General features: G+C 35.3%; 2 protein-coding genes and 1 pseudogene across 2 annotated transcripts; 1 reads left to right on the forward strand and 2 right to left on the reverse strand.

The window, feature by feature from the left end:
* Positions 1 to 9,671: 9,671 nt before the first annotated feature.
* On the forward strand, positions 9,672 to 42,911 carry LOC107810541 (aspartic proteinase 36-like; annotated as a pseudogene).
* A 5,978-nt stretch (positions 42,912 to 48,889) lies between these two features.
* LOC107797729 (protein yippee-like At5g53940) lies at positions 48,890 to 49,261 on the reverse strand. The gene has a single exon (XM_016620654.1). It carries the CDS (start codon positions 49,259 to 49,261, stop codon positions 48,890 to 48,892), a length of 372 nt encoding a protein of 123 aa, XP_016476140.1.
* A 3,866-nt stretch (positions 49,262 to 53,127) lies between these two features.
* Positions 53,128 to 53,463, reverse strand: LOC107797737 (protein yippee-like At5g53940). Its single transcript, XM_016620663.2, has one exon. It carries the CDS (start codon positions 53,461 to 53,463, stop codon positions 53,128 to 53,130), a length of 336 nt encoding a protein of 111 aa, XP_016476149.2.
* Positions 53,464 to 72,089: the final 18,626 nt, after the last annotated feature.

Consider the following 72,089-nt stretch of genomic DNA (forward strand, 5'->3'; position numbering starts at 1 on the left):
TTAGTAAGGATAAGGAAATAAAGTCCGTTTGATTCACGCCCGGTACCAATGATCTACCCCGTACTGCATTCCTGTATAAAACATGGTCATCAAGAAATAAAATAATGTATTTAAGTGATTTGGCTAAGCGACTAAAAACTATGAGATTAAAAGAACTATTGGGAACATAAAGGACTGAATCTAAAGGTAAGGAAGGAAGTGGGATTGCTTGACCTATTGCAGTTGCCATAGTTTGAGACCCACTAGCCATTGTGACTCTTGGAAGAGATTGAGAATATAAAATAGTAGTGAAAAGAGATTTGTTACCAGAAATATGATCCGATGCACCTGAATCAATGACCCAAGACTCAGAGGATGAAAGATTGGGAGAAACAAGTCACACTATTACCTATTTGAACAACATAAGCTATCTCAAAAGATGACTACTTACACGCTTTGTACTAAAGGAACTTAATATAATCCGCTAAAGAAACCATCTGATTATTCAAAGTATCGGTTCCCATTTTTGTTATGACCAAAATAATAAAGAACCACCGTGAGGCCTAGCTAACTCCCAAAGTGTAAGAGAATTTTTTTTTCACTGTTATTGTTCACCGGAAAACACTGTAGCGCGTCGGAATAAAAAAAGTCGTTGAAATATGATGTAACCTTGATGGGTAGGCTTGGAATTACAAGGGGAACAATCTGTCCTGAAGAGTCGTCGCCAAAAAATGGCCGGAAGGTGGCCCACGCGACGTCAGAACTTCGCCGGAAAATTTTCTTCCGGCAGCGCGTGGAGGGTCTTCTGACGGAGATTTTTCTATGGAGTGGTCGTCGAAGGCCGATCTACTTCGTGGTGGTGTTGGTGTTTGCACAACACTGACAAAAATTGGCTTTTTTTACTTGCGGCAGACCTCTGTTTGTCGGAAAAAGACTTCCAGTCGACTGATTTTTTCTTCCCGTAGTCACTGAAATTTATGCATAGCGATAAATCTCTCACGATTACTCTGATACAATATTAGAAAATACGGGAGAAAATATATTATTGATATTGGGTACTCAATATAATACAAGAGGTCATATTTATAGCTATAGTCTACAAAGTACATATTACTCCCATTCCAATGTGGGACTACACATAACTAACATCATTTATTACAACTATTGAGGTTTGAGTTTCAGACTCTTATTATGTTATTCCGTAATTTGTTAGGCTTACTTAGTGTTAGAGTCTAGGTGTCATCATGACATCCCACGGAGAGTGAATTGGGGTCGTGACAATATGATATCTAGGAAAATATTTTTCAAACTATTTTGTGCAACCAAACAGTGAAAAATGGAAAAATATTTTCCCGCGTACCAAACACACCCTAAGTCGCCACAAACATTTGCCAAGTTTGAGATTGACTCTAACTTAATAATCCATGACCAATATGAAAACACCACCGTACAAATTCACTTGATGTAAGACCATTTCCTTTAGCTTGGGCACTAGCTTTGGGCTGTCACCTCGGTGCTAATTAAGGTACTTTATAATAACATACCAAACAGTCAAAGTAGCATCTCGAGATTAACAAGTTGGGTTTGGTATCAGATGAATAATTGGTTGGTATATTATCAACTGATTCTAATTTGTTAGTAGTATACAAACCATAATCTTGATCCGTTTGTAAAGCTTGTCAACTGATTGAATATCTTGATCCGTTTGTAAAGCTTGTCAACTGATTGAATATCCTTGGCTAGCTTACTAACAAATACCAATAATAAAAGTACGAATATAATATTAGTCCATCAAAATAGCCGTCGAATCATTAAAGTTAACTTCTACTAGAAAAGGACAATTATTAATATGAGCAAGAGATCTCTTCTTTTTTAAGGTGAACAAGAGTTCTATTATTATAGGCAGTTACCGTAGAAAAATATTGTCAATCGAACATGTTTAGAGTTAGAGAAGACCAAGAAGACAATAAGTTGCTAATGTTTCAAAGAAACTAAGAGAACAAGAAAGTTAATGTACCAATTCAAATAGGATAAGAAAAAGAACCAGGTTGACTTGGAAAAGGAAGCCATAATAGTTAGATATTTACGTAAATACAAAGTCTAATTAAGACTCAAATCCTAGCTCTTTTACAATGTATGAGACTCCAAGTCCAAATGATTAAGATTAGTGATAGAGAAAATTGTAATAATATCTAATAACTCAATATCAAAAAGACTTTGAATTTAATAATAAAATATTATTGGCAGAATAGTCTAAATAGCACTTATACTTGTGTCACTTTGTCATGCCGGTCCCCAAACTTTTTATTTTGTCAAGTAAACACTGACACTCGTTCAAACCGTGTATAATAAACGTTTATGACAGGAGACTGGCAGTGTGTGTAATACAATCTCCTACGCGTAGGACGCCACGTCATTACTAGTGCCACATAGGAAAATAAACTATTAAAAAATAGGACTGACCACCTAAACCTAATATTTCCTGTCATTTTACACTTTATCGATTATTCCACGTCATTGTTTATTTTCTCAGAAAGTATTTTTTTACAAAAATTTGAAAAAAAAAACCAAAATGCCTCAATAAACCACCTCGTAGCCACCATTACAACCTCTTTCTTTATCTGACCACCGTGAACCATTCCCTAACCACCAGCAAAGATCGTCCTTTCAAAATCTCACCCAGCAGAACCATTTTTTCATCCGTAAGACTATCCTCACACATTGACTTCTCACCGCCGTTTTACAATTACTGATAACCATACAAAACAGAAAAAAGAGAATTTCAACCGCCACAAAATTTTCTTCACTGTAACCAAACAATCAGAATTCACCACCTTCCTCTAAAAACCAACATCCAAAAGCTCCATTAAATACCCATCTTGTCCTCATTTCATTTTGTTTTTAAAAATGGAACTCATTATCTCGAAATTACCTGAAGAGCCGATTAATTAAACTTTTGTTGCCTCCGCCATTTTTTCTAGTAAAGAACTAGATAATTGGTTTTGAGTTAATAACAAAAAAAATTCTTTTTCGAAGTTCGGTTGGGAGAAATCAATTGGATTTTGATTAAACAGAAAAAGAAATAAGAAATGTAAAAGATTCTTTTGTTAAAGAAATAGAGAAAAATAGTATATTTCTGCCTGTTTTTGTGATTTTGAAGGCTCGTCTATTATTTACAGTACTGTGGAGGCGAAAAGAGGGAGGGCAAAGAGGGATTGGGGGCGAGAAGAAAGGTGGAAGAAACTGAGAAAGAGAAGAAAATTGGGAGGGGGGAGGGGGTAATTTCGATTAACTTATTAACTTTATTTTTTTTTTGTTTAATTCATTTTTAATCTAAATCACTAGTATCAATCGCGTGTGTTACGCATAATTTGTCCACCTCAACTATGTCAAAGCCACATAAGCTCGGCCAATGGTCAAAGGAATTTAGAAAATTAGTTTTGAACAAGCAGAGCTGTCTGAATGAAAATCCGTAAAATTTAAAGATCGAGATATCAAAACGATACAAGTACGAGTGTCTCTTAGGCTATTCTGCCAATATTATCAAAGTGTCTCTTAGGAAACTAGACATTGTTGCCGGCTCTTCAAACATATCAACAATTTATGTTTTCCAAAATCTTAGAATACTAACAAAAGTTAATAGGTTCTAATAGCAAGAATTAATAAGACTAGATATAAAGCATGTAGAAATTATATACCCCGCCCCTTCCCAATTCAGTTGTTACTTCAATTTGGACAAAGTTAGAGTTTTCTGTTATGTTTAAATTTAATGTGAGTCAAGAATGATTATATTATTTATATCGTGATTAAAAGAAATCAAAGAAGGAAAACTTAAATTTTTCTAACGATTTTTAATGCGTTTAACATTTAGAAATCTGGAGGGACTCAAATTTACTTCTTTTTATAGTGCAAAATTCAGTACTCTTACCAAATTTAGCATATTAGGAAAACCTTTCTAGAGGTCTTAATATTGTTATATGACTAAATAGCTAGAACTCTTTTTTGGTGTCAAATCTGATTGCTAAAGAAACAACGCGAATTCATTCATTTTTGAAAGTTTGAGTTAATCTAACTATTGAAAATTATTGAAATTGATATTAGAAGATTGGATATCAAATTTAGAGTCATTTAGAGCTGATTAGGACCAATTTGGATAAATTTTAAAGTAAAAACATGTGCTGAAATTTCTATACAAGTTAGTGATGATCAATTAGAATAGTCAAAATCAGGATTTGATCGCCAATTTCTGTCGATTGTTAGGAATTATGACAAGACAACCTGATAATCTGACAAACCGATGGGCGCGAGGGCACCCGGTACCTTAATCAACCGAGTACCAACGTAACATATCTTTCGTATCATACTATCATAGGTAAATGAGCCGGAGAGGCTGTTGTGAGATAAGTAGAATAAAACATGAGGAAATACTCAATATAGGGTGACCCAACTTGATATACCGACTTATACATATGACGTACTGGCCTATAAGGCCGGCATGATCCTTAATAAACTCAAAACATAGGCCGACAAGGCCATACCAGTATCCGTATATATGACATCTATATACAAGCCTCTAACAGTACATAAATATCATAAAGGTCGGGACAGGGCCCCGCCATACCAATCAATACATATTCAAATCATACTGACCAAATAGGCAACTTCGGAGCAAGTGGAGTGCACAAACACCTTCTGCTGAGCTGATAGTCTACTAGGAGAACTCTCAACCTGTCTATTAGGACTTGCGGGCATGAAACGCAGCGTCCCCATGCAAAAGGGACGTCAGTACAAATAAAGTATCGAGTATGTAAGGCATGATAGTAGTATATAAAAGACATGAAAGAAACATGGAGTAAAGAACTCAACCTGTAATTCTGAATAACTCTGTGAATCATGAAAATTTATAATGTCATGCATGTACATATAAATGCCATACCATGCATAGGTATATGCGTACATAACATCATCAAGCCTCTGAGGGCATCCCATCATATCATCTCAGCCACTGTGGGCAAAATCATCAACGTATACCAGCTGATCAGGTGGTGGTGCGTATATAACGCCATAACCTTTTTTCATATCCCATATACATATAATATATGCGTATATAACGCTGTCTGGTCATGGGTCAATGTACATGTATACATGAATGAAATGCATAAGAAGTACGTTAATAAGATTTCTCAAAATGTCATAAGATCACTATGCCTTTGATTAATATTATGAAATAAACTTTATCAACTTGCGTATTTTTCTGAGACTCATGAATAGATGATAGAATAATAAGACACGTGGGGAATCAAGAATATAGACATCCCTAGTATTTCTATGAATAGAATCATTTATGAAAGTTGTGTATTTGCTCGTTTCGTTTGTATCGTGCAGATCATGCCAAAAGGAAAGAAGGGATAGCCTTAACATATTTTTACCCCGTTGAGTACTTAATACCTTCCAAGAAATTCTTCAAACAACTCAACCCAATCTACCACAGTATAAGAAGATTCAAAATCAGTGTTGAGTAAAGGCTAAGTCCGCAACTTAAACTTGTAGCTCGTTTACGTAAATTTGGGCAGCATCTCCCCAGTAACTAGGCCCTCCTCCAATACCATATACCAACAACAACAAGAATACAACAATAACAACATGTAAGCATCATTTTCTAACCTTATCTCCATCACAATATACCACAAAACAGCCCACACACCCTAATCACTTCATACATAAAACGACAACCAAAGTAATATCAAACAACTAAAAAAAAATGTAACGACGAATGACCAGCCCACCATTCCATCATTATGTAGTGTTTCTCCACACCATTTGTCCTCCAAAACTCCATTAAATAGTAGAAAAATATACAGCCCAAAGGCAACACGAAACATCCCATAAAACAGTCCACTACAAGTCAAATAACTCGAACTCACGGCTTCCGATCACCGTCCCGTGAGTTCTAACTATTAGGAAATATATTTATCAACATTCCTTGCTATTTAAACACTTAAATACAGAAAGTACATGTTTTCTTAACTATGAAGTACCTTCCAAAATTCAAACTACAAAGAAAAAGAGAGGCGATATAGCGATACTTACGTCGTATGGATCATTTTAATATTATCGCTTCTTGATTTCGTACACGGGATGATAATCTTGTTTGAAGCTCTTGCAGAGAGCTTCAGAGTAAAGTTAGGGGGTGTTATTTGGGTGTGTTCTCCGGAAAAATGGAGAAAGAGACGAGATGGGATGTAAATATCCCATTTTTTTAAAAAAGTCAAAAAGATGCTACTTGGCACTCTATGATTTGCCCTTCTTCCAACGCTTATAATATTTTATTCGGGTGTCGTATGAATGAACGGTTAAGAGTGTTGGAAACTACATTCCAAGACCTTCAATTTAGTATATAATATGTCCCAAAAAGACCTCATATAGCATACGAAATGTATTTCTTAAAAAATTCTGTTATAAGGCAAATCCTTAGTCGATTTTTCCGCAACTTTAATCCGATTTTTTTCAAACTTCATATTTTCTATCCAAACATCATATATAGTCATATTATGACTTTGAAATCATTTAAATCATGATTAACAAGTCTCATATTTATTAAGTCACCTTGAGACGCACATGGTGTAACAGTTAGGATGCATTAGCAAGTTTACGATGATTTCTCGCAATTTCTGGTCTTAACATTTTGAATAACTATTATTATTAAAAACTCAATATTTAGGATTTTGAATTCAACTAAAAATCTGTTACCAAAATTAAAGGAGATAGAGTTGTTCGGAGATTAATACTTTCGACATTATTTATTGGTGGTATTAGAGATATGTATTGTCGATATATGGATATTACAGTCATGGTTCAATGTTTTGGTCAATTGAATTTATAATCAAAATGACATGTAATATTGATTAGGTATAGAGCAAAATTAGACTTAAAAGGATCAACTTTTCAAGAAACAAATATTTTGGATTATGTAGTTGTGATTGAATTCCAAAAAAAAAAGACATATCACACATATACCTTTTAATATTTTTTAATTAAGAGCACAAGATAATACTAACAGACCAGCGACATGTTTATTATAGAAGAATTTTGTGACAAAGACAAAAAACAATTCTTGCATTAATTGGTTCTCAAGAAATATGGTCAGTGAAAGAACTATTTCCTCCATCATTTAGTAATAAATTAATGTAAGGACAAGAAGAATACCTTATTTATGAGAGAAAAAAACAGGAAACATGCAAATATATGTGGCAGGATAATAAATTACGAATGAGTACCCTATAATTCTTATTTACTATATTATTATAAAAAGCGCCTTTAAAAATGGATTTTACGTTGAAAATAAATTATTATTTAATTATTTTTTAAAATATTTTGAATTTAAAATCAAATAATTTTATTAAATTTTTCTCATTTGAACTATGTAGAAATTCTTAATAATTAGAACTTTAAAATCAATTATGAGTTTACCTTTTAGAAATTATTTTCCTATTTGTTCATCTTCTATACGAATGATTTGGACAATTCATTAGACATTCAATGAATTTAAATAAAACTTCAAGCTTCATTTTTTTCTCTTGTCCGAGAAGGATAAAATAATAAAGTGAAGATTTACGTGCAACACACATACGTAAAAACTAGTAGTGTAAAAAGCTTTAAAGCTATTTAGCTTAAAGTTGTGTATATACAATGATGATGGGATTATCACCTCTTTTAACTATCGTTGCCGCAAAAGACAACAGTTTGGGAGGAGATTTGTGCTACTAGACCAAATATTTTGAATTTAAATAGCTCCATAGATAATTTTATTTTTTGTTGTTGATTATAATCGTATAATTTATATATAGCTGTATTCATAATCAACTTATGCTATGCTTTGAATAAATTTCACGCAATATTGTGGATTCACTACAATTTAAAGGGAAAGGGAAAAAAAGATAGTAAGAGCTTGTGTGAACTACGCATACGCCATTGACGTTGACTCGACATGAGTCTTAAGTTCCCAAACTACTTCACTACGCTATCGTTTGGTTGCCGGTTAGAGTTATGCATATATTAGTTATACATGTATTAGTTATGCAGGTATTAGTTATGTATGTATTAGTTATGCAGAAATAAGTAATGCAGGGATTAGTTATGCATGTATTAATTATGCAGGGATAAGTTATGCAAGGTTGAGTTATGTCGGGATTAGTTATGCGGTTGTTATATAATGATTAGTAATATAAATATAATGTGAGTGTTATTTATTATTAGCTTACTTTATTTTATTAAAATTGTTAGTATAGTTTAAATATATATATTTTTAAACAAAAAATACAAGTTTGAATAAAGCATATTCTTGTCATTTTGTATTTTAATACAAATATTACTAATACATGTGTAAGTTATTCCACCTTCTACCTTGCATAAATAATACATAGATTCTCTCATAACTTATACATGTATTAGTTATGCGGAAAAGAAAAACATGAACCAAACATTATATTAGCAATGCTATATTTTATGTGGAAAAGAGGAAAAAACAACCAAACATTGTATAACTTATACTAGCTTCTATGTGGAGATTATTTTTTTCCCTTCTTTTAACCAAGCAATGTATAAAGTTACCCTAGTTTTAATACATAGATAACTCCTCTCTAACCGGCTACCAAACGACCCCTAAACACATGTATCTAACACTACCAGTCAACTTATTTAAGATTAATACTTCTTCCCTTTTGTATCCTGTTTGGGTAAGCTTCTCCAAGCTGAAAATTATTATTTTTTAATTTAAAGAAAATACTTTTTTTTCTAAAGTTGAAGTGTTTGGCCAAGCTTTTGGAAGAAAAAAAAAAGTATTTTTGAGTAGAAGCAGAAACATTTTTGGAGAAATAAAAAAAAGTAGTTTCTTTCCATAAACACTTTTTTGAGAAACACTTTTTTTTTTTGAAAAAAATACACTTAAAAGTACTTTTTAAAAACTTGGTCAAACACTAATTGCTGCTTAGAAGTACTTTTCAAATTAATTAGCCAAATACAAAATACTTTTCAAATTAATTAGCCAAACATAAACTGCTTCTCACCAAAAGTATTTTTGAAAAAAAATATTTCTCAAAATAAACTGATTTTTCCAGCTTGGCCAAACGGACTATTAATTTGTTTGACAGTTTGATAACAAACGATTATTTATGAAAGACAAGATTTTTGACCCTTAAATAAATTTCAAAAACTAGTCTTCTAATAGACTGTTTGGCCAAGCTTTTTTTTTTGGGTCAAAAGTACTTTTTTGGCAAAAAATTGAAGTGTTTGGCCAAATTTTTAGAAAGAAAAAAGTACTTTTGACGAGTAGTAGAAACAGATTTTGAGAAGCAGAAAAATGTTTCTCTCCAAAAATACTTTTTCGAGAAGTACTTTTGAGAAAAATACACTTAGAAGTTGTTTTCAAAAGCTTGACCAAATACTAATTATTGTTCAAAAGTACTTTTTAAATTAATTAATCAAACACAAATAGATTCTCGCCAAAAGTACTTTTTTGAAAATCACTTCTCAAAATAAGCAAATTTTAGAAACTTGGCCAAACATGCTATTAAGTATTAGACAATTTATTAGTGAGATATCCAATAAATCATGTCTATAGTAAAAATGAAAACTTAAAATTGAAATATTTCTAAACCAAAAAACGTAGCAGTCCTTCTAAAACAGACAAAAAAGAAAAGAAGTGCAGAACAAATTGAGACTGACGGAGTACTGATTTAGCTGGCCTTTGCTTTTTAAAAAAAGGTGAAAATGAATATTTCAGAAAAGGTTTAATTCGTTTTTGAAACGCTTTTCGTCCATTATATTGATGATAATCCTAAATTTCACCCATAATATTTGCTCCGAGCCGCAATTATTTGTAGAATTTGTGAACTTCAAAACTATTTCAGCTAAAATTCGTGCATGCAGTTGTGGATATGCTGGCGACGGCTGGCATGATGTTGTTGATGAAGGTGATGGCGGTTATCGCCGCTGCCGAAGACGGTGCGGTAGGGGGTAATTTTCCGGCGGGGGTACTGAATTTGGAAAGAGTGTTGCCTCTGAATCATAAGGTGGAGTTGGAGGAGCTTATAGCTAGAGACGGAGCTAGACACTCTCGAATTTTGCAGAATTTTGCCGGCGGAGTCGTCGATTTTCCAGTTATAGGTTCATCCGACCAATTTCTCTTCGGCTATCTTTGTTTACGATTAGCTGAAAAGAATTACTAGCTCATTTGTGTTCTGTTATTACTGTGCCATTTTTCTAAAGCTTCAGTTTCATTTATTTGAATAGTAATTAATTTCGGCGAAATTTGGGAATGTTTTTCTTTATAAGGTTATGCCATGTGGCCTGTGGTACCTTTCCAGACAGTTTTTATTTATTTGATGCACACAGAAATTTTTTTGTGACTTGGTGGATGATAGAGGTGGATTTAAGATTTGAATTTTATGGATTGTAGTTCGGCATTCTACCATACTATCACATCCCATTTAGCTTACTGGGTTCAAAATATATTATTTGTAGTTATGTACTGAATTTTGTAACAAATTTACTGAGTATGAGGCTATGAGCCAAAGCGAACCCATAACATTAACACTACCCTGGCCGATGAATTGGAATTTTTCTTGTACTCTTTCATTTTTAGTTTGATGACAATTGATCAAGAAAAGGTCTTAGGCGCTTGGGTTTTATATAATTATGTTGAATTTCTGTTATTCGTGCATACATCTATTTTGCATTTGTTCTCTCATAAGGTCTCTTTTTGAAGAGCGAGCGATTCTTGCGGTTGCAAGATATAAAACTGTACTTTGCATGGTATGCACTTGCTATTTTGTTGTTGGTGGGTCCTGAGATTGAAAGGTATAAAAACATATATTGCATGATGAAGTTTTTTCTGTTGTGTTATTGGTGTTGATCCAATGTTATTTGTACTGATGGAGTTGGTTTTATTCTAATCTATTTACTTTAATTCTTATTCTTTCTTGTCTGATGTAGAATTTTTAATTGAACTTGATGAGTTCCATATGAGGGTCATTTCTAACGTATGATCAAATTGGACATTTTCTTTGTGTTATTATTGAAGTTGATCATCTTACTGATTGCAGTTACGCACTGTGATGACTTAAAATATTATCTTTAAATTTAATAAGTAATTCTGTGTTCCAAGACCTCGAATGCACTATTTATCATTCCTCGACTTGCGTGCGCAATTCGTAAAATTTTCCGAAAAGTTTTCATGTGAAAAATAGATTAAAATATGAAATAGAGCTTTAAAACTCAACTGAGTTGACTTTGGTCATTATTTTTAGCAAACGGATCCAGATCAGTATTTTAACAGTTCCGGTAGCTCTGTATCGTGATTTGGGACTTGAGCGTATGCCCGAAATTTAATTTGGAGGTTCCTAACTCAAGTTATGACCATTTAACGGAGCTAGCAATTTAAAGGCTAAAGATTTCTAAGTTTGACCACGGGGTTGACTTTTTGATATCGGAGCCAGAATCCGATTCTGAAAATTTGAACAACTCAGTTATGTCATTTATGACTTGTGTGCCAAATTTGAAGTCATTCTGGATTCATTTAATATGCTTTGGCACGAGATTTGCAAATTGAAAAGTTTAAAACTCAAAGTTTTGAATCGGGGTATGAATTATAATTTCAGCGTTGTTTGATGTGATACAAGACCCCGAGTAAGTCCGTATTATGTTATTGGACTTGTTGGTATATTCGTACGGGGTCCCGAGTACCCCGAAAGTGATACAGATTTAAATCGGATCAAGAATTGTACTTAAGCAAAATCTAAATTTTTCCTTCTGTTGTAATCGCACCTGCGGATTTTTGACCGCAGGTGCGAGCTTGCAGAAGCGAGCCTTCCATCGCAGATGCGCCCAGGCGTGTCCAGGCTTCGATCGCAGAAGCGGACAGCTTCTCGCAGAAGCATGTCCGCAGATGCGCACCAAATCACGCAGATGCGGACATACGCTGGCAGCCCCTTTTTCCGCAGATGCGAGATTTTCTCGCAAATGCGAACTCGCAAGTGCGAGCCCAGGCACCGCAGGTGCGGAAATGTCTGGGCTGTGTATAAATCGAAGAGTCCGATATTATTTTCACATTTTGGTCGTTTTGAGCTCAGTTAAGGCAGAATTTTGGGCGAATTTCACGGGAAAAATTGGGGTAAGTATTCCTTATTCTATATTGATTATATTTCATGATTCCATACTCATTTACATCATGAATCCGTGAATTTATGGAAGAAAAATCAGATTTTTATAAAATCTTTCAAAAATGAAAAGTTAAGATTTCAAGGTCCATTTGATATCGGAATTGGATAATTTTTGTATGGTTGAACTTGTATCGGAACGGGTATTTTCGAATTTTGCGTGTTTTTTCAGGATTTGAAATGTGGGTCCCTCTGTCGAATATTTAAATAAATTTCGAATTTTTATCCGGAAAATTTATAAATTCATATGGAATTAATTCCTATGATTAGTATTGAATATATCGAATTGTTTGTGAATAGATTTGAAGCTTTCGGAGACAAATTTAAAAGGAAAAATTGTGGTTGAGTAATTGATTAGAATTTGCAAAGCGAGGTAAGTATTCTATTGATTGGAATAGAACCCTTAAATTATTTGTTACGTGAAATGCATGTGAACGACGTATAGACAAGGTGACGAGCGTCTATATATCGTCAAATTAATTGTTTGCATAATTATTTGAAAATCCTAAATTTGTCTTAATATACGAATTAATTGTTATAACAAGTGTTTCTCTCTTATTCTTTGTCAAATATTAAATCTTGAATTCCTGCAATAATTGCTACATATTTATTTGATTTATGTGCATTAATTGCTATTTGACATTTAACATATTAAATATTAAACTACCTATTTTCTCTATGATTTTCATAATAAATTATTAATTGTCATTGTTTGGTTCATAAATAAATTATAATTATTGTGTGTCTTGATGCTTAATAATTTCTCATTGTACGTGGTATTTATTGGAGTAAGTTTTATTATATTTATGAGTTGTTTAAAGTTATATTGGGGGAACGGGTTGCACGCCACAACGGAAATGAAAGTATATATATATATATATATATATATATATATATATATATATATATATATATATATATATATATATATATATATATATATATATATATATATATATATATTGGGGGATCGGACAGACTTATTTAAAAGTTAATATTATGGGATCGGATTGCACGCCGCAATAGACTTATTTAAAATTTAATATTGGGGGATCGGATTGCACGCCGCAACAGACTTATTTAAAAGTCTATATATATACTTGATTGAAATAAATATATGACAGACTTGATTAAAAGGAATATATTGGGAGAGCGGGTACAGAATTAAATGTGAATATATTGTGAGAGCGGGTTGCACGCTGCAACAGAATTAGGCGAAATAATAATGGATTATGACTGCTGAGTTGGCTTCAATTATTATAAATGAGTTACCTGATTTATTTTTATTATTTGTTGTTGTTATTAATATTGCGTACATGTTAATGTAAGTGAACTGCCTTAGCCCCGTCACTACTTTGTCGAGGTTAGGCTCTGCACTTACCAGCACATGGGGTCGGTTGTACTGATACTACACTCTACACTTCTTGTGCAGATTTCGGAGTTGGTCCTATCGGCGTGCCATAGACTTGCTCGGATTTCAGCTACTCGGAGGAGACTTGAAGTATAACTGCATGGCGTCCGCAGTTCTGAAGTCCCCGTCTATTTTACTTTACCTGTGTATTTATTTTCAGATAGCTTTATTTTATTCAGACCTTTATTTGTACTATTCTAGAAGCTCGTGCACTTGTGACACCAATTCTGAGATGGTATTTAGACATCGTTGTTTTGATGGATTATTCACTACATTTCAGACTTTACTTCCGTATTTGTTCTTTGATTATTAATAAATTTAAAAATTATTTTAAAAATAGATAATATTATTCTAACATTGGCTTGCCCAACAAGTAAAATGTTAGGTGCCATCACGGTCCGAAGGTGGAAATTTTGGGTCATGATAGCCGGTAGCAATTAGCATATATTGTGATGTATGTCTCTTTCTACACAGCGAATGCTATTGACCATCGTCTTTTTCTAGTTTTCTTTGCTTATTTTAGCTTTTACTAATTTTAGGGTACGCACGTTGCGCGTGTTCCCCACATCAATAAGTAATTAATTTTCAAAAACTCACATAAGTATTATATTAAACAGTATCTTTGAGTTCTAATAAAAATAAAATATATAACTTTATAAAAGTATATATGTTGATCCCAAATCCAACCCAATGAAAGTACTTAAATTTTGTAAGAATATCTTATGAAATATTTTGTTATTTTTATGCCTTAATATCGAACAAACAAGTAAAATAATTACTTTTATCACGACGAGTTGGCCTGTAATTCATATAAAATTTAATAAGTGAAAATTTAAGTTTTAAAATGACTATTGTTGAGTCAATAATTTACAATAATAAACTAATATATAAAAATATACGGAGTTGTCATTTGTTATAATATTTATAAAAATAAAAAGAAAAATAATTAACTATAACTCATTTAGAATATATATCATCTTCTATTATTTCATCCTTATTATTTCAAGTTTGCATACGCCAATAGAAAACTATTTATTGATTATATGTTATTTTACAATTATTGAGTAAATTCTATACATTTATAGATGATGTTTGCAAGTCAAAAATTATTGAGTGTAGCTTTAAATATTATATAAAACTTTTTAAAAATATAATTTTAATTAATTTTTAAATCCTAAATACTAAAATTTTTAACATGGAATGTATTATAATTATGGTACAAACTTCAAAAAAGTAAATAATTTATTTAAAGTAAAATCTTAATTGATTTAAAATTTAAAATATTAGAATTTTTTATCTATTTCAAATAAAGAGTTATTAATAACTAAAACTTTAGTTGATTTAAAAAATTTAATATTAAATAAATAATTAAATATCGTGAACAAAATTTGTATCTAAAAATATAAAATAATTAATAAAGGAGATAAATCAATATTAAACTAACATTGAAATCCTTATCAAATGCTCATTCCTAATGTCTATATACGTTGAATAAAGGGGAAAAATTTACAAACAAATTGTTTGAATGGTATAAGGTCAACTTAATCAATTACTCGTTTAAGTAAAATGTCAAAATAAAAAAGTGACTACTACCTTAAGTCATAATGTTAACTACACACGTTTATAAGACAAAAAAGTTTTGGTGGGATTAATCTACATAATTAAAATAAGGAAATATTTACTAATAAGTCAAATTTTAGTTAATTTTAAAATCCCAGATATTAGGAAGTTAATTAAATGACTATTCCTATATAGTAGGGAATTAATTAAATGAATATTCCTAAATATTAGGAAAATAATTGAATGACTATTTTGTCTAGTGTAAACTTTAAATTTGAAGGGTAAAAAAGGCGAACGACATTTCGCTAAGGGCGTTCGTGCTTTTAATATAGTATAGATTATACAAATGTAAAACTAGGATCTCCGCCAAGAGAATACAATGTGCAGATTGATTCTTGGAGCGATATCTTGTGGGTTACATGTCGTTCCTGCAACAACTGTCCTCAAACAAGTGAACTTGGGGTAGAGCTCGTATTATTGTTACTTCTTTAGATTTTTTGTATAAATTATTATATTGGACACTTGTGTTCTTGCAGGTTGAGCTCAACTTCTATGATGCTGCGAGCTCATCAACTTCATCTCTCATCTCTTGTTCGGATCCAATGTGTGCCTCAACTGAGTGCTCTAGTGAAACAAATCAGTGCGCTTACACCTTTCGTTACGGAGACGGAAGTGGTACAACAGGCTATTACGTGTCATATTTATTATATTTTGACACATTCCTCGCAACCTCGCTGATTGCCAACTCTTCAGCACCAATTGTTTTTGGGTAAGTGTGATTACTTAGATGGCTATATGGATGTACCCTTGTGTGTATGTGGAACTGATACCAATTATTAAAGCATTTTAAAAAGGAGATGTCAACCAAAGGAAGCTCCTAATGACCTTGATTAGTGTGTTAGGATCCAACAAGGATTTGAGCTAATTTCAATAATAAAAGGCAATTGCAAACAAGTGGGATAATTTTCTGATTTTTTTTGTAAATAGAAATGGATACCAAATTACAAATCTAAAGAAGCAAAATTAAGCTAAGCTAACAAAATAGAAACTCGACTCTATAACTGGAAGATCTGCAGAAATTAGAGAAGAAGAGGAAGTTAGAATCTGAGAGAAAATGAGAAGAAGAAGGAGGAGAGTGAGAGAAAAGAGTGGAAGGGAGTGAGACCTGAAATCCGTTATGCCCTTTCTCTCTTTCTTCGCCTGGTTTATAACAACCCAGTGTGACGTGGCTTAATGTCGTCCCTTGCTGCTCATTAACAGAGTTTCAATCGCGGCCGTTAATTTTTAAAAGTTAGTTACTCCTTCTTGTGGCATTAGCTCTAGTTCGAACCCAGCTAACAATACCTCGTCACTCCTATTCTGCTACAGCTTAGATCATTACATACCCTCTCCCTTCAAACCATCCTTGACCTCAAGGATGAGGATCAAAATCAGGAAAGTTTGCCTTGATAAAGTGATAGTCCTCCCATGTTGCATCTTCCGGTGGCAAATTGGACCATTGCAATAATACCTTTACAGTTGTTGTATTGTTCTTCTTCACCATCTCTCTTTGTAGGATTGCGACTAGCTTTACTAAAAATTATCCATCTTTGCTAGTGCTAGGTAGTACAATTTGCACGACTACCATGTTGCCAACCTTCCTTTTGAGTAGGGATACATGAAATACAGGATGTACTTTAGAATCTGGAGGCAGTTCTAATTTGTATGCTACCTGACCAATTCGAGCAAGTATCTGGTAAGGCCCATAATATTTAGAGCTGAGCTTCAGATTCTTCCTTAGCGCAATAGAAGTCTGCCTATATGGCTTGAGTTTTAATTAAACCATGTCACCAACTTGGAATTCTCTTTCAGTTATCTTCTTGTCAGCATAATATTTTACCCTTTCATGTGCCTTACTTAAGTTGTCCTTAAGCAATTGCTGCATTTGTTGTCTTCTCATGACGGCATCTTCAGCAGCTGGAACTATGGTTTCAAGGCGTTGGCCAATGGACAAGTGAGGTGGAGAATAACCATATAAAGCTTCAAAGGGAGTGCACTTCAGACTGGTGTGGAAGTTGGTGTTGTACCACTATTCTGCAGCACTTAGCCATTGTTTTCAATTAGTAGGTCTGCTAGCAATCATGCATCTGAGGTAGTTTTCCAAACATTTATTCACCCTCTCAGTTTGTCCATCACTTTGGGGATGATATGCTATAGTATAATGCAACTGAGTGCCTAGTAATTTAAACAATGCCTGCCAAAAGTTACTTAAGAAGACCATGTCTCTGTCAGTAACAATGGACTCAGGTGTTCCATGAAGGCTATGCACCTTCTTCCAGAACAAGTCAGCTACTGTTGCAGCAGTATAAGGGTGAGATAGAGCCATGAAGTGGGCATACTTTGTCATTCTGTCCACCACTACTAGTATCACATCTTTATTTCTTGATCTAGGCAATCCTTCAATGAAATCCATACTAATATGACTCCATGCTTGGTTAGGAATAGGAAGGGGTTGCAATAGACCTGGATATGCCACATTGTCATCCTTACTCCTGACACACACATCACAGCTCGCCACAAAGTTAATAACCATTTGCTTCATCCCAGCCCAATAGAACAGTTGTGATAGCCTTTTGAGTGTTCCCAATTGCCCAGAATGACCACCCATGGGTGAGTTGTGAAAAGTAGCAATCAGTTGTTGTCTTAGGTTGCCATTACTTCCAACATAAACCTTCCTTTTTTTCCTGAGCACACCAGAGGAATAATGCCACACACTGGGACCTTGCAAGTCAACTGTAAGCTGAGCAATTAGATCTATAGCCTGGGGATCAACTTCATAACTTGAAGCTATGTCCTGCATCCATGAGGGAACTGAAGTACTGATAGCCATTAGTTGTGCAGTCACCCGAGGTAGATTGATGCCTCCATTCTCATATTGTCTAGATAAAGCATCTGCCACTCTATTTTCAGCCCCCTTTTTATATTGTACCTCATAATCGAGCCCCAATAATTTTGTCACTCCTTTCTGTTGGACAACAGTGGTGACCCTTTGCTCTAATAGGTACTTCGGGCTGTGATGGTCAGTTCTGATCACAAAGTGTTTGAACTGCAAGTAGTGTCTCCATTTATCAACTGCATTCAGTAGAGCCATATACTCTTTCTCATAAATGGACTTGTCCCTGTGCCTTGGGGCTAAGACCTTGCTGAAATAGGCCACTGGCCTACCCTCCTGCATTAGTACAGCCCTAATTCCACTATGGCTAGCATCTGTTTCCACTGTGAACTCCTTAGAGTAATCAGGTAATATCAGCACTGGGGTGGAAGTCATAGCAGACTTGAGTGCTGAGAAGGCTAGTTCAGCCTCATCATTCCATTTGAATGAATCCTTCTTGAGAAGATCAATAAGTGGTCTGCATATGGCACCATAACCAGCAACATACTTCCTGTAGTAACCTGTTAGACCCAAAAAACCTCTGAGTGACTTAACTGAACTAGGTCTGGGCCATTCAACCATGGCCTGTATCTTGGTTAGATCAGTGGAAACACCTTCCTTAGTGATCACATGGCCTAAGTACTCAACTTGAGCCTGCCCAAATGAACACTTGGATTTTTTTGCAAATAGAGAATGGTCTCTCAGCAAAGCAAACACAGCAGCTAAATGTTCAACATGCCTTTCCAGTGATTCACTATAGATAAATATGTCATCAAAAAAGACTAAGACAAATCTTCTTAAGTATGGTTGAAAAACCTGGTTCATTAGTGCTTGGAAGGTTGCAGTAGCATTCGTCAATCCAAACGGCATAACCTTGAACTCATAATGGCACATATGTGTTCTGAAAGCAGTCTTAAAAACATCCTCTTCCCTCATTCTGATCTGGTGATAGCCAGCTCTCAAATCCACCTTAGAAGAAATCACAGAACCATGAAGCTCATCCAATAAATCATCCATAATGGGAATTGGATATTTATCCTTTATAGTGATATCATTTAGCCCCTATAGTCGACACAGAGCCTCCATGTCCCATCCTTTTTCTTAACAAGAAGAGCTAGGGAAGAAAAGGGAGATTGGCTCTGCTGAATGATGCCATTTGTCAGCATCTTCTTAACTTGTCTCTCTAGTTCATTCTTCTGATAATAGTTCTACTTGTAGGGCCTCAAACTCACAGGCATGGCACCTGGCTTGAGAGGAATTGAGTGGTCCAGTGCTCTAGTAGGAGGTAGTAAATTAGGCTCAGCAAACACATCATCATACTGCTCTAGCACTGCTTGGATAGCTTTTTCCACTTGGTCCTGTCCGGTGGCTACCACTGAGTTTATCATGAACAAATGAGATAGGAGTGCTTGCCCTTTCCTTGCCTATAGTTTTACTGGAAATCATACTTAGCTTGCCTTCTTCTGGAATTCCATGCAGTACCAGCTTATTTCCCTTTCTCCCAATGGTAACACAGTTCTTCTCATGGTCAAACTTAGTAGGATTGTGTGTCTTCATCCAGTCGTTTCCCAGCTTAATGTCACACCCACCCAATGGAATGATGAGTAAGTCTTCCTTGAAAGGTCTGCCCTGCATTTTCCACATAAAACCTTTACAGTGAGAGGTACACATGACATAGTTCCCATCAGCAACTGTCACTCTCACTGGTGGACAATAAGTAGCCTGATGACCAGTCTTCTTTATAGTGTTCCCATCTATAAAACTATGAGTACTGCCAGAATCAACCAGCAATGCTAGGTTCCTATTTTTGACAGAACCCCTGACCAAGATGGAGTTAACTCCTTGATTATTCCCTGATAACGCACTCATACATACAGCTTCTTGCACAACTTGCTCTAAACCCCCTTCAATTATTAAGTCTGCAAGGGAAGGGTCCTCACTATCATTAGGGCATTCTAGGGCAGCTTCCATCTCTCCAAACAAACAATTCAATTGTTTCTTCTCGTGTACTTCTCCCCACATCTAAAGCACAGGTGATTGTTCCTTCGATACTCATAAACTTCAGGGCTAAGCCTGAATGCATTAGGCTTAACAGTAGGATTCACTGCAGTTTTGACACTGGTGCTATTACTCCCCACAGCTGGTGGTCTAATACTAACTTTATTCTTCTTTTGTGCAGCTTCTATAGCCATCTCTTACAGCCTAGACTGTTCAATGGCAAACTTCAGTGTAGTGGGCTTGAACAACTTCACTCCAAATCGAATTTCTTCCTTCAGAGCTCCTATGAAGCTAGAGATAAAATAAGATTCATCAAGATGAGGGTTCCTGATTAACATCTGAGCCTTCATATCCTCAAACTTTCCCAGAAACTCATCTATTGTACCAATTTGACTTAACTTATTGAATTCCTCCACTATGTCGTCCATCACTGCATCCCCAAACCTACAGATCAATTCTTCCTTAAACTTAGTCCAACTGATCTCTCCTTCACTCAATGTGAGAGAGTGGTACCAAGTTTTAGCCAATCCATTCAAGTAAAGTGCAGCTGCCTCTACTTTGTGATTGTCCAGAGTTCGATATAAATTGAAATATCTTTCACATTTTTGAATCCATACCTTGGGTTCATGTCCTTCGAAGCTGGGTAATTCCCATTTAGGAGGGGGAACTGGGATAATCTGATTTCTGTTTGGCCTCATCTCCTGCACTGGCAGAGGTAGCAACCCATCGCCTTGACGATTATCACCCTGGACTCTATTGGGAAGCCTCTCTAGAGTGGTCAATCTATCGAGAATCAGTTCTAGGATGCCTTGAATCCCTGTTTGTGTGTCGCAAAATTCCTGCTGACTGGTGAGTACCTGCTCCAATATTTCGTCATGTTTCACGAGTTTTTCATCCATGAGTTTGAGACGAGTTCATTCAGCCATTCTCACCACAGAGTCGCAGAATCGAGGCTCTGATATCAAATGTCAGGATCCAACAAGGATTTGAGCTAAATTCAATAATAAAAGGCAATTGCAAACAAGTGGGTCAATTTTCTGATTTTTTTTATAAATGGAAATGGATACCAAATTACAAATCTAAAGAAGCAAAATTAAGCTAAGCTAACTAAATGGAAACTCGACTCCATAGCTGGAAGATCTGCAGAAATTAGAGAAGAAGAAGAGGAAGTTAGAATCTGAGAGAGAATGAGAAGAAGAAGGAGAGTGAGAGAAAAGAGTGGAAGGGAGTGAGACCTGAAATCCGTTATGCCCTTTCTCTCTCTCTCTCTTCGTCTGGTTTATAACAACCCAGTGTGACGTGGCTTAATGTCGTCCCTTGCTGCTCATTAACGGATGTTCAATCGCGGCCGTTAATTTTTAAAAGTTAGTTACTCCTTCTTGTGGCATTAGCTCGAGTTCGAACCCAGCTAACAACACCTCGTCACTCCTATTCTGCTACAGCTTAGATCATTACATAGTGTGGCAAGCCTTTCTTAAAGAAAAGACCCACTAGATGAGGCCGGTCATTGAAGTGAAAATATGGCTAAGTTGGAGACGAAATACTATTGGACTTTAATTAGCTAACTAGAAGTTGCCAACACGAAATTGGATAAATCAGTAATGAAGTACAAGTTTGTCATTATGCGTGACAGTGTGAGTGTTAATAGCAGTCAAGGTTTGATCGCATAGCAAGACAAACTTCACACAAACCAGCAAGTTAAATTATTCGTAACCAGGCAGCATGCTTCACTAGAAGTTTTAGCTCTATATTTGGGGGGGGGGGGGGGGTGGATTTTTCCCTGAATCACTTTGGTCCCCCCTTTCTTGGCAAAAAGAAATATCATTACTGGTGGTGGAAAGACTACAAATTGGAAAATTAGAAGTCATGCTAAAATGGAACCAAAAATATCTGAAACATAGAGAAGTAACAGTTTATGAGTATATTTCAATTTTTTTTATGTTTTTCTAACCAAGGTTTTGATTTAGTATTAGACCATACTTCACCTAAAAAGCTAGTTGAAATATTTGTAACTAGGCAGCATGATTTACTCTACTCAATGGGTAATGTGATGCTTCAATGGTGATCAGATGTGCAGAAATACTTCATTCATTTCTTTTTGTAGGGAAAGTTAGTAAATAAACTTGAGCTTCTCAAGCATGCTCTAACATTTTGAAGATGTCATTTGACATAATGGTTTACGTTTTGTATCCTTAAACAATTTTTTGTTTTCTCGCGATTCTATGTTTATATGCCCTTTTTTTTAATGTTCTATTTGTTCTATGATGGTCTCTTTTAACCAGGGCATGCATTTGCTTTTCAGCAGAAGCTTATACTTTGATTTGAAATCAAAACAGGTACAGTACCTCTCAGTCTAGGGACCTGACCAAGATGGATAGAGCAATTGATGGGGATTTTTGGGTTTGGTCCACAGGACCTTTCAGTAATATCTCAACTATCTGCACGCGGAATTTCTCCAAAAGTGTTTTCACATTATTTGAAAGGAGAGGGCAATGGTGGAGGTATACTAGTTCTTGGTGAGATTTTGAATCCGAGCATCGTTTATAGTCCCCTTGTTCCATCACAGTACGTATTACATTTTTAATTACTCTATGATGAACTCTTTTATTCTAGATACTTAGAAATAAAAAGTTTCGTATGTGCAGTGTACCCTTATGTTCTATGATAACCATTGTGTTCTTAATAGTTTGTGATACTGGTAGTGCATGACAAAATGTCAAAAAAGATCCCATGATTGCTATTTGGTTGCAGTCATTATGCCTTCTAAAGCTTGTATATCTACATTAATGTGGATTATTGGTCCTTCTTTCTAAGAATTGTTAGTAAGTGATTTGTGCATTAGGTTTGACATCCTTCAGCGCATGCAAATATTTATTGCCCACACAGCTCTTGACAAACAGGCTTCTGTGCAGTAGTGATTTCACTAGTAGAATTCTACACAGCTTTTGTGAAGTTTTTCTTCCATCAACGTTAGTGTAATAGGCATTTGCAAGATATCAACATGCAGTTACGCTGCTTCTCTATGCGAATCTTTGTTAATATAGGAAAGTTGAAAAAACTTTTACATTGTATATTTTCATGACTATTCTATTGTAATGCAATTGAATCGAAAGTCTGTAATTTAATACCCAGTAGCAAACAATTATTATAATTTTTCTTGGAATGAGATTTCAAATTATTCGGCATTTATTACTTGTTTAGTTTTCTATGTCATACTGAAAAACTTTTGAATTTGAAAAGAGAGGGATAACTTGCAACCATGAGGTTGGGTTCAAGTCACCATGGGAGCAAGGTGGGCTTGGATTGTGGCACTTACAATATAAAAAAACAAATTCTTGTTAGAAAGAAATCTGTGCCTTTAGAATACTTGCTAGAGCATAATTCAATTTTATCTATTTCATTCTTATCCAACTATTCTGGTGAAGAAGCAGTCCTCAATTTGTCCTTCCCTTCTGCATATTTGAATAGATAAATGATCAGGAAGCAGTGACAAGTGACTACTTGATACTTCGATTGCGAGAAAAATTCTTTCTCGCTTGATAGTAGGGGAGGCCCTCACGGTGTGAGATAATACTGGGTATGTTGTTGTTATTGATAGTAGGGGAGGCCTTCCGTTCAGTAGGGCAGACGTAAGGTAGCATCTTCCGTTCAGTAGGGCAGACGTAAGGTAGCAGCCCTAGACTATAATCATATCTAGAGCCCTACTGTCACTCCCTCAGCACCTTCCCCCCACCCCCACCCCCAAAAAAAATAAAAGAAAAAACAAAGAGTGAGAGGAAGTGATTAAGCAACATTGGGTTCTTGATATAAGTCATGTATAGATTAAGCAGCATTGGGTTCTTGACAAAGTCTACAGTCCAACAGCTTGGTATTCCATGAAACGTTTCAATATGTGCTATGCTTCTCAACTAGGTTGCCCAAATCCTCCAAAAGTACCGTTGCACTCATGTCGGTGTTAGGTGTTTGTCCTGATTTTCTTACCATATTTAGTTCTCTTATTTCTTGAAGGAAGGGCAACATATTTAATTTTTTCTAAGAAAAATATAATTCTTCCATATTTGGCTAGTCCTTTTTCTTGGAGGAAAAGGCTTTGCACTTTTATAAATTGGAGATTATTTCTTCTCATTCAGCAACATTCACTTGTGATAGTGTGTGTCACTTTTCGGGAAAAGTGTTAGTGTGTCACTTGTGTTTGCGTCTTTGTGAGGTTGTTCTCTCGATAATTTATACTCTCTTTTATATAGTGGATTGCTCATCTCCGCTGTGAACGTAGGTCAATTGACCGAACCGCGTTAAATATTTGTGTCTCTTTTGGTATATTTCTCTTTTGCAATCTGATTTATCCTCATTGACGGTATGCTTTACTAGCTTCCGCATGACACCTCATTATTCCGGTCCTAACAAGTGGTATCAGAGCAAGGTTCAAGACATGTTCATCTTGGAGGGTTTAGTTCTAGCCGCAACCTATTTGACGGTGATAAAGATTTTTATTTGAGAAATTTGACCGGAGTGCTACTCATGTTAGACAAACTAATTTGGAGATGTGACATGTTGAAGGTTATGTGAAGACGGTGAATCAAGTTTATTTTGTTAGAAAATTCAAGCCAAAAAGGAGAATTGCTAGGTGTTTGTCCTGATTTTTTTTTTACCATATATGGTTCTCTTATTTCTTAAAGGAAGGGCAACATATTTACCATAATTGATTTTTCCTTTTACGAAAAGGAAAATATAATTCTTCCATATTTGGCTAATCCTTTTTCTTGGAGGAAAAGGTTTTGGACTTGATGTTCAGTCAAAAATGCATATATTTAACCATTTTTGCCTCATATTCTAGTACATATAATCATCTTTTGAGTGTTAATTATATTACTTTATACTTAATATTATATTTTAATTGTGTAAGAATAAAACGTGTGAAGATGAAGAGATTTGGAGCAAATTGAATAAAATACGGAAGAAAAAAATGGAAATTAAAAGAATAAAAAGGGGGAGGGGGGGGAGGGGGGACACCCTTTGGTGTTTTCCCCCCAAATGTAAGACCTAAATTGCTCGGACACGGTAATTTGGGTGTTGTACCCGTGTCGACATGACACTGACACAGGTAACGGTGTGGGATCTGTGTCGGATTCTGTCAGACAAGATCGGGTGTGTTGACCAAACAGAGAAGGAAAAGGTTTTGTACTGGAAAAAAACAGAGACATGGAAAAGGTTTTGTTGGGGAAGAAGACTCACAGAAGGAAAGAAGAAGAGGTGAGTGTAGAGAAGAACGGATGAAGAAGAAGACTTAGAGACAAATTAGGATATGCTTTTTGACCATTAAAAAGTGATATGTTTTTTGACCATTTTTTACTTTCTTGTTGTTATGACCACGTTTACTGTAGCATATATATAAGTGTGCAAATATTTTTGTCTCGGGCCCACCACTGTCCTAACTTTTTTATATTTGATTTACTCTTATTTATACATTTCAATTGACTGTAAATGGCTTTTTTGTTTCAGGCCCACCACTGTTCTAACTTTTTATATTTGATTTACTCTTAATAATACATTTCAATTGACCATAAAAGGACAAGTTTTTCTTGATCCCAAAAAACTATACGTGAAGATTGCTTTGAAATCTTTAAGCTTTTGATTCTTTTGACTATCTAAAATAAGGAAACAATAGCAAAAATACAAATAAAGAAGAAATTCATATTAACAAGTTATATGTAAGTACTCCACATAATTTAGAGATATATTTATTTTTATATTTGAATTATTTTTAGCCGATCCCCGCACCCGTGTCGGTTCTAGGATTCGTATCCCCGAATCTTAAAATTTTCATCTTAAAGGATCTGACCTCTAGATCCATACCCGTGTCGGACACACGTACCCGTGTCAGAGCAACTTAGTGTAAGACAAAAGGGAAGGGCAATTCAATTGAAAGCAAAGAAGGAATTGTGCGTGCAAAAACTCATTGGTTTCTGCGCCAGGGCCCGCGCTGGTCTGGACGTTGTGGTGCGTGACTTTTCCTATTTCACTCAGAACAAGGTTATTTCGGCCCTACACGTCCCCCAACTCGTATAAAAAGGGTCCTAAACCTATTTTGGAAAAGGTAGAATATTTTGTCACACCTCGTTTTGCCCCAAAAGATATATGTGTTATGGATTGTTGTGGGTTAAAGAATTTTTTCAATTAAAGTGATAAATTAGAATAGGGATTATTTTATTTACACAGTCGCCACTTGTAATTGAATTTTTGGATGTTCCAAGTCACCTTTTATTTGAATCCCTAGTCAAAGGAAGGTTTGACTCTATTATTATTGGTATGCGAAAATAAAGTCCGGGTAAGGAATTCTGTTGACCGGGGAGAAGTTGTAAAGCATTCCCCGAGTCCCGTGGTTCTAGCACGGTCGTTTTATTGACTACAACTTAGCTTGAATTAATTTTAGATAAACTGTGATTTATTGGTTTTCATGTTTTATCTGTCCACTTTTATATTAAAATATAGAATTATCTTTGAAACGAATCACATGTGTGAATCCGTTTTGTTTATTGTGCCAAAATTATGTCACGTGTACGCGCACGCAATTAATAACATTTTTATTATATTTAAGGTTGTTTCGCCCAAAGTTGCGCGAACGCATACCTTGATTTTAGTTTTGGGAATTGTAATTATGTCACTCGAACGTATATATAATCACGATGATTCAATTAATTATGAGTACGCCTAAAGCATTCTAGCACATTCATGATTTGTTTCTTTCCTAAGTTTGAGATTATTGTGAAGGCCATGAATTATGTAATTACTTGTGGAAGAAGTGTATGATTTTAGATATTTGAATAAATAAACCATCATATACCAATACCCTACAACCCAACAATTGAAGCCCAAACTCATTAGGGTCCAAATCTTCCCAACTTTAAAGCAAGTTTGAATACCATATTTCCAAAAACATAATTAAGCATATAGCATTTAAGGACTAACTTACATTATTATTTATAAAGTTTAAAGGAAAATAAATAAAATCAAATGAAATAAGATAAAAAGAACAGAGGGAAGAATAAACCTTTAATGCAAAATTTTCAATTAAATGAGTCTCCAAGAACACGTACAATAACTCAGACGAACGTCGAACAAGCATAAGCGACGAATAACATCAAACCTAGTGACCGGAGTTCCAACAGAATCCTTGACCTCTACTATTGACTTCACTTTTTGGCGTGTAAAATAGGACGTTATGAAGTATTTTTGTTGGATTTTGGGTGATGACTTGTTGGATTGTTTGAAAGAAAGACGAAGAAAGAATGACACGAGTAGAAATTCCCTTAGCGTAGAAGAAGAAAAAATAATTTCTCTCAATTCCCTCCTCCCTTCTTTTTTTCTCCTTCTCCCCCCTCTTTCTTTTTTCCTTTCTCTCCTATTTATAGAAAAAATTTCGGAATTCTTTTAGATATTCTTTATTTATTATTTTTTAATTAAAAAGAATTCTCACTTCCCATTTTTTTTCCTTTTAAAAAAAAAATAATTCCTCACTTTCCTTTACTTTTATTTTTTAATTTCCTACCTTTTTTACTTTATTTTTTTTTCCCACTTATTTTACTTTTCTTTTATTAATTTCCACTTATTTTACTTTTTTTTTTTAAAATTTTCACTTTCTTTTACTTTTTTAAAAAAAGAAATTTAGCTACCTTTACTCTTATTTTTCTAATTTCATCTTTCTTTTACTTTTCATTTTTTAAGATTTCCACATTCTTTTACTTTTATTTTTTATAATTTTTAACTTTCTTTTACTTTAAAAAAAAAATCAATTTCCACCTACTTTTACTTTTAATTTTTTATTCCATACTTTTAATTTTCCTATTATTCTAATTCCATCAGAAAATTAAAAAAAATATTTAATTCTTTCGTTTATTTTAATTTATTTTATTTTAAAATAAAGATAAAAAATAAAAAGAATACTAATAGTAATAATTTGACCTTTTAATTTATTTTTAATTCTTACCCTATATTAAAAAAAATGTACCAAATCTAAAAAATATATATATTAAATTTCTAAAAATATTTACATAGTAAAAGGTGGTAAAAATTCAAATATAGTCAAAAATTAGGTGCTCACAACTGTCACTCTTTGCTTGGAAACATGAAGAGTTTTCAGGCAAAGACTAGGTGAGCCATGTGACTAATTTTTGACCAAACCGTTATTCAAAAGGAAAATAAATAAAAGATAGGGTGCAACCGAGTCCTGGTTTTGGACAACCTACATATCCCGGGTTATAGGGAAATCGGGTCACGTGTAGTTCAAGGAGAATGGTGGAATGATGAGTTAAGGAGTCGAGTGAGGTTCCGGCGAGGCTCCGGTCTGCGGTCCTGCTATTATAAAAAAGAAACTAAAGGAGCCTATCAGCTATGAGTTACAAGATTCATATCTACGCGTCTTCTGAAACTTGATCTTGAATCTTGACTGGTTTTTCATGCAGACTCTGATCTAAACCTTGATGCTTGCTAGCTGTAGGTGCTAGTTTCATTGTTCTATAGCTTCTTCTAATCAAAACAGGACCCCAATGCTCGTGGCTTCAGTCATGTCTTGAGCATTCCACATCTTTTCAACTGCTTTTGCATTTTGGATTCACCTATTTTTTTCTTTTCATTTATTCTGAATTGAGACTTCTTCTTTTGGTCATCTCGAACCCTGTGCCTCGAGGTAAAACCTACTCAGACACCAAAACAAATAAACTAACAAAATTTTTCTGTCCCAGTTTGCACTAGGAAAATTTCGGGAGTTATTGTAACAAATATCTAAACTACTTCTTTATTGAAAGCAATAAAAGGTCGGGAATGGTGTACCCCGAAAATAAAAACAGAGACTAGGGAATTGAGACCCTATATCTAAAATGAAAGAAACTAGGGAGTGGAGACCCTATATTGGAAAAACGACTAGAGATTGGTGTACCCTGATACTGGTAAGGAAATGTAACCAGGGGTTGGTACCCTGTATTACGAAAAAAGAATGTAATCAGAGATTGGTACCCTGTAGTACTAAAAAAAATGTAGTCATGGGATGACGTCCTGTATTACTGAAAGGAAATGTAACCACAGGATGACACCCTGTATTACGAAAAAGAAATGTAACCAGGGGTTGGTGCCCTATATTACTGAAATGAAAATGAATCCCCTAAGCAAAAAGGTTATACCTAGGTTAAACTGCGAACAGCGAGCCTGGGCGAAGAGTATTTCTACCCGGAATATGAGCTGGATCCCCCAAGGCGAAAAATTTCTACCTGGGTTAAGCTACGTAAAACAACCTAAGCGAAGAGTACTTCTACCTAGAATATGAGTTGGATCACCCTAGGCAAAAAGGTTCTACCTGGGTTAAGCTATGTAAAACATCCTGAGCGAAGAGTACTTCTACCCTGAGCTATGAGCTGGACCCCCCTAGGCGAAATGGTTCTACCTGGGTTAAGCTACGAAAAACAACCTGGGCGAAGAGTACTTCTACCCGGAACTATGAGCTGGATCACCCTAGGTGAAAAGGTTCTACCTGGGTTAAGCTACGAAAAACAGCGTGGGCGAATAGTACTTTTACTCAAAACTATGAGCTGGATCCCCCTAGGCGAAAAGGTTCTACCTGGGTTAAGCTACGTAAAATAACCTGAGCGAATAGTACTTCTATCCGGAACTATGAGTTGGATCCCCATAGGAGAAAATGTTCTACCTGGGTTAAGCTACGTAAAACAACATGGGCGAAGAGTACTTCTACCCGGAACTATGAGCTGGATCCCCCTAGGCGAAAAGGTTCTACCTGGGTTAAGCTACGAAAAACAACCTGAGCGAATAGTACTTCTGCCCAGAACTATGAGCTGGATCCCCCTAGGCGAAAAGGTTATGCCTGGGTTAAGCTACGTAAAACATCCTGGACGAAGAGTACTTTTACCCGGAACTATGAGCTAGATCCCCCTAGGCGAAAATGTTCTACATGGGTTAAGCTACGTAAAACAACCTGAATGAAGAGCACTTCTACCCGGAAACTATGAGCTGGATCCCCCTAGGTGAAAAGGTTCTACCTGGGTTAAGCTACGTAAAACAACCTGAGCGAAGAGTACTTCTACCCGGAACTATGAGTTGGACCACCCTAGGCGAAAAGGTTCTACCTGGGTTAAGCTACAAAAAACAAGCCTGGACGAAGAGTACTTCTACCTGGAAATATGAGCTGGATCCCCCTAGGAGAAAAGGTTCTACCTAGGTTAAGCTACAAAAAACAGCCTGGGCGAAGAGTACTTCTACCCGGAACTATGAGCTGAGTCCCCCTAGGCGAAAAAGTTTTACCTGAGTTAAGCTATGTAAAACATCATGAGCGAAAATTACTTCTACCCGAAACTATGAGCTGGATTCCCCTAGGCGAAAATATTCTACCTGGGTTAAGCTACTGTAAAAAAACCTGAGCGAAGAGTACTTCTACCCGGACTTATGAGCTGAATCCCCCTAGGCAAAAATGTTCTACCTGGGTTAAGCTACTGTAAAATAACATGAGCGAAGAGTACTTCTATCCGGAACTATGAGTTGAATCCCCCTAGGCGAAATAGTTCTACCTGAGTTAAGCTATTGTAAAACAACCTGAGCGAAGAGTACTTCTACCCGCAACTATGAGCTGGATTCCCCTAGGCGAAAAGGTTCTACCTAGGTTAAGCTACGAAAAACAAGCCTGGGCGAATAGTACTTCTACCCGAAAATATGAGTTGGTCCCCCTAGGCGAAAAGGTTCTACCTGGGTTAAGCTACGCAAAACATCTTGGGCGAAGAGTACTTCTACCCGGAACTATGAGCTGGATCCCCCTAGGTTAAAAGGTTCTACCTGGGTTAAGCTACATAAAACAAGCCTGGGGGAAGAGTACTTCTACCCGGAACTATGAGTTAGATCACCTTAGGCGAAAAGGTTCTACCTGGGTTAAGCTACAAAAAATAAGCCTGGGCGAAGAGTACTTCTACCTGGAAATATGAGCTGGATCCCCCTAGGCGAATAGGTTCTACCTGGGTTAAGCTACGAATATAATCTGTAATAGTGATGCATGCTGAAAATAAAAGAAAAATATATATAAAATCACCTTTGGTGACATTCATCCTTTAGGAATCTCCATTCTGCACTTCTTTGATCCTGCTACAAACAAAGAAAAATTGTGAGTTTTAAAAGTGGTGGTCGGTTTGTGGCCTTAATTTCTTTGGCAGCTTGGCTTTGTGCCCATCTTCTTTTGATGATGATTTCAACCTGCCACTAGATGTTTCGTGAATACCACTTGCATTTCTGGCCCCTTTGGCAGCTTGGCTTTGTGCCCATCTTCTTTTGATGATGATTTCAACCTGCCACTAGATGTTTCGTGAATACCACTTGCATTTCTGGCCCCGGAGAGCCTTTGATTTCAAACTTTTACATGACGGTTGGTCACATGGGACTTAACCTTTTCAACTTTATTTTGCCTTTATGGCATTTCACTTTCGACTTCTTTCGTCCAAAACTTTCAATTTCAGAGCATAGTGGAACCTTTGCCTTTTCAAACTTTGCCAAAACGGTTAGCCACTTGGGACTTAACCTATTCAACTTCATTTTGCCTTGTAGGCACTTTCAATTTGATTTCCTCATTTCGAGAGTTTTTGATTTCAAAGCATCAGCCACCATGGCCAATCGGGGTTGACTTGATGCCCCTACCAAGGCTGGGTGCCTCTTGAATATTAGCTTGTATCAAACGAAAGCCCTGTAAATCAGTTTTGCTATCCCTTCATTGCCTTAATTTTGGAATAAAGTTAGGCCGAAAGGGATTCAAAGAACAACAAACAATGGAATGGACAATGAATTTAGATAAGAGATATCCCTTTCGGGGGAAGGAAAGAAGGACTTATCTGGAGTATATGCGGACTTCAATGAACATGACATGCCTTTTGGACTGGATGCCCGATCTGTGTCCACTGTACGACTCTCAGAAATTTATCACAACTTTTGCCTTGAAACCGAGAAACCTGGCCTAAGACTATGTCAATGCTAATGGGTGTGAGGATCCTCTTTTCGATCAGTGGTGCCCTTTGCGGGTTTTCACCAACTGACCTCTCTCATTTCTCTTCTAGACATCGCCTTATAGTGCTCTTTGCGAGTTTTCACTAACAAGACTCTCATTTTGGTTTCTTTACTAACCATCGCCTTGCAGTGCTCGTGAGGGTTTTCACCAATAAGACTCTCTCATTTTAGTTCTCTCATTGTGTTGTATCAATCCAATTAATTGTATCCTCCAATTCTTAACATTCTCGTTGATTGATCGGAAGGACTGGGAAAGGATTTGGGTAAAAATGATTTGGATTGAATTACAGCTTTGGAACCTTTCAGGCAAAACCATCGCCAAACCATTGTAATATCTGCCCCAGTTTCAACTTTTGTGGGAATGTGAATTTTTATTTTGGTGTGACTTAACCCCAGAGAGAGGCTGCCTACTTATCCTTTCGGAATCAAGTCAAACATAGTTCAATGAAACATGAACTTGTTTGGATTTTTGTTCTGTTTTTTTTCTCTCTCTCTCTCTCTCTCTCTTTCATTTTTTTCATTTCATTTCCTTTTTGTATTTTCATTTTTTTTTCATTTTTTTCATAATAACTTCCAGGTTCCAAAGAGGGTAATAAAAAAAAAAAAAGAGCCGGCTCAAATGGTTTACAAAGGGTTGAGTATTTGGATAGTGTGAAAGAAAGCCTTCTTCATCCCAAATGGAGAACATTAATGATATATAGAAGATCTAACATAGTACCTTTTGACTACATTCACGTTGACAGTTGTTTTAGGGACATTTCCTTTGATGCTTCCCAGGTACAACACTCTCTTTTGCAGTACTATCGTTACAATGTATGAACATTTCCAATTTGAAGCCAATTTTCCTTTAACTTCTTCATGAGGTGGGAGGATACGTCTCAGAATGAATTGTCCTATTTTGAACTTTTTGGGCTGCACTTTCTTGTTGTAGGCACGGTCCATTCTTTGTTGGTACAATTGCCTGTGGCAAACTGCGACCATCAGTTTTTCATCAATCATAGTTAATTGTTCCAAATCGGTTCTTGACCTCCTCAATCTCGACTTCAACAATGATCCGAAGAGAGGGAATTTCAACTTCTTCCGATTTCATTTGGACTTGGCTTAGGCCTAATGTTCCAATTCTTTATTTATTTTCTCACAAGCCTTATCTTCAACACATTCTGCTTCTTGATTCATTTTTTCGAGGTCTGACAGCGTTTTAGGATCTGGGCATGAAGTCCGCAAACATGTCATATTATAAAAATCTGCATTAACAGAATTGAAAAGGGAATAAGAAAGGTGACAAGATTAAGAAAAAAGACATTCCTGGACAATGAAATATTAATTTCATTTAATTGATATTTTTTTAATTTGATTTTCTTTTTGAATTTTAAAGGTAAAAGGGTTTACATTAGAAAGTAAGACAATAAAATAAAAAAATTCGGATTACACCTAAAATAATCCGGACGCAGAAAAGATAGCAAGACTGGCTACCGAGACTTCCGTCTGATGGGGGACTTTCAGGCTTGGCGACCGTTTTTTGGCTTTTCTCCTATCTCGGCAATGACTATAATGGCCTTCAGTGCCGGATCAAATTCCTCATCCTCGTAAATCATTCTGACTATTGGCCTATTGCTGTGAGTAGGAAAGGATTATTCATCATATTATGAGCCTCTTCGTCCCGAAGAACGATTCTTTCAGCTTCAATCAAGTCTTCAACTGCCCTCTTGAGGGTCTAACAGTCCTCCGTACTGTGTCCCACTGCTCGAGAGTGGTATTCACATCTAGCATTAGCTCGGTGCGAGGGGACTCGGGGTTCGGTCGGTTCGAGGCCACTGGCTGTAACAAACCTAGCCTGATTAGCTTTTGGAACAAGCTTGAATATGATTCACCAATATGGATGAACTTATTCCATCTCCAGAGGCTCTTTTTTTTTTTTCATATCTTGATTTTTTTTTTTGTTTGTTGTTTTTTGCTCTTTATTTTTCTCTGATATTTTTTGTTACTCTTTTCTTTCTTTTTCACTCAATATTTGTTTTGATTTATTTTTTCACTCAATTTGTTTAAGGCTATGATCGAATGCGATAGGGATTGCCTACGTATCATGACGTCGCATGAATCAAATTATTACGTAGTTCAAGAATACCAGAAATAAAGTAAATAAGCTAACTCTTTTTCTAATTTATTTATCAATCTTTCTTTTTTGAAAATCATACCACAAAAGCTCCTAACAAGGAAAATATTTTAGATTTTGAATTTTTCTCTATTTGTTTTATTCGAAATTTTCGAAAGAAAGAGTACTAAACAAGAAAGAAAATATTTTTGGATTTTTATTTTTTATTTTTTTATTTTTTGATAATTTTCGAAAGAAAGAAAATATTTTTTTGAATTTTGAATTTATTGTTTTTAATTTATTTTTTTTGGAGAAAGACTTTTGAAAAAGGAAGAAAATATTTTTGGATTTTTAGATTTGACGACTAAAAGAAAGATTTCTAAAGAAGGAATTAAAGAAAAATAGTTTTGGATTTTTTAAAAATAATTGGGGCCGAAACCGATGAGATTTGCCTACGTATCTCACATCCGGTGAGAATCAGACCGGCGTAGTTCGATCCATTTTGACATAATAGGGGAAATATAACACTTGAAATGCCTTTTTTTTTCAAAATTTGGGCAGAGTTTCGGGATTTTTCAAATACCGTAATTTTAGAAACCGGATGAATTTTCTCTCCTACCTCTCACCCTGCATTTCTCAATTTTCTGTTTTTATTCTAGAAGCCAGTCAACATGTAAACCAGATAAAACAAATTGGACAAGTAGCACGCAGGATGCATTAGGATGGTCTTTTATTTTGGGTACACCTATCCTAGACGGACCCAACCTCTATATTGAGTCCCCAAAGTCAAATGCACGTGATGCAAACAAACATTCCTACTAGAGATCCGGCATGAGGCTATGTTATTCTAGGTTTAAATCCTCGGGGTGTGTTTTAGACCTGGCTTACCCAAGCGGACAGCTCGAGCCGAGGTAGGGGCAATGTACCGGGAGCACGAAAGTCTACCCGGCCTAGTTATTGATCCAGTCTCATTCTATTTCGTATGACCTGTAACAGAAAAGTGGGTCACGCGCACGTGTACACCATAAATTCAGAAGACTCAGAAGGGAGGCGTAAAAAGGCAGTTTATATAATTCAAATATTATCAAAGCGGTAAATGAGCAGCAATTAGCACATTAGGCCTACAAACACAGTAGTATCAGCAATCAAGAAAGCCTAGTATATCACATTACAAGCTAGAATTCTGAACCCTAAATCAGAGATTCTAGGTTCTTTTCCTCAGCAGAGTCGCCAGAGCTGTCACACCTCTTTTTGCCCCAAAAGATATATGTTTTATGGATTGTTGTGGGTTAAAGAGTTTTTTCAATTAAAGTGATAAATTTGAATAAGGATTATTTTATTTACAGAGTCGCCACTTGGAATTGATTTTTTGGGTGTTCCAAGTCACTTTTTATTTGAATCCCTAGTCAAAAGAAGGTTTGACTCTATTATTATTGGTATGCGAAAATAAAGTCCAGGTAAGGAATTCTGTTGACCGGGGAGAAGGTGTAAGGCATTCCTCGAGTCCCGTGGTTCTAGCACGCTCGCTTTATTGACTATAACTTGGCTTGAATTAATTTTAGATAAACTGTGATTTATTAGTTTTCATATTTTATCTGTCCGCTTTTATATTAAAATATGGAATTATCTTTGAAACGAATCAAGTGTGTGAATCCGTTTAGTTTATTGTGCCAAAATCATGTCACGTATACGTGCACGCAATTAATAGCATTTTTATTATATTTAAGGTTATTTCGCCCAAAGTTGCGCGAACGCATACCTTGATTTTAGTTTTGGGAATCGTAATTATGTCACTCGAACGTATACATAATCACGATAATTCAATTAATTATGAGTACGCCTAAAGCATTCTAGCGCATTCATGATTTGTTTCTTTCCTAAGTTTGAGATTATTGTGAAGGCCATGAATTATGTAATTACTTGTGGAAGAAGTGTATGATTTTAGATATTTGAATAAATAAACCATCATATACCAATAATCTACAACCCAACAATTGAAGCCCAAACTCATTAGGGTCCAAATCTTTCCAACTTTAAAGCAAGTTTGAATACCATATTTTCAAAAACATGATTAAGCATATAGCATTTAAGGACTAACTTACATTATTATTTATAAAATTTAAAGGCAAATAAATAAAATCACATGAAATAAGATAAAAAGAACAGAGGGAAGAATAAACCTTTAATGCAAAATTTTCAATTAAATGAGTCTCCAAGAACAGGTACAATAACTCAGACGAACGTCGAACAAGCATAAGCGACGAATAACATCAAACCTAGTGAACAGAGCTCCAACGGAATCCTCGACCTCTACTATTGACTCCACTTTTTGGCGTGTAAAATAGGACGTTATGAAGTATTTTGTTGGGTTTTGGGTGATGACTTGTTGGATTGTTTGAAAGAAAGACGAAGAAAGAATGACACGAGTAGAAATTCCCTTAGCGTAGAAGAAGAAAAAATAATTTCTCTCAATTCCCTCCCCCCTTCTTTTTTTCTCCTTCTCCCCCTTCTTTTCTCCTCACATTTCTCTTCTATTTATAGAGGAAAAAAAATTGGAATTCTTTTAGATTTTTTTTATTTATTATTTTTTAATTAAAAAGAATTCTCACTTCCCATTTTTTTTCCTTTTAAAAAAAAATAATTCCTCACTTTCCTTTACTTTTATTTTTTAATTTCCTACCTTTTTTACTTTACTTTTTTTATTTTTTTACTTATTTTACTCTTCTTTTATTAATTTCCACTTATTTTACTTTTCTTTTTTAAATTTTCACTTTCTTTTACTTTTTTAAAAAAAAAAGAAATTCAGCTACCTTTACTTTTATTTTTTTAATTTCATCTTTCTTTTACTTTTCATTTTTTTAAATTTTCACATTCTTTTACTTTTATTTTTTTAATTTTCCACTTTCTTTTACTTTTTTTAAAAATTAATTTTCACCTACTTTTACTTTTAATTTTTTATTCCATACTTTTAATTTTCCTATTATTTTATTTCCATTCGAAAATTTTAAAAAATATTTAATTTTTTCGTTTTTTAAATTTATTTTATTTTAAAATAAAGATAAAAAGTAAAAATAATACTAATAGTAATAATTTGAACTTTTAATTTATTTTTAATTCTTACCCTATATTAAAAAAAATGTACCAAATCTAAAAAATATATATATTAAATTTCTAAAAATATTTACATAGTAAAAGGTGGTAAAAATTCAAATATAGTCAAAAATTAGGTGCTCACACGTTTTTGAGAGGAACTTTTGATGAAGGGAAAGCACAGAGCTGCCGTGGAGGCCGAGTTTCATCTTTCTTCCACCAAACTTAGTAATTTTTATGTTTCATTGTATGATTTGTCGTTTGGCTACCATGTCTATGTGGAGCTAAACTTCACGTTCTAGGGTTGTGGTTCTTTCATGACTATTGTTATTCGGATATTGATTTTGATTTCTTATTTATCATATTGGTTTATTTATTCAAAAAAAAAAATTCCCTTTGGGATCATTTCTTCTCATTCAACACCATCCACAATGTAGTCATATGGGGTTCGAGAGCTTTGTTTAGGCGGAGAACTTTTCGGGACAAGTGTTAGTGTGTCACTTGTGTTTGCCTCTTCGTGAGGTTGTTCTCTCGATATTTTGTACTCATTGCTCATCTCCGCTTGTAGACGTCGGTCAATTGACTGCATCACGTTAAATGTTTGTCTCTTTTGGTAGATTTCTCTTTTGTTGTCTGATTTATCGTTGTTCAAGATTTGTTTTAGTAACTTCCGCATGACACCTGATTATTTCGATCCTAACAGTCGGATCCTCCAAAAATGTTGTTGCATCTATATCGGATCCTCCTAAAATGCAAGCCGTATCTCAGCACCCGAATATTTAATTAATTAAAAATAAAGATCAAGTCATAATTACACAAAATTTGTTGGTACTTAAATTTTATGTGATGAGGAATCTGACAGTTAGATCCGAACCGAACCATTGGGATACCTGTACCTGTATCCGAGCAACATAGTTTCTCAAAATAGTTTACATGTAAATATGGAGGACGACATCGATACTCACATGGAAATCTTTCATTATCTTCAACAAATTTTAGTATTAAATGCCAGATGAGTTGCTCTTCACAAGTAGGTTATTAAATGGAATTTACCAATAAATATAGATTACTTCCATGTATTCAACACGTATTCCTCTTTTGTTAGATTTTGATGGTCCCTGACATTGCTTCTGCTTCCTTTCAGTTATTAGCACTGATAACTGTCTGTACTCAGAAAGACAATGGTTGAGGTGTACATCCATTTATTTCTTTGCTCCACTCTTGCAGGGGTCATTACAATGTATATCTACAGAGCATTGCCGTCAATGGGCAAACTATGCCGGTTGATCCAGCAGTTTTTGCGATCTCTGGTGATCGAGGAACCATTGTTGATTCTGGTACAACTTTAGCTTATCTTACTGCAGAAGCTTATGAACCTTTGTCAATGCTGTAAGTGTTCTCCCAATTTGGTCTAGGATTCTCAAAATATATACGAGTGTATTCCTATGTTGAGTCATGAGTGAACTTATTGTATTTGCCCATTAACCTAAATTCTTATGGTTAATAATCCAGAGATAAGGCTTTGAATGCCAATCCTAACATGAATGCCTAAGGTCAATGATGATATTCCTATCCCACAAGCTAATTAGTCATCGTTTCCAGTGGGATTCTGGACGGGATATATTAATCAAAGGCTATCCAATTCAGGTTTTTAACTTAAGTTCTCTTTCCTGGTAAACTTAAATTACCTTGGCAATTTAATCGGCGATCAAGTAATCAAAAATGCTAAGAGCAGATTTAGGTAAAGAATTCTAGCAATCAACATATAATAGTCAAGAACATATGATATTAATCAAAACCCTGAATCCACAAAAGAATCTAAGCCCTAAAAAAGGTATGTAGTTCATATAGACATGCTAGAGCAAATCAAAGTATTCAAAACACAGTGTTATTGTGTAACAGTGGAGATAGAAAAACTTATTGGGTCCTTGATCTTTGATGAAGCTTGATTCTTCTTATTCCACGAAGTTCTCTATGAAAACCAACAAAGTCGAACCGCTAAAATGCCTTGGCCAGATGGTCCTTTCAGGAAGGATGATCCCTCTATCTCGTGTTCTCCACTTTTTCTTCCTTTTGATCTCAAAATGCTTCCAAAGCACCAAGATCTAACAAACTAACCACATTGGTATTAATTCAAAGTGATAAATTCTCAAAAGTAAAGCAAAACCTATGCGAAAAGATATGATTAACTCGATATAAAATGGACTTATCATCTGCCTCCCCCTTAGATTAAACGTGGTCCAGACTAAGCCTGAAATAGGCCAAGTCTGTTCATATATAAAAAAATTTTCTTCCCAAATCAAGATGACAGAACTAGATGAACTTTACTACTTGTTAATCCAATAAAGGTAGTTTCATAACACTGGCCACATCTAGGACATGCTCATCAGCTGAAGGACTTAATTTGAAGTGTCCATTTTTACAAACTTCATTTCCTCTTTCATAATCAAGACTGATGGGTGGGAGCGTTTCCTTGTCTTCCCACAATCCTCCTTGCTGGTAAAATGTTTCATAAGGGTACTCCATGCAAGATGGTTGACTGCTTATTTTGTGTACTGATATTCCACGACATATATTACAAACTGTACCCAAACATTATCCTCAGCAAATGATCTATTGCGGAAACTTCTTTCTAGTACAAAGTGAATTCCAATTTTTTTTCTGTTACATTGAAGGCTATGTACCTTTGCAAGGAAGGTTGCTAATTTTGCTGTTCTCTTTTCTTTATTTTAACTTATTCATCTGCAGATAACTGCCGCTGCTTCACCTTCAGCCAGGCTAGTCATATCAGGAAGAAGGCCGTGCTATCTAGTTTCCTCAAGGTTCCTTGTTTTGTGTTTAATTGAAGTTATTATGTACCTCAATGGTTTCTACACAACTGTTTCGTGACTTGAGCATGGCACCCTGTTTCTCAAACAGCATATCCGATATGTTTCCTCCAGTTTCTCTCTAAACTTTGCCGGTGGTGCATCCATGGATTTAAGACCAGCGGACTACCTTGTGCATATGGGCTTTTATGTGAGTGTTGAAACCTGCATTTGTAATTTAAACGTCTTCTACTGAAAAGTTATATTAAACCTTGTCACTTTCATGATTTATCTGCTATTTTTATGAAGTACAAAGATAAGTGACTCTATTATATGTGTTAAACAGGAAGGTGCTGCTATGTGGTGCATTAGCTTTCAAAAAGATGATGCAGGCGTAACAATTTTAGGAGGCTGGTTTCCGGATAATGGTTACGTCTCATACTTCCGTTACTTCATTCTACATTTTAGCTTCTTTAGTGGGTGCTTATCATTGTGCGTGATATCTGTATACTTGTGTGCTCAAGTATTGTCGGTGCTTAGAAAACCTTTCATATTGATATCTTTATCATTTGAAATGTCACAGAATTTTCATTTTGTGCTGTCAATTACTTTCTTTACTCATGGATGAAAAGTTTGCTTCCTTCTTGGCCCAGATGCATTTCCTGGCATTACTGGATTCTTAGTACTTTTCGCGGACAAAATTTTTCAAAGATTTAGACGATTGATTCTGTGTGTTTTCAGTGAGTGAAGCAGTTGTTAATAAGCTGAAAGGTAGCATGTATAGTCACAGGCAGTTGTTCTCTGATGTTCAAAGAGAGCAGAAAGTGGCATTCATGGATAGTTGATTGGTGGAAAGATTTTAAAGGGAATCTGATTATCCTTCCATTTTCAAAAGTTCTTCCTAAGGTTGTGCCGTGATCTTTCTGTTTCTGTGATAATGTTGGTTCGAAGGTACTTGTATAGGTGAGGGAGATTCTTGTCCATTTGGAGCGTTTATAGAAACGGATGCATAGTCTTGACGTAGTTAATGGCCATATAATGTAGCAGCCTTTTGTATAATCCTGGATTTATGATTGTCTTATTGTTGATAAAAAGTGAAACGAGTATCCCCTCTGTGGAACTTAAGTTATTTGTTTGGGGTTGTATATTGTTCTTTCTCTTTCCTGTTAACTTTGCGGCTTCTTCTTCCTCTTCACAGCAAGTAACAGTGAACTCAAATTGAAGAGTTGAGGTCCAAAGTGCTTGTAGATATGTTCCAGTGGTCCATTTTTGAAAACTCAAGCCAAAAGCATCCGTTTTCAGAATCTATCTATCTATCCACACACACATTGCACCTGCACGTGGCCGCTGACTGAAACAAAACAAGTACCTTTTGTGAGCAGTGATGACCAAAGTTTGCTTATCTTAGTTTTGGTAAATATAATGCAATGTGGATCAATTTTATGTGTGCATGTGTACTTGAGTACCTTCTCCTGATACCCTCCCAGAATTTCCACTCTCTGAAATAACAGACTATGTAACACTAGATCGCTCACGGGGGAAGAGAGGGGGACTGGGGGGAACGGAATGAAATGAATTTTTTTTAAAAGCTGAAGTCGCCTAAGGTAAGTGGTTATAGGAGTCATATGTTCTATTTGATTTGGAGTGGAAATGCTGAAAATGTGTCCCAATGTGGTTTACCATACAAATATTATATTTATTGGTTTCCTAATTGCATTACTTGCATCATTACTGTGAGAGAGTGGAGAATCTAGAGTAAAGATGGAAACTAGTTGGCACTCACTTCTCTTTCTCTTGTTGCTCAGATCTTGTTCTTAAAGATAAGATCATTGTATATGACTTGGCTCGGAAAAGAATTGGATGGGCAGATTATGATTGTAAGTACTCTTCTTTCAGATTTGGTTCTTGACATCACTTTTAATCCACATTGCTTCCTTTTTTGGAGTCATTGATAAATATACATCCTAGCAATTCTCTATCATGAGGGAGCTACAATATTCATTTACAAAATCTTTTATTATAGGTTCATCACCTGTGAATGTTACTACAACCTCCGGCAAGGATGAATTTATCAATGCTGGACAATTAAGTGTGAGCAGCTCATCAAGCAGGCTGCACTTCAATCTGCGACATGCTAGTACTAATGCCCGTCGTTTACTTTTTTTGGTGCTGATGATAGGTTTCCCATTTTGGAGCTTGACTTCAGTTTTATCTTGCCATATTTTCCTCAATATCAGTTTTATCTTGGCTAGCAATTGCGGCGTCAATTTGATTCCTGCAATTAACTTTTGCACCAAGCTTATATCCATCATCATTCATGTACAGAAGAGGGCTTTTCCTTTCTTCTGACATTCATCACACACCCTTTTAGATGTCTCTGTCTTGACAATCCAATGTAATATGGTCATTATTTTGTCAAATAGAGTCCATCTCACATAAGCATAAGCATCTTTGCAAAGTGTAGACTTTGTTGGCAATATTTTTTGGGACCCAAAAATATTGCATTGTGTGTTGGACATCATTTGCACAAGTTGTATCTCTTCTTTTACACCAAAGAGGTCAAGACTTTTTTGCCTATAAAAGGGAAGGCCATTAGTTCATTTTAGACACACCAACAAAACTTGAGTCTTCATTTCTTGTTTCTTCCTTTCTTCCTTTATTAAGAGTGTTTTGTATGAGAGTTAAGTGTTGGGAAGCACTTGTGTGAACCCTTTCTTTGGAGTGATCTTGTGAGGTTATTCTCTTAGGGTATTTGGGATTAATTAGAGTGTTTACTCTAATTTTGTACTCTCTTTTGTACTCTTATTGTTATAGTAAATTGCTCCTCTCCGCTTGTGGACGTAGGTCACTTTGACCGAACCACGTTAAATTTGTATCTTCTTTATCTACTTTAATTGTCGTTGTTATCAACTTCCATTGTCTTTGTTATTGTTATTATACCGTTGTTTGGCTAAATTCTGCACTACCCGAATTTCTGATCTTAACAAATTGGTATCATAGCCGGATCTAACCAGGTTAGTTTCAATAGCCAAAATGACTCTAACAAAGACCTATGTTGAGAAATTTGACCGAAGAGCAAAATTCGGAATGTGGCAATTAAAGATGGAAGCTATCCTAATTCAGGATGGCTTAGACTTGGCGTTGCAAGGAAATGAGAAGAAGCCGGATAAAATGACGGACGAGTAGTTTGCCATCATAGACAAAAAGGCAAAAGCAGGTATTATTTTAAATCTCTCAAATGAGGTTTTACGTGAAGTTTCTGTAGAAACCACAGCTAAAGGCATGTGAAAAAAAATTGAAAACCTTATATATGAAGAGGACGGTGAAAAATAGACTTTACGTGAAGCAGAAGCTTTATACAATTCGTATGAGTGAAGGTACCTCTATTCTCTCTCATCTTGACACCTTTGATTCCATTCTTATGGATTTGAGTAATATAGATGCTGAAATTAAAGATGAGGATCAAGTCGTGTTACTGCTTTGTTCTCTACCCCCATCTTTTAAGCATATAAGAGATACTATGCTTTATGCAAAGGATAATATCTCTTATAAGGATATTAAATCTATCTTAAAATCAAAAGAACAGATAGATAGTGATATTACTAGGGAAGCTAGTGTAACTCAAGCGGAAGTTGGCTTGTTTGTTAGGGGCAAATCCGACTCCAATTCTAGATACAATAATTTAGAGTGTCGCTATTGTCATAAGAAAGGTCACAATATCTCTGAATGCTATAAACTGAAAAATAAAGAAAAGCACAAAGAAAGAAAAAATGAGCACAAAAATACTGACACCGCCGAAGCTAGTGTAGCAACTGATGAGATTGAGGGAACTATATTTTTAGCAACTGAAACTAGTTTCAGATTAGACAATGAGTGGATTTTAGATTCCGGTTGTTCATATCATATGTGTCCTAGCAGAGACTTGTTTTCTACATATGATTCAGTTGCAGGTAGAGTTGTCCAATTGGGTAACAATGTTACTTGTAACGTTATTGGCAAAGGTACAATTCGGGTCAGAATGCACGATGATGTGGTGAGAACTCTCACCGATGTTAGATATGTTCCTGAGTTGAAGAAAAATCTCATATCTTTGGGCACTTTAGAATCCCTTGGGTGCAAATTCACTGGTGAAGGTGGAGTTCTGAAAATTTTTCAAGGTGCTCGTGTGATAATGAAAGCACACAGATCTGGTTCGTTGTATACTTTATTGGGCTCCACTGTTATAAGCTCTACTACAGTTTCGGTATCAGACAACTTGTCTGATTTTGATGGCATTAAATTTTGACATATGCCCATTGGGGCTTTTGCGGAGAAGGTGGAGCAAATTTACTATATCATCCAAAATTAGGCCAAGGTGGAGATTTGTAATATGGCCATTATTTTATCAAATGGAGTCCATCTCACATAAGCATAAGCATCTTTGCAAAGTGTAGACTTTGTTGGCAATATTCTTTGGGACCCAAAAATATTGCATTGTGTGTTGGACATCATTTGCACAAGTTGTATCTCTTCTTTTACATCTAAGAGGTCAAGACTTTTTGCCTATAAAAGGGAAGGCCATTAGTTCATTTTAGACACACCAACAAGACTTGAGTCTTCATTTCTTGTTTCTTCCTTTCTTCCTTTATTAAGAGTATTTTGTATGAGAGTTAAGTGTTGGGAAGCACTTGTGTGAACCCTTTCTTTGGAGTGATCTTGTGAGGTTATTCTCTTAGGATATTTGGGATTAATTAGGGTATTTACTCTAATTTTGTACTCTCTTTTGTACTCTTATTGTTATAGTAAATTGCTCCTCTCCGCTTGTGGACACAGGTCACTTTGACCGAACCACGTTAAATTTGTGTTTTCTTTATCTACTTTAATTGTCGTTGTTATCAACTTCCATTGTCTTTGTTATTGTCATTATACCATTGTTTGGCTAAATTCCGCACTACCCGGATTCCCGATCCTAACAAATTGGTATCAGAGCCGGATCTAACCGGGTTAGTTTCAATAGCCAAAATGACTCTAACAAAGTCCTATGTTGAGAAATTTGACCGAAGTGCAAACTTCGGAATGTGGCAATTAAAGATAGAAGCTATCCTAATTCAGGATGGCTTAGACTTGGCGTTGCAAGGAAAGGAGAAGAAGCCGGATAAAATGACGGACGAGGAGTTTGTCATCATAGACAAAAAGGCAAAAGCAGGTATTATTTTAAATCTCTCAAATGAGGTTTTACGTGAAGTTTTTGTAGAAACCACAGCGAAAGGCATGTGGGAAAAATTGAAAACCTTATATATGAAGAGGACGATGGAAAATAGGCTTTACGTGAAGCAGAAGCTTTATACAATTCGTATAAGTGAAGGTACCTCTATTCTTTCTCATCTTGACACCTTTGATTCCATTCTTATGGATTTGAGTAATATAGATGCTGAAATTAAAGATGGGGATCAAGTCGTGTTACTGATTTGTTCTCTACCCCCATCTTTTAAGCATATAAGAGATAATATGCTTTATGCAAAGGATAATATCTCTTATAAGGATATTAAATCTATCTTAAAATCAAAAGAACAGATAGATAGTGATATTACTGGGGAAAGCTAGTGGAACTCAAGCGGAAGTTGGCTTGTTTGTTAGGGGCAAATTCGACTCCAATTCCAGATACAATAATTTAGAGTGTCGCTATTGTCATAAGAAAGGTCACAATATCTCTGAATGCTATAAACTGAAAAATAAAGAAAAGCACAAAGAAAGAAAAAATGAGCACAAAAATACTGACACCGCCGAAGCTAGTGTAGCAACTGATGAGATTGAGGGAACTATATTTTTATCAACTGAAACTAGTTTCAGATTAGACAATGAGTGAATTTTAGATTCCGGTTGTTCATATCATATGTGTCCTAGTAGGGACTTGTTTTCTACATATGATTCAGTTGCAGGTGGAGTTGTCCAATTGGGTAACAATGTTACTTGTAACGTTATTGGCAAAGGTATAATTCGGGTCAGAATGCACGATGATGTGGTGAGAACTCTCACCGATGTTAGATATGTTCCTGTGTTGAAGAAAAATCTCATATCTTTGGGCACTTTAGAATTCCTTGGGTGCAAATTCACTGGTGAAGGTGGAGTTCTTAAAATTATTCAAGGTGCTCGTGTGATCATGAAAGCACACAAATCTGGTTCGTTGTATACTTTATTGGGCTCCACTGTTATAGGCTCTACTACAGTTTCGGTATCAGACAACTTGTCTGATTTTGATGGCATTAAATTTTGACATATGCCCATTGGGGCTTTTGCGGAGAAGGTGGAGCAAATTACTATATCATCCAAAATTAGGCCAAGGTGGAGATTTGTAATATGACCATTATTTTGTCAAATGAAGTCCATCTCACATAAACATAAGCATCTTCGCAAAGTATAGACTTTGTTGGCAATATTCCTTGGGACCCAAAAATATTGCATTGTGTGTTGGACATCATTTGCACAAGTTGTATCTCTTCTTTTACATCTAAGAGGTCAAGACTTTTTTGCCTATAAAAGGGAAGGCCATTAGTTCATTTTAGACACACTAACAAGACTTGAGTTTTCATTTCTTGTTTCTTCCTTTCTTCCTTTATTAAGAGTGTTTTGTAAGAGAGTTAAGTATTGGGAAGCACTTGTGTGAACCCTTTCTTTGGAGTAATCTTGTGAGGTTATTCTCTTAGGATATTTGGGATTAATTAGAGTGTTTACTCTAATTTTGTACTCTCTTTTATACTCTTATTGTTATAGTAAATTGCTCCTCTCCGCTTGTGGACGTAGGTCACTTTGACCGAACCACGTTAAATTTGTGTCTTCTTTATCTACTTTAATTGTCGTTGTTATCAACTTCCATTGTCTTTGTTATTGTCATTATACCGTTGTTTGGCTAAATTTCGCACTACTCGGATTCCCGATCCTAAGAATGTAGATAACCTATTAGTTAAGGATGGGGAAGACTTTGTTGGAGGCAAGACAATTTTTTTTCCCCAGTTCTTGCTTCTTAATGGTCAAGTTTTAGAAGGTAAAATGTCAGAAGGCATGGGCTTCTTATAGAATATCTGGTTGTGTATGAAAGAACAACTCGCCGTTCTAATCATTAGTGCTTTGTTATTTTCATCTAGTCTTGTTCGCCGTGTAACACATCTTGTGGAGAATGTGAAGAGAAGTACTTCGTTTTTTCCTCCCTTTAAAGATTTTTAATTGTCATTGTATATTGAAGAATCTGTTTGCTGGTCAATCTATGGGCTTCAGATTGATTCTGAAGTTTGGCCTCATCATTTTGTTAGGTTTGGCATGAGGGCCACTCCAAGGTTGAGTCCGCCTTTGTGGAATTGCCTGCCTAGCGGACTGGGTTAGAAAAGGTGGTGTAGAATTTCTATGGAACCTCGAGCATGAGTGGGGAATCCCTCATGCTTGCTGTTTCTGTAACTTTTTGGTGTCTTTCCAGGTATACTCGCAGGAACTGAGGTTGACTGTGTGAACATCCTCCAAATTGAAATTTTAAAAGTAGGGGGAGTTGGAGAAGAAACATAATGGTAAGCCTCCTTACTATATTGAGAGTTTGGCTATGGTATTGGGTAAGTTGCCTTTTATTGAAAAATGTAGTTAGTGTAGTTAACCATGCGTGACTAGCCGTTTGAGTTTTGTGAAGCCTCTGCACCATATGGCAGAGACACATATGGACTTTTATAAGGTAGGAGTAAGGTATGCGTATACACTACTGACTACCCTCCCCAGACTCCATTTTATGGATTACACTGGGTCTTTTGTTGTTGTTGTTGAGATGCCACTGGTGAAGTTGGCGCTAAAACTTCCTCGTGCTGCCTGAACTCTTGTTCCTTGGTGAAATAGCTGCGCACCACGGGATACACAACGCTCTAATGATTCCAAATGAATGATGTGTTTACAACTTGACCAGAGGTGGATACGATACAGGTTAACGTAAACCTAGAACTCAATTATTATTGTAGTATTAACTTGAAGTCGTTATAGGAAATCATTCAAATCGTGGATTTGCCTTTGAGGGAACTTACACTCTTCTTTCGTCGTTGATTGGGGACCCATGCATGAAAAAATCTTGTCACATCGTAATCTCATGCTGAGCAATATTGTGCCCAGTAAAAGTAAAGCTTTTAGAACTCGTTTTAGACTTGTCCAACTGGACGTACCAAAAATTGTTGTAACTGAAAATTTTGACTAGACTAGAACTAATATTCCGTCGAGGTGTGATAATCTTGGTCATAAAAGATCTGTCATTGGAGTCTGAATTAAATTTAAATTTCTCTGTGAAAATTCACACAAGGTCTACACTTTATTAGCTTCTTTCTTAAAAATAAAATAAAATCAAAGAGTTACTATCCGATAGAGGGAAGAAAAAAACCAATCTTTCAAGAGCCAAAATTAAACTTCTTTGAATATATGATTCTGCTATTGATGTGAAAATGAAAAAGATAATGACAATGCTTGTATCTAGTTATGTTAATAGTACATATAGCAACAAACAACAACAACAAACAGTAAATTCAGTATAATTCCATAAGTTGAGTCTGAGAGTAATATGCATGCAGATCTTACCTCTACCTTGAGAAGGCAGAGAAGCTGTTTCCGATAGACCCTCCGTTTAAGGAGAGATGAAAAGAAAGTAGTAACAACAACATGATAATAAAAAGACGAAGCGAAAAGAGAAAATATAGCAAGATATAATAGTTCTTTTGGTAAGTAATACAAGATACAACCATAGAAATACCATTTTAATATATAAGAGAGCTGCAAAGGAAACCAAGATTATGCATCACTCATGCTTGGACTAGTATTATCAATATACAATTCAGAGTCAACAATCCCTCCTATTTCAAGAACAAATCTCCCTTCTTTATACTTGTGATTTTTGCCATTTGGGATCGCCACAAATTTCCAGCCAACAATCTGCCCACAACAACAACAAAATATATCTGCAACTGTGTGCATTTCAGAAAGTATCATTCTCTCCTCATTAGGTCCAAAATTTATATTTACCACATTTCTTAACAAGTATGCTTTTCCCATGAGAAAAAGAAAATCCTTTGAAATAAGATCATTAACAAGGGCAAGTTGGGTTTTGCAGAATTTGCAGTTGTAAGTTTTGCCTTCAAGATCCACTACAAATATCCTCCCCATTTTTTACACTAAATTAAGAGCAGAGAAATTAGAGAATATGATAGAATAGAATAGAGAAGATGGTCTCCTATTTAAAGCAAAATAAGAAATGGAATCCTTGAGTGGGTCTCTGGTATTAGAATTTTTTTTGGAAATATAATAAATTAGAGACCATTTTTAATAAAGTAACCCATTCAACATATGAATAATTTCTAGGATTTTATATTTGCTTAAAGTCAATAGACGCTTATGTATCTAATCATGCACAGACGTATAGCAACATGCCGATAAACTATGTTATATGCAGATGAAGTAACAAACTGAAAGCAAACATTGTAATAATGTACATTTGTTTTACGTGTATATAATCAATAAGTTTTTAATGCAAGTGAAGATTTGTAAAGAAGTTCGACTAAATTGCGTCAGTATTTCTTTGATTTTATATATATATATATATATATATATATATATATATATATATATATATATATATATATATATATATATATATATATATATATATATATATATATATATATATATATATATATATATATATATATATATATATATATATATATATATATATATATATATATATATATATATATATATATATATATATATATATATATATATATATATATGTATGTATTTATATGTATGTATGTAAGATTAGATTTTAAGTACCATAAAAATAGAAGGCATTTGAACACTTAACTATTTCACCTTAACATTTAGTTGATCCTTTTCGTAGTACAACAATCATTAAACATTACTAATTAATACAATGTATGCGTTAACGGACAAACACATTCTATTTAGCTATTGATGAGAAACTAAAATACAATCAATGGATCTATAAATATTTACTTGCATTTTGTGTCTACACCAAATGAAATAACTGTTAAAAATAAGCAAAAATACATACCAATTAATAATAATTAACTAATTAATCAATGTGCGTATGAAAAATATTATGTCTTGTATTCACTGATTTTACGTAAACATTGGGTGCGAAATTCGTTTTACTATACTATAAGAAAAGGTATAGCAAAAAGGGTAACTACTTAAAGCACTCCCAAAAATGAAAGAAATCGAATAAATAAGTGGATCTCTAGTTTTAAATTTCCAAGAAAATATATCTAATGTCAAACCACCATTTTAGAGCTACTATTAGGAAATCAAGTAATGTAAGTGTGTGCGGGTAAAATTGAGGATAAAGTTACCCCTGATTTTACGGTAAATAAACGAGAGGACAGCGCGACTCCATATGGCCTTGGGTAATACCGAAGGCTTTCACAGACCAGAACCCGAGGAGGACGAATGGTGCGCCCGGAAGCGGACACGGCCAACCATTGAGCTCGAGCAAAGAAAAGAACCGAGGCTTAGGGAAAGACAGTTAGACGAGACAAATGGGGGGCCGAAATATCCGCCCTTAACCGAATATTACGGCCCAAGTCTCGCCCAATATCAACTGCGTATCAATATTGACCGGAAGAAGAAGATCTTTATCTTACTTAAACTTGTACTAAGATTGAAACTCCCCAACTATATAAATAAGAGAATTATTTTATTTTGAGGATCATTGTTGGCACACATACCAAGGCAATAAAATTAATTTTGGTTCTCTAGCTATTGTTCAAAGCGTTCTTCAACTATTTGTTTATTGAGTTGCAACCAAATCCATTCCAAGGGCTGGATCGGAACCAACTTCTAGCATCTAAACATAAAGCTAGACTTAATCATCCATCACACTTTGTTTGATCGCTTTATTTTCCTTTAATTCAATTATTTACTTTTCTTAGATCATTCGTGTTAAATTAAATCACATATTCTTTAAATTGCGTATAAATTCAATTGTTACTCATTTTAAGGTAACAGTTTGGTGCCCACAGTTGGGATAAGGAAAATAGTGGTGATTTAATATGAATCTCCATAACACACCCTATCCTTCGTGTTGTTGATAAAGTGACGAAGGAGAATCACGATCCTCCAAAAGGACGTATGGATCTACCCGAGCAGACCTCGTACCTCTTACAAAAATTGAGGACCACCGTGTCCATCGGGCCAAGCGTGAAGGGGTACGTATAAATGCTCAAGTACCCCTTCACGTGCATTGTGATGTCCTCATCAGGACCGGTGATGACTACTTCCTTGCCTTCCCACTTGTAATCCTCCCGAACCGTTGAGAGCGTGTCTTCGGTGATGGAGTCAGTGGCGGATCCAGGATTTTAGGTTCGTGGGTGCGTAACATTTTTGACGTAAAGTACTACCAATCACATTGTATAAGTACACAAATATTTGAATACGACGATAAAAAAATTAATAAAAAAACTCTTAATTTTATTATTATGGACGTTGCGAAATTGTAATGGATAAGACAACTAACATGAAAATAAATGGTGGGCTTTACCATTCTAGAGGACCACTTCGTCTTCAAACGAACTTTGGAGTACCTTTTAAGTAGATTTTCGTTTTCTTTCTTTGTTATAGTGAATTAAATGAAGTTACAAAAAAAAAATTTAAAAGTTAAAACATAAATCAATGAAAAAGAATGAAAAAATAAGTAGTATTGGATCAAGATAGTGGCTAGTGAAAGAAAAAAAAAGTATACCTAATTGAATGGGGCAAAAGAAAGAAGCTTAGATAAATAAGGAAAATGCGTCCTAAAAAGGAGCCGTTAGAAGTGAAAATCGAACTTATAATACATACACTCTTTATCAAGGTCAATGGGTGCTTAAGCCCCCAAATTTGATATGTACATCCGTCACTGGATGGAGCAGATATACCTCCACACCTCCTCACCACGATCTTCTTGTTTGGAGGTCTTCTTGACCTTAAAATCATTATCTGTGGAACAACCTCCGGGGATAAAATCCTTAAGAGGAGGTTCCGGGACTACTGCCAGTAGGGTCGCTTCGATATCAGCGGTCGAGGTAGAAGTTGAAGGAGCGGTATTTTGAGGCACAAATTTCGAGGTTTTTGCCATCTTTAGCTCAGAATATGAAGGTTTAAAGGCGGATATGAAGGTTTGAAGATGGGCATGAAGATATGAAGGTCTGACTCGAAGATTCAAAGTTTATCGAATTATCCATATTTAGTATGATTTCAGCCATTCATCAAGTTTTTAATTGGTGCTATTTAAAAAGAGATATCGGTTTTATGGCTAATTACATGAAAATTTTCACAAGTGATTGGTACAAAATAACACAAGTGACTGATAAATAAAACATAAGAAATCTTTATAAGATAATTTTTCATTCAAATTGTAACTACGTATAAAAATATTTTTTTTGTTTAACGGTAAGCCCTACAAACGAATTTGAATTTTAAAAATGAAATGGTGCTTATTAAATATCAAATTTCTTAATACTAAAACTTTCTATTTTGCCGAACTTTTTTTAAAAGTAATTTTGCCCTCTGGCGGCGACGACCTTTTTTATATCATTCGAAGCAACCTTCAAGGTACATACATGACTTGATTAAACCAATTCCGAAACATCTATTTATCTTCTACCATTAGTCGAACCCTCTGTCTGTGATCTTTTCTCGAATGTGAATCTCATGTGTAGAGCAAAATTATGCCCTAAAGTAAGAAATCGTTTTTGACTTTTCCCCTCTAGACATACCAGAAATTGTGGTGATTGAAAAATAAAACAATCTTTCAAGAGCCGAAACTAAACTTATTTGCATATATGAAATGCTGGTATTAATGTGAAAATGAAAAAGATAATGACAAAGCTTGAATCTAGTTTTGTTAAGAGAAAATATAGCAAGATGATAACTATTTTTATTAATTCTTTGGATAAGTCGAACAAGATACAACCATAAAAATATATCATTTTAATTAATAAGATACAAAGGAAACCAAGATTATGCATCACTCATGCTTGAACAAAGAAAATATGTCCTTTTTCAAGGACAAAATTCCCTTCTTTACACTTGTGATTATTGCCATATGGGGTTGCCACATATTTCCAGCCAACAATTTGCCCACAACAACAACAAAATATATCTGCAATTGTGTGCATTTCAGAAAGTATCATTTTCTCCTCATTAGGTCCAAAAGTTATATTTACCACATTTCTGAACAAGTATGCTTTTTCCTTGTGGCAAATAAAATCCTTTAACATAAGGTTATTAGTAAGGGCAAGTTGGGTTTTGCAGATTTTGCAGTTAACAGTTTTGCCTTCAAGATCCACCAAAAATAACCTCCCCATTTTTTACACTAAAGTAAGAGCAGGAATTTGAGGCTTAGCAAAAATAATAGAAGAGAATGGAATAGAATAGAGAAGATGGTCTCCAATTTAAAGCAAAAAAAAGTAGTAGTAGAATCCCTAAGTGGATCTCCAGTATTAGTTTTTCTGGAAATATAATATATTAGAGACCATATTTTAATAAATTAACTTAGTCAAAACTTAAATAACTTGTATGATTTTATATTTTGCTTAAAGTAAATATGACGCTCATGTATGATGTATCTGCTCATGCACAGACATAGCGACATGCTGCAGACTATGTTACATGCAGATAAAATTAATAAAACTGAAACAAACATGTGATTGCAACAATCTACATTTTTTGCGTGTATTTAGTTAATAAGTTGTTAAGGCTATCTTAGTAGGACTAAATTGCGTCAGTATCTCTTTCATTTTATGGAGGAATGCATAAAGTGTAGCTTTACCTTTTTTTATTTTTTAGAAAAAGTTATTTCTGTAATATAAGGTTTATTTGCACATGCGGCGTGACAAGGCGGGATATATATATATATATATATATATATATATATATATATATATATATATATATCGTTTTGAAAAACTAATTTGTTCAAGACATTAACTTAGTAAATAAAATATCCCACTAAATTAGTTTGTTCATCACGTAATTAATTTGTATAATATTTTACTTGATTATAGTAAATATGATGCTTATATAATTACTCATGCATAGAAATAACGACTATTGAAAAATCTGTGTTACATGCTGATAAAATTAATAAAATATAAAAAAAATACGTGTGTGCAATAATGCGTATAAGTTTTACGTGCATTTAATTAATAAGTTATTAAAATTATGCTAATGAAGATTTGCGTAGAGGTTTGACTAAATTGCTTTAGTATCTCTTGAAATTATAATTACCAACTTACTTGTAACGACCCAGCCGGTGGTTTTGAGGGTTATAGTCTCATTCCCCCATTTACTGCTCATCTTATGCTTAATAGTTGCTATGTGACTTGCCGGGGTAGTTGAGTCGGTTCCGGGGAGGTTTCGGAATGAGTTGAGACACTTAGTCTCAAGGTTAGAAGCTTAAGTTGAAAATTGTGACCAGATATTGACTTATGTGTAAATGGCTCCGGAATGGAGTTTTGATGGTTATGTTAGCTCCATTGGGTGATTTTATACTTAGGAATGAGTCCAGATAGTAATTTGGAGGTCCGTAGTTGAATTAGGCTTGAAATGGCGAAAGTTGGAAATTTAGAAGTTTGACCGAGAGTTGACTTTTTGGTTATCGGGCTCGGATTGAGGTTTCAGGAGTTCGAGTAGGTCCGTTGTGTCATTTGTGACTTGTGTGAAAAATTTACAGTCAATCAAAAGTGATTTCATAGGTTTCGACATCGAATATTGAAGTTAGAAATTCAAAAGTTCATTAGGCTTGAGTCGATGCGTGATTCGTGATTTTAGCGTTGTTTGATGTGATTTGAAGGCTCGAATAAGTTCATATCGTATTTTAGAACTTGTTTGTATATTTGGTTGAGGTCCTGAGGGCCTCGGGTGAAGTTCGGATGGTTAACGGATCAAGTTGAAATCTGAAAGACTGTTGAAGCTCACCAGGTCTGGTGCAATCGCACCCGCAGAGTTTTGATCGCAGGTGCGAGCAGGAGAGGGAAAATGCGGCCTGGAGAGGAGCATGCAGTGGTCGGTAGTGCGAGAAAATTTCCGCACCTGCGTGGTCGTAGATACGGAGTAAGGGATGCGGAAGCGGGCTCAGAGAGGAAGCTGGTGAGCGCAGATACGGAGGGAGTTCCGCAGATGCGGACTCGTACCTGTGCGTGTGGGATCGCAGAAGCGAAGAAAGAGATCCCAGGCTTGGGTGATCGCAGAGAAATGTCCGCACCTGCGTGATCGCAGATGCGGTTAAGTAGGTCGCAGGTGCGAAAGCATTGGTAGTGTTATATCCGAAGGGTTTTGTGATTTTTCTCATTTTGGACCTTGCAAACTCGGATTGGGGCGATTTCTGAGAGGGATTTAGAGGGATTTCTTGATGTAAGTCACTTGTGATCATTTGTATTCAATAGTTTTGGTTCCCCATTGAATTTCCCACCTAGTTTTTGTGTTTTTGAGGTGTAATTTTGGGAGTTTGAGGCTAGGAATTTGGAGAGTTTAATTTGGGGATTTGAGCGACGATTTAGTGTTGGATTTTAGTAAATTTGCTATGGTTGGACTCGTGGTTGAATGGGCTTCCGAATTTTATAACTTTTATGGGATTCCGAGACGTGAGCCGGGGTGTTGACTTTTGAGTTGACTTTTAGTTAATAACTTAGTATTTTCTTGTGGAATTAATTCCTTTCGCTTGTGTTGATTGTATCGAATTGTTTGTGGCTAGATTTGAGGTATTTGGAGGCCGATTCAAGAGGCAAGGGCTTATTGGAGTAGAGATTTGCACGATTTGAGGTAAGTAACACTTCTAAACTTGGTTCTGAGGATATAAAACCCAAAATTACGTGTTATATGATTGGTGTGGAGGTGACGCACATGCTAGGTGACGGGCGTGTGGGCGTGCACCGTAAGAATTGTGACTTGGTCGATTCCATGGAATTGTATAGTTGATTAATCTTGTCATTACCCGTGTTTTTACCATATGTTCGAGAAGTTGAGCTGCCAGTCATGTTAGAAATCATGCTTAGGCTACGTATTGGTACTGTTGAGACCCACAGAGGTCGTGTTACATATTGAATTATTTGCTTAATTTATCATTTTGTGCTTAGTCAAAGCTATTGTTTGCATATTATATCTTAGTCTTTGTTGTCCTTTATTGATACATTATAGCATCATTGTTTCTGCTGATTATCATGATTCTTATGAGCCCGAGAGACTAGAGAGATTGATGACTGAGTGAGGCCGAGGGCCTGATTGTGAGGATATTTATGGGATCAGACTGCACGCCACAACAAGTTTATTTGATTCATGCCATGATTGACTTATTATAGCGCTTGGGCTGGAATTGTCCCTCCGGAGTCTGCATATCCACAGTAAGCACATGTACATACTGAGTGCGAGTGCCGAGCGATTGTGAGGATGAGTGACTGTGAGGAACGAGTGAATGAGAGGACTGAGCGGCTGATACTCTGAGAGTATGCATATGATTCCATTACTGTTTTGTACGTTAGTTGGCATATATAACCGTCATGTAGACACTGAGATGTACATATCTTGTTTCAATTGAACTTGACATGATTTACCTGTTTGGGCTTTAACTGTTGAACTTGAAAGCATGCCTACATTTCTGCACTGTTATTCTGTAATTGAACTGTACCTATGGAGTTCGTCACTACTTTCAGCCCAATAGTTAGACTTGTTACTTACTGAGTTGGTTGTACTCACGCTACATCCTGCACTTTGTGTACAGATCCAGGTGTTTCTGGACACGATGGTTGTTGATCATTAGAGTTTACCGACATTCGAAGATTATCGAGGTAGCTGCGCTAGCGTCCGCAGACTTTGACTCTCCTCCCCTATCCCTCAGTCTTATTTACTTAGCTTCAGTTTTTCTTAGACAATATTTTAGACTTATATTGTATAGATGCTCATGTACTCAGTGACATCCTGATTTTGGGAAACTTATAATTCGAGTTGTGTCATTTTATTCGGTTTACGAGATCTTTTACTTATCTAAAATTTGTTTTAGTATACTCTAAATTTGAAAGTATTGGAAGTGTTTGAGTTGTCGGCTTGCCTAGTAACATGATAGGCGCCATCACGACAGGTTGAGTTAGGGTCGTGACAATACTGCTATTTTTTCAGATATACATCATCCATATAGATTTTGATTAGTTATTACTAGATTCAAAGTACCATAAAAACAGAAAAAGATAGAAAATCTAATTATTTCTAATATCTAGTGTTCATTTCATAAATACAACGAACGTTAAACATTAATATTAGTGCTATTACGCATTAACAAACAAATATGGCATGCTGGAAAACTATGAGACATGCAGATAACAAGATTGATAAAATTTAGAAAGTTTGCGATAATATATATTTATTTTACGTATATTTAATTAGTAAATGTTTAACGGTATGCTGGTGAAATCTGTGAATACGTATCGACTAAATTTACTTAGTATTTCAAAAACAGTAATTACTAACATACTAAAATTTCATGAGATATATATAATCATATATAGGGTCGTCAAAATGGGCTTGGTCCGTGAGACCAGCCCAACCCATTCCGCTATTTGGGTAGGGTTGGTTTGGGATATTTAGCCCATTTAAAAGTGAGACGTATAAGCCCGGCCCAAGTCAGTCGGTTGGCCCTTGATGCTTGACCGAGGCTGGGCCTGGGCCGGCCCGTGGGCCAAAAATTAATTTTTAAATTTTAATATTTAATATTTAAAAAAAATAAAAAGTAAAAACCCTATTAACTATAATCCCCAAAATTAGATTGCTCATTTATACTTCCATATCAAATAGAATTTAGATTTTTGATACGCATGTAGTATGACAAGATTAGTTTTTCTTTTGCTTAATTAACAACGAACTAGGAAGGTTTTAAGTGTCCAATAATATTATTTTTTTCAAAAGAAAATATTACTTTAAGTGGCCAATGATCAGTTTGGTTACTTTAATATATTGTTAATAATTAAACTGCTCTTCAGTATAGAAAATGGTCAAGTTTTAATACCCAAAAAAAAATTGACAACACTAGCAAAATTCATAAATTTTAAAAATTTTATGGACTATAATGATAAAATCAGCAAATGATGTTAAACCTAAATTAAAAAACCTCAACATATAAACTTATTGAAGCAATTCCTGAACCTGAGGAAAGTAAAAGAAAAGTATTAAAAAAATATTTATGTCACATTAAAAATGAAGAGCTAGAGATATAAAGAATTTGCATTTCAATTACGAGATTCCTTGTTAAATATCAAGATTCTTGTACGCTCTAAACAAAGAGAAGTCGTTCATATGATTAAGAGACTATGTAACGAAGAAATATTTAAAGATTTGAAAAAAAAATCTAAAAACATTGAAGGGTCGGGCCGCCCTAGCCCACAACCCTATTAGGGCTGGGTTGGGCTGGCCACTATAAGGCCCATTTAAGTGGCGGGACGGCCCGCCCTAGCCCACCAAATTTAAAAGCCTACGAGGCTTGTGTTGGGTCGGGCTGACCCGTTTTGACTAATAATATAGATTTTGATTAGTTAACACAATTACTAACTTACTTATATTTTCTTAATTTATATAATTCATATAGATTCTGATTATTTATTATTAGATTTTATGTACCGTAAAATAGAAAAAACTTAGAAAATAAAATTATTTCAACTTAAAATATAATTAATTCTTTTCATAAATTATAACAAACTTTAAACATTAATATTAATGCGAGTTACGTAATAACAAACATCTACATTGTATCCATATTGAATATTGAATAAACCAAAAGACTTACTATTATCAAATATACTGCTTTACATTTAGCATAACATTTCTACAGACTAATGTTCTCAAGCAAGAGAGTATATACTAAGCCAATAATTTGTAAAATTAAGATCAACGGAAATATTGGTCGGACTGAGATGAATGAAGAAGAGACCATCTTTTAATAAATTAACTTATTCAACACGTAAATAATTGTGATTTTATATTTGCTTAAAGTAAATATGACGCTCATGTATCTACATAAACACAAGGTTCACCCTTGCGCGTTAGTCCCAATCAATAATCAATAAACCACCAAAAAAAGAAGAAGAAAATGAAATTTTGGCGTAGTATATTATTTGTATATTTTGTAGTATTAGATTTGTGAGGACCACATCGTATCAAAATCTGAAAGCTTATTGGTGGAGTAGATTTTCTCATATCCTAAGCCAGCCAGGTTGGCATATGATGATCGATCCTCAAAATAACCAACCCCCTTAATAAAAAAACAAGAAATGAAGCAAAAAGGTGCGGAGTATCTTTTTATAATTCTATGCAATACAAGTGTTAAATGTTGATATTAATACAACGTATGCGTTAACAGACAAATACGTTCTATTTAGCTATTATTGTAAAAATAAAAAAGATAATCAATGCCACATCAGTAAATATTTATTTGCATTTCGTATCTATACCAAATAAAACAGTAGTTAAAAATTAAAGTGAAAGTATATATCACTTAATAATGATTAAGTGACTAATGTGCGTATGAAAAATATTTTATCTCGTATTCACTGATTTTATGTAAATATTGGGGGCAATTTTTTGTTTTTACCATACTATGTTAAAAGGAAGTTGTCACTGACCCTAATTTCACACCTTATGATGTCGTGATGACACCTAGTCTCTAAGACTAGGTAAGCCTAACACATGCTGATTTAATAACAGAACTGAACTATTTAATCATTTGTCATAAATGATTAAATGACATACATAGCCGTAAGCGGTCAATAGTTATACATTTTCACAAAATCGGAAGTACGGAGTCATAAGTACAACTAAAACACACTAGAATTTCTAAACACAATATTGTTTTGAATTACAATTTAACAGTCGCATAATGAAGTAAGATGGTGACTCCGAGGCCTGCGAACGTCAACCAAGTATACCCTGAAGTCTCCCGCTGCGCATACGCAACTCTCAACAACACAATCAGAATACCTGAATTTGCACAAAAAAGTGCAGAAGCGTAGCATGAGTACACCACAACGGTACCCAGTAAGTATCAAGTCTAACCTCGGTAGAATAATGATGAGGCCAGGTCAAGACGCCTACTAGACGTAGAAACATGTTCATGATATACCTAAGCTAACAATAGAAAGAACATCAATGTAGACCAACGGCGAAAAAATTATAGATTTATAACCAACAATGAAGTAATAGAATTTGTTAAACAAAAACATGATAACAATTTTAAGTAAGGTAAATATCTAACATGGCGATGAGTATAATTTGAGAACCCAATCATAGTAAAAGTGCGATAACCATTTAGAATAATAAGGCACCGAGTGAGATAACGAGTTCTATCTTAAGAGGCACATAAAATAAAATATGTTAATAATTATTTTATTTAAACTATTATGTTACCAACAACTCAACATAATATGATATAGTGACTCCACGTAATTAAATTCACATTGACAATCAATTCACCAAGTTATAACGGAGGCACAAATTGGCATGTTAAAGCAACAAAATAAATCACGTAGAATGCATGACTCACACAAGAAATCACAATCGTTCCAACACCAAGATAACAACAAATAACCAAACACAATCAAAATACGGATGGATGATTGAAGGAAGAACAATGACCGTTCAAATCAATAAGTTGTTCCAACATGGAATGTACAACAACCGAGGTACCGCCTCGTATTCATATTTCACAATTTCAATCACAATCTTTCCTTATATCTGTGATGACCCAATATGTCATCTTTAATTTTAAACATGTATTTCTATGTTCTGAGACCTCGAATAGCACCTTACAGCATTCTTCGACTTGTGTGCGCAGTTCATAAATTTTTCCGAAAAGTTTTTATGTGAAAAATTAATTAAAATGTAAAATGGAGCTTCAAAACTCATTTGAGTTGACTTCGATCAATATTTTGAGCAAATAGACCCGAATCAGTATTTTGACTGTTCCGGTAGATCCGTATCGTGATTTGGGACTTGGGCGTATGCCCGGAATCGAATTTGGAGGTCCCTAAATTGAGTTATCGCCATTTATTGAAAATTAGAAGTTTAAATTGAGGTCCTGAATCGATATCAGACTCGGATTGAGATTCCGAGAGTTGGAATAGCCTCGTTATGTCATTTATGACTTGTGCGCCAAATCATTCCGGATTCATTTACTAAGTTTCGGCACGGGATTTGTAAAGTGAAAATTTCACAAACTCATAAGTCCGAATCGAGGTGTGAATTATAATTTCGATATTATTTGACGTGATTTGAGACCCCGAGTAAGTCTGTATTATGTTATGGGACTTGTTGGAATATTCGAACGAGGTCCCGAGGGGCTCGGGTGAGTTTTGGATGAGTTTCAGACCATTTTTGTTCAAGAACACAGGTCTGGTTCTGGTGCGTCGCACTTGCGCAATTTTGGCCGCAGGTGCATGGCCACTTTTGCAGAATTTTGGTCACTTCTGCGACGATGTCACTGGCCATTCCCTGGCCACTTCTGCGGTGCATTTCACACACTAGCGATGCCGTTTCTGCGGCTGGCAGACCGCAAATGCGGAGGTCTCGCTTCTCCGGCTTCATTTGCGCTTCTGCAACGTGAAGGTCCGCAGATGCGGTCCTCTGCTTGGAAGCCCTGTTCCGAAAATGCGAGCTTTGTCTCACAAATACGAGCCCGATGATGTGGAAATTTGTCCTCAGATGCGAAAATGCTGGACATAATACATAAAATCGGGTGTTAGCCATTTTTACTCATTTTTGAGCTTTGAGTCTCGAATTTGGGCAATTCCAAAGGGGTTTTTCACGACTTCGACTTGGGTAAGTGTTCTATATCCGAAAGTGATTATATCTCATAAATTCATATTTATATTCATTGTTTATTTCGGATTTAGATAGAAAAAATTGGAATTTTTGTAAAACTTTTCAAAAATAAAAATTTAGGATTTGAAAGACAATCCGATGTCGGAATTCGATAATTTTAGTATGGTTGAACTCGTATCAAAACGAATGTCCAGATTCCGTGATTTTTCATTGGGTTTCGAAAAGTGGGCCCCGCATTGACTGTTGGCTGACTTTTTCGAAAATGACTTAAATTAAGTCTCTTTCGAATTATGAATAATTTCTAAAGCTCCAACTGAATTGTTGGTCAATAATTTGATAGGTTTGATTGGTTTGGAGACTAATTCAAAAGGAAAAGGTGTGGTCGAGTGATCACTTGAAATTGTAAAACAAGGTAAGTGTCGTGGTTAACCTTGACTTGAGGGAATAGAACCCTTGAATTATTTGTTACGTGAATTTCATGTGTAACGACGTATAGGCGAGGTGACGAGTGTCTATACGTCGTCAAATTTATTGTTTGAATATTTATCTGAAAATCATAAATCAATTTAAATCATGAATTAATTATTATATTAATTGTTTCTCTCATATTCCTTGTCCAATATTATGTCTTGAATTCATGATATAACTGCTACATGACAATTTGAATATTAAATATTAAATTGCATATTTTCTCCGTGATTTCCATAATTAATTGCTACTTGTCATTACTTGCTTCCTAAATAAATCATAATTATTGTATGCCTTGTTGCCTAATAATTTCTTATTGAATGTGGTATTTATTGGAGTATTTTTACATTTAAGAGTTGTTAAATTAATTTGTTGGAGCGGGTTGCACGCCACAACGGATTTATTTTAAGTTTATATTGTTGGAGCGGGTTGCACGCCGCAAACGGAGTTTCATTGAAAGTTTATATTGTTGGAGCGGGTTGCACGCCGCAACGGAATTTAATTATATTGTTGGGTCGGGTTGCACGCCGCAATGAATTTTATTCGAAGTTTATATTGTTGGAACAGGTTGCACGCTACAACGGAAATTAATTGAAGGTTTATGACTGCTGGATTTATTATTATTATTATTATTATTATTATTATTATTATTATTATTATAATTATTATTATTATTATTATTATTATTATTATTATTATTATTATTATTATTATTATTATTATTATTATTATTATTATTATTATTATTATTATTATTATTATTATTATTATTATTATTATTATTATTATTATTATTATTATTATTATTATTATTATTATTATTATTATTATTATTATTATTATTATTATTATTATTATTATTATTATTATTATTATTATTATTATTATTATTATTATTATTATTATTATTATTATTATTATTATTATTATTATTATTATTATTATTATTATTATTATTATTATTATTATTATTATTATTATTATTATTATTATTATTATTATTATTATTATTATTATTATTATTATTATTATTATTATTATTATTATTATTATTATTATTATTATTATTATTATTATTATTATTATTATTATTATTATTATTATTATTATTATTATTATTATTATTATTATTATTATTATTATTATTATTATTATTATTATTATTATTATTATTATTATTATTATTATTATTATTATTATTATTATTATTATTATTATTATTATTATTATTATTATTATTATTATTATTATTATTATTATTATTATTATTATTATTATTATTATTATTATTATTATTATTATTATTATTATTGCGTACATGTTAATGTAAGCGACCTGCCTTAGCCTCGTCACTACTTCGTCGAGGTTAGGCTCAGCACTTACAGAGTACATGGGGTCGGTTGTACTCATACTACAGTCTACACTTCTTGTGCAGATACCGGGGTTGGTCCCAGCGGCGTACTGTAGATTTGTTCGGATTCAGCTATCAAAGGAGACTTGAGGTATAGCTGCACGACGTTCGCACCTCTGAAGTCCCCTTCTACTTTATCTTAGTTGTGTGCTTCCTTTAAGAAAACTTTATTTTTATTTAGACCCATGCTTGTATTATTCTAGGAGCTCGTGCACTTGTGACTCCGGTTCAGGGATAGTATTTAGACATCACATTATTTTTGGTTTGCACATTTAAATTCAGATATTATTCCGATTGTTGGTTTCTATACTATTTAATTAAGGTGAATTGTAAAAAAAAATGATTTAAATTATTCTAAAGTTGGCTTGCCTAGCAAGTGAAATGTTAGACGCCATCACGGTCCCAAAGGTGAGAATTACGGGTCGTGACAATATCACCGCGTGAGCCTTACATTTAGTTTTGAAAATCATTTTTCCAAAATATCTACACGCGTTTTAGCCCACCTTATCTCACTGCGTGGCTTCAAGTAGTTCCCCTATTAGCAACACGCATATTAAGCCCACCTTGTCTCACCACATGCGTATCAACCCCTAGCCTTATACCACCACATGCGTATCTGTCACGACCCAAAATCCCACCATAGGCGTCGTGATGGCACTTAGTCTCTAAGACTAGGTAAGTCGATTACAATTTCATTTCGAGTCATTTTTTTTGAAACATATAATTTAATACAAGTGTCGAAACCAACAGCGAAAATAATTATAACCTCCCAAGACTGGTAATACAGAGTTACGAACTCTAACTGAATACATGCGATGATCTCAAGGATCGAAGATACAATACTGTTCGAATAAGAGTTGACAGTACAATATAATGGAAAGACTCCAAGGTGCTACGACGACCAAGAAGTCCTACCTTGAATCCTTGCGATCACACTCTAATCTCTGTCCGAATCCGATATCTCCAATACTTGGCTCTTCACAAAGATGTGCAGAAATGTAGTACGAGTACACCACAGTTAGTACCCAGTAAGTATCAAGACTAACCTCGATGGAGTAGTGACGAGGTACAGTCAAGACACTCACTAGTCAAATAACCTGTGCAATATTGTCACGACCCAAAACCCTAACCTGTTGTGATGGCACCTCTCGATGGTACTAGGCAAGCCGACTTTTCAAAATACTTCAAATGTTTCACAACAATAAACCAAAAGCTTGATATGACAGAGTTTTCATAAAGACAGGAGTTAAACTCAAAATACAACACAGAAAAATAGCCCCAAACATCGGGGTGTCACCAAGTCATGAGCATCTAAACAACCAGTCTAAGAAACAGTGTCCACAAGAGACTGTGTCTAAATGCCAATACAGAAAAGAAAGATAACAAGAAAGGAGAGATAAGGACTTCGAACGTCGGCATCTACCTCGTGAATCTCTGATACTCAACCATGCACGAGATCAACATCCTCCATGACCGGATACACCTGGATCTGCACATGAAGTGCAGGGTGTAGCGTGAGTACAACCAACTCAGTAAGTAACAAAAATAAATAAGGAACTGAGAAGTAGTGACGAGCTATACAATTACTGTTCACTTCAATAGTTTCAGGAATGAAAGTAGACATGATTCAATTCCGGCAATATAAATTAAGTCAGTTGTACATTTACTCAGTTAAGATAAACCGAATACAATATTTTTTCCAGAAGTTCAAAAAAATGACATAATTCAACTAAGTGCAGCAACAAAGGAAACAAATGCAACCTTTCAGGGTAACAATCACTCAAGCTCTCAATAGCTCAAACACTCGGCTCTTAGCTCTCAATAATCACACTCAATAGGTACATGCGCTCACTGGGGGTGTACAGACTCCGGAGGGGCTCCTTCAGCCCAAGCGCTATATCGCTGTGGCATGCAACCTGATCCAATCATATAAGTAGCCATAAGGCTCGTTGCGGCGTGCAACCCGATCCATAGTCCATAAATAGCCATAAGGCTCGTTGCGGCGTGCAACCCGATCCATATACATTCAGCCCTCAGGCTCGTTACAGCGTGCAACCCGATCCATATACACTTACATAGCTCACAGCTTGACACTCATGCCTTATATTAGTCACTAATCTCTCCAGCCTCTCGGACTCTCAGAAATCATACAAATTAGCCTAAAAGAGATAATAACAAGTATCAAAAAACAAGAGGAAACGGAGATATGACACACAAGTAAAACTGTGACTGAGTACAAGACAACAAATAGCAGCTAATTCAACAAGTACCCGACCGCTGCGGGTCCCAACAGTGATATCATATGGCCTAAGCATGGTTTCTAACATGAATGGCAGTCAAATTTCTAGAAGACAGAGGGAACATGTAATTAACAATAAGCTATTCAACTTTACAGTCTGACGGGACGGACCAAGTCACAATCCCCCATGGTGCACGCCCACACGCCCGTCACCTAACATGTGTGTCACCTCCAAAATAATCACATCATACCAAAATCCGGGGTTTCATACCCTCAGGACCAGATTTAAGACTGTTACTTACCTCAAACCGCGCAGAATCCTACTCCGAAATGCCTTTGTCCCTCGAATCAGTCTCTAAATGCCCCGAATCTAGCCACAAGCAGTACGATACAATTAATATAGGCTAAAGGAATCAATTCCACAAGAAAAACACGAAATTATAAGCCAAAATCCGAAATAGGCTCAACCCGGCCCCGGGCCCACATCTCAAAATCCAAAAAAAGTTACAAAACACGAAAGCCCATTTACTCACGAGTTCACTCGTACCAAAATTATCCAAATCCGATATCAAAATCTCAATCAAAACCCAAAATCTTAGTTGAAGAACTTCCCATTTTTCCCAAAATTTTCACCCAAATGCGAAGATGAAATTAGTGATATATTAGTGGGATATAACCAAAATCAAGTGAAGAATCATTACCCAATTGATGTATCTGAGAATCCCTCAAAATCTCGCCCAAATTCGAGCTCTCAAACTCAAGTTTTAATAAAAATGGCCAAACCCTCATTTTTGAAATCTTATATTCTGCCCAGGCAAATCCTTCTTCGCGAACGCGATACCCTTGTCGTGAACGCGAAGACTACTCAGCTCAACCCTACGCGAACGCGGGACCAACATAGCGAACGCGTAGGCAAAAAGGCCTGGGGTCCCAGCCGCTCAACTTTCTCTACCCGAACGCGATGCCCTTCTCGCGTTCGCGATGCACTGCCTAACAACCCCTTCGCGAACGCTAAGAAATATCTTCCTCTTGCCTCCAGCTCCTTTCGCGTACGCGGAACACCCCTCGCGAACGCGAAGAAGGAAACCAACAACTGGGAAAACCAGAAAATCTGCTATCTTTCACAAGTCCAAAATGATCTGTTAAGCATCTGAAACTCACCCGAGGCCCCCGGGACCTCAACCAAACATACCAACCAGTCCTAAAATACCATACGAACTTAGTCGATTCCTCAAATCACATCAAAAAATAACAAAAACACGAATCACCCTCCAATCCAAACTTAATGTACTTGAAACTTCAAATTTCTACAACCGATGCCAAAACCTATCAAACCACGTCCGATTGACCTTAAATTTTGCACAAAAGTCATATTCAATATTACGGACCTACTCTAACTTCCGGAATCGGAATCCGACCCCGATATCAAAAAGACCACTCTCGGTCAAATTTGCCAAAAATTCCAACTTTCGCCAATTCAAGCCTAATTCTACTATGGACCTCCAAATCATATTTCGGACGTTCTCCTAAGTCCAAAATCACCTAACAGAGCTAACATATCCATCAAAATTCAAATTCAAGGGCGTTTACACATATGCCGACGTCCGGTCTACTTTTCCAACTTAAACTTTCAATTAAGAGACTAAGTGTCTCAATTCACTATGACAACACTCCGAACCCGAACCAACCAACCCGGTAAGTCATATAACAGTTGTAGAACACAATAAAAGCAGAAAATGGAGAAATGGGACTACCACTCTCGAGACGACCGACTGGGTCATCACAGATATAGCATACAAAAATAATAGTAAACAAATAGCAGTGATGACAACAATAATCAACTTGTGACATAAACAGCAAGGCAACGAGAACACCATAAATATTGCTCAAACGAATAATAAACACAAGTACAACCAATTAATCAAGTCCTTCAAAATATACATCTTTTATCTATAAGTTTTTCAAATAAAAATCTTTAGAATGTAATCCGTACAATTAAATATATCTCGAATATACTTCCTTCAAATAAATATCTTACTAATATAATTCTTTCAAGTAAATATCTTTCGAATATCATTCTTTCAAGTAAAAGTCACCACATGACACCTCATTTAACTTTCATGGTGTGAGAAATACATTCAAGATATCACATCAAATGGCACGGTAATACCTTCATGCATTTATCTCATTAAATTCATAACTTTCCTAGTGTGAGGAATATATTCAAGATATCACATCGAATGACACGGTAATACCTTCGTGCACTTGTCTCATTCTCACCGGATATATATATGTAGATCAAATCAATTGGCACGGCAACACCCTTCGTGCATTTATCTCTTTCTCACCGAGCATACATATAATAGTACCAACTAGGTGGGAGAAATGCCAATAACAATAAAAGAAATAAAGTGGGAGGCACACAGGAAGCAACAACGACTACAAGCCACATAGAAAACATATGTGCACAATAACAACTCAAGATAAAGGCATGAATGTATACACAACAAAAAGATATCACAATATAATGTATGTCTCTTGTCCTCGCCTGCACGGAAACACCCTTCGTGCCATGAACATACGATAATATAAAAATAATGACACGGCATCACCCTTCGTGCTTTTACTCTCATCCTCACATGATAATGTATATGAAATGGCACGACATTATCCTTCGTGTATATTAATGTATATGAATGATACGACATCACCCTTCGTGCTTTATACCTTTCCTCACATGATAATAATTTAAATGGCACGGCATCACCCTTCGTGCTTTACACTCTCCCTCACATGATAATGTATATAAAATGGCATGGCATCACCCTTCGTGCTTTACACCCTTCCTTACCAAGAACATGTATATCATTAACAAGCAAGGTAAGAAGCATAAATAACATCAAGGAGAGTGTTTAAACGACAACACAATACAACAATTCATATCACAATTTGCCCATAAGCCACAACCAACTCCAAAGATACAACAAAATCAATTAATTTCATAGCAAATAGCCCAAGACTCCACACAACATATATAAAACCTCAAAAATAACAGAGATGGAAAAGTAACTCAGCATAGGACAATGCCTTCTTTAATCCAAATTTTTGATATATATATATATATATATTAATGCCTCATTTTAAACTTATTTAATAATTATTTACAGATAAGGAATCCATAATAAAATTATTTCCAAGAAATGTCAACCCAACTAACCACGGTATTTCACATAAAAATCAAAGTGGCAATCACACTAAATTATCATATAAAAACAATCTCAGCAAATGAGGAATGAGGGATGACAAATAAAGGATTTAATAAGTGCCAACAATTTCTAATTTAATACATAAAGGCGTCTACGAATTTTAACCGATATAATTTGCACATATAAATCAAGTACATACTCGTCACCTCAAGTACATAGTTTTCAATTACATAATTTTCACATAAGACTCAATGCCTAAGGGGTAATTTTTTCCACTCAAGATTAGGCAAGATACTTACATTTTGGAAGTTAGGCCGATATTCCAAAATAGCCTTCTTGCTTGAATTGACCTCCGGACAGCTCAAATCTATCCAAATTAATTGTATAACTTCATCAAAATTCATTGGAAACAATTCCGGATAATAAAATATTGACTTAATATTTTATTCTAAAAAATCAATGCGGGGCCTGCCTCTCGGTACCGACACAATTTTCACGAAATTCGAACATCCATTCCGATACGAGTTCAACCATACTAATTTTATCAAATTCCGATAACGAATCGACCTCCAAACCGTCCATTTAAGGTATAGATAATTTCTACCATTTTCAACCAAATTCACTAATTTCATGATAGAAACAACAATAGATTCATGTATTTTAACCAAAATCGAGTTAGGAATTCTTACCCCAATGTTTTCCTTGAAAATTCTCAAAACATCGCCTCACCCGAGCTTTCTTCGTCCAAAAATGGAAGAATGAGACGCAGTCTCATTTTTTGACTTTATTCTGTTGGCCAAGGGTTTGTTCTTCGCGTTCGCGATGAACAAATTTTTCAATAGCCATTTCCAAACTCTTCTCAGACAGCCTCTAGTATAATGGTCATAACCTTTTGTACCTAACTCCAAATGACAAATTGTTTGACTTTTTGAAAACTAGACGTCAAGGGCTCTAACTTTATTTTTTTTTCTCATCTCCCAATTCCTTATAGATTTCGAGATATAAGCTTCCAAAGTCAGCCCTGTGTAGCAGCAATTTCTTCTTCATGATTTCCAAACTTTTCCCAGACAACCTGTAGTGTATCCATCATAAATTAGACACAAAGGGCTATAACTTTCATTTGTGGATCATCTTCAAATTCCTTATAGATTGCAAGATATAAGCTTTCGAAGTTGGGTGGCGGACAACATGAATTCCTTCTTCGTGAACGCGAAGAACAAAATCCCAGAAACCAAATCCTTCTTCGCAAATGTGAGAGGCACCTTGTGAATGCGAAGAACAACACCAGACATCAGAAAACCAGCATCCAAAGTAGCCCCAAATGATTCGATACTCCTGAAACACACTCGAAAGACACCCGAGGCCCCCGGGACCCCAACTAAATATAGCAACAAGTCCTAAAATACGATACGAACTTAGTCGAGGCCTCAAATCACATAAAACAATACCAAAACTATGAATCACACCTCGAATCAAACTTATGAGTTTATGAAATTTCCAAATTCTATAACTTATGCCGAAATATATCAAATCAATCCGGAATGACCCCAAATTTTGCACACAAGTCCTAAATGACATAATGGAGCTGTTCTAATTTTCGGAATCGAATTTCGACCCCGATATCAGTAAAGTCAACTCTTGGTCAAACTTTTTAAAAATCTTCCATTTTCCAACTTTCACTAAAATGCGTCAAATTGTCCTACGGACTTCCAAATCCAAATCCGGACATACGCATAAGTCCGAAATCACCATACGAATCTATTGACATCATCAAAATTCTATTCCGAAGTCGTTTGCTCAAAAGTCAAAGTCTAGTCAACTCTTTTCATTTAAGCTTCAAAAATAAGAATTGTTCTTTAAATTTAATATATCCCGAATCATCCGAAAACCAAACTCGACCACACGCGCAAGTCATAATACACATCACAAAGCTGCTCGGGAACTTAAGTCACTAAACAAGATGCTAATTTACAAAATGATAAGTCAGGTCGTTACATTCTCCCCTTCTTAAACATACGTTCGTCCTCGAACGTGCCAGGAATTATTCGGAGGACATTAAATTACTGAATGTACTATTACACACCTACTGGCGGTGAGTCCATGTCCCCAAAATTTTAGTATGGTCCGACAACACCATCTCAGTTTAGATTATTTCTCATGTTTACACTTACAAGCCTTAAAACTAAATTTCTTATACCTCAATCATTTTCAAAAAGGTCTAATTGTTTTTTCCACATCGACATACGATATTAGACTCAACCGGCTGTAGCAACTCATGCCTACACTCGCACAGCACATTCACATAGCGTGACATATCATACATATGCCCATAATAATAACTCTGGCCACAATGGCTGCCCATAATCAATTTCAGCACCGACAATTAAATTTCATCTCAGTTCAAGCCTAGTTTCAAAACCTTCACACTACTGACAACAATTTGAGGAACATAAAAACCTTGTAATTATTCACCCGAATTAACGAGTCACATTTAACGCCATGTGGGCACACACCTCGTAGGATAAAACACAATAAGCACAACACAACTATGACTAACATGCACAGATAAACACACAAAGGAATTATCAAACAATCCCAGCACGCATAACTCCCTATCTGTACTATAATGCAAAAATTTTCACAAAGAAGAGTTTAATACATATGAATTTAACCACAAATATCTCATATTGATTCAACTTCCACCGTGGCACGTAGCCCGGTTCAAATATATCAATCTACACTAAAAATGCGAGGATCCCATTCTCACATCTCAATCACAAGTATTATGCACATCATGCCAACTGAATTTTT

Source organism: Nicotiana tabacum, chromosome 24 (assembly GCF_000715075.1).
Source record: "Nicotiana tabacum cultivar K326 chromosome 24, ASM71507v2, whole genome shotgun sequence".
Classification (NCBI taxonomy): domain Eukaryota; kingdom Viridiplantae; phylum Streptophyta; class Magnoliopsida; order Solanales; family Solanaceae; genus Nicotiana; species Nicotiana tabacum.

Coding starts and splice junctions, on each gene's coding strand:
- LOC107797729 (XM_016620654.1), bottom strand. CDS start 49,261: ATGGGGAGGATATTTGTAGTGGATCTTGAAGGCAAAACTTACAACTGC.
- LOC107797737 (XM_016620663.2), bottom strand. CDS start 53,463: ATGGGGAGGTTATTTTTGGTGGATCTTGAAGGCAAAACTGTTAACTGC.